The sequence below is a fragment of the Lepeophtheirus salmonis genome, chromosome 4 (genome assembly GCF_016086655.4).
Source record: "Lepeophtheirus salmonis chromosome 4, UVic_Lsal_1.4, whole genome shotgun sequence".
In the NCBI taxonomy this organism is placed as follows: Eukaryota; Metazoa; Arthropoda; class Copepoda; order Siphonostomatoida; family Caligidae; genus Lepeophtheirus; species Lepeophtheirus salmonis.
Genome location: NC_052134.2, coordinates 43,368,922 through 43,441,010, shown reverse-complemented (window position 1 = coordinate 43,441,010; position 72,089 = coordinate 43,368,922). Strand labels below are relative to the sequence as shown.

General features: G+C 30.8%; 4 protein-coding genes across 6 annotated transcripts; all 4 read right to left on the bottom strand.

Annotated features, from left to right (window-relative positions):
- Positions 1-17,405: 17,405 nt before the first annotated feature.
- On the bottom strand, positions 17,406-19,907 carry LOC121116031 (uncharacterized). Its single transcript, XM_040710229.2, has 4 exons — positions 19,351-19,907; positions 19,018-19,285; positions 18,722-18,945; positions 17,406-18,639 (listed from the first exon to the last, which is right to left on the bottom strand). The coding sequence occupies exons 1-4, from the start codon at positions 19,632-19,634 to the stop codon at positions 17,859-17,861; spliced, it is 1,557 nt and encodes a 518-aa protein (XP_040566163.1). The 5' UTR covers positions 19,635-19,907; the 3' UTR covers positions 17,406-17,858.
- Positions 19,908-24,816: 4,909 nt separating this feature from the next.
- PCID2 (PCI domain-containing protein 2) lies at positions 24,817-26,346 on the bottom strand. The gene is made up of 4 exons (XM_040710228.2): positions 26,207-26,346; positions 26,007-26,145; positions 25,804-25,941; positions 24,817-25,733 (listed from the first exon to the last, which is right to left on the bottom strand). Exons 1-4 carry the CDS (start codon positions 26,321-26,323, stop codon positions 24,934-24,936), a joined length of 1,194 nt encoding a protein of 397 aa, XP_040566162.2. The 5' UTR covers positions 26,324-26,346; the 3' UTR covers positions 24,817-24,933.
- A 52-nt stretch (positions 26,347-26,398) lies between these two features.
- ssh (Protein phosphatase Slingshot) lies at positions 26,399-30,216 on the bottom strand. Of its 2 annotated transcripts, XM_040710226.2 has the most exons (4): positions 29,862-30,216; positions 29,319-29,683; positions 28,276-28,603; positions 26,399-28,211 (listed from the first exon to the last, which is right to left on the bottom strand). In XM_040710226.2, exons 2-4 carry the CDS (start codon positions 29,673-29,675, stop codon positions 26,992-26,994), a joined length of 1,905 nt encoding a protein of 634 aa, XP_040566160.1. In that variant the 5' UTR covers positions 29,676-29,683; positions 29,862-30,216; the 3' UTR covers positions 26,399-26,991. The 2 variants fall into 2 exon arrangements, with proteins under 2 accessions (XP_040566160.1, XP_040566161.1); XM_040710227.2 differs by lacking the exon at positions 29,862-30,216 and having other exon boundaries at positions 29,319-29,817.
- Positions 30,217-33,731: 3,515 nt separating this feature from the next.
- LOC121116028 (uncharacterized) lies at positions 33,732-66,027 on the bottom strand. Of its 2 annotated transcripts, none has more exons than XM_040710224.2 (8): positions 65,721-66,027; positions 45,208-45,509; positions 36,373-36,515; positions 36,216-36,314; positions 35,872-36,147; positions 35,630-35,725; positions 35,254-35,565; positions 33,732-34,604 (listed from the first exon to the last, which is right to left on the bottom strand). In XM_040710224.2, exons 2-8 carry the CDS (start codon positions 45,459-45,461, stop codon positions 33,853-33,855), a joined length of 1,932 nt encoding a protein of 643 aa, XP_040566158.1. In that variant the 5' UTR covers positions 45,462-45,509; positions 65,721-66,027; the 3' UTR covers positions 33,732-33,852. The 2 variants fall into 2 exon arrangements, with proteins under 2 accessions (XP_040566158.1, XP_040566159.1); XM_040710225.2 differs by having other exon boundaries at positions 45,349-45,509; positions 65,721-65,857.
- Between the last annotated feature and the right edge of the window lie 6,062 nt (positions 66,028-72,089).

The window sequence follows — 72,089 nt, the reverse complement described above, 5'->3', positions numbered from 1 at the left end:
ACTGGCTACCCAGCGAGGGCCCTCCTAGAGTGACACCTGTATACGCATGTACATATGTATACCTATAAAATATGATGATTATTTAAAAAGATCACTCCTCTCTCCCTTTCAAAAGTAACCAAAAAATAAAATCCATTGATAGAGACATTTATTACTTAGTTATTTAGTTAGAGTAAGGCTCTTCAATATAGATGAACTACCGGGATCCCGGGATGTCTCGGGGCTGTAGATTGAAAGATAATTCCCGAGATATGTTGATTTTTCTCAAGAAATCTCACATTTAATACATTCAAAATATAGGTCTTATTTAATTATAGTATCGACCAAGAAAAAAAGCTAATCACTTACTATTTCAGTTTTTTTAAATTTTCTTTTAATTGGTTAGATGGAATTGGACTGATTAAGCATACATAAACATTATAGTACTTCCACTGCTACATCTGATCAAGATATTGTCTTCTAAGTCCATATACATAAAGTATATTTCCCTCTTTAGGAACGAGTGAGTAAATAACCTACACACATTGAGGTAAAGAGAATAATTTCTCCCGAGCGCAATGTCCACAGAGCTACTTCAACCCATTCCTGTTTTCATGTGATTTATCAGGGTTTAATACTTACAAAAAATTTCGGGGAAATCCCTAATTGAATAATTGTGGTGTTTGTTTCAAGTCTTTTATATAAGTGTTCCCTTTGGGATTTGATTTTATTTGAAACTATTTCATATGAAATATACCTCAACTTCTGAGGTATATGCTATACGCACGGGTTGCTGCATTAAATTGGAATTTTGCAAATGCTCCAGGGGTAAGAATGAAAAAAAAATATAATATAATATTCATTTAATTATGTATTATCCACCAAAAAATTAGCTTGTTCATCACTTCCTTTATAATTATGTTTTGCTGCTGGTCGTATAGGTAAAAGCAGGATCCGTAGCTCTAAAAAACTATTTCCATACTATTAACTATTAATGATAAAAAAAAAAATTAGAATTGTTACACAATAGGAAACCTGGTTTAAGAGGTCACCTGGAATAAACAGTTGCTTTTTGTGTTTCCTGACCGCTTAATACAGGTTTGACTGTATATGTGTATTTAATAATACCTCATAACTGACAATTTCTTCTTAAAATATAAAAATACTTACACTTCACAGGATTATTTATTTATTATGGAAATTCCAGGGAAATATCTCGGGATCTCTCTTAAAGGAAATTTCCCGGGGACTCTGCACCAAAGTCTAAAAATGGTGCATATGTATATTCATATATAGGGGGGTTAAACAGGTGGACACTGGAGCAAGGGGTTAGTCAATAGACTGACCCCTTGTATACATATATGTGTTGTATCCTTCACAATATTTACACGACACAATGCAGTAATGAGACGAGGAAACAAAAAGGTTCTTTTTTTTAAAAGTCAAAAGCGTTTCATTGTATTTGTTTTTTTGAATTCTTCATAATACAATAGTGTCAAAAGAAAGAAATAGCATTTTGATGAAGTGGAGAAGAGAGAAGAGAAGATTCCTCTTTTTTGTCTTTCAGAGTGCCCATTGTGAGCTAAAAACAACAACAAAAAACACATAAAATAAGCAATATTTATACACCTCTGGCAGTAAATCTTTTTATATTCTTGTCTTCTTCTGTTCTTTTTGAGAAGGAGAAGCTATTGTTTGGTCCTCTGTTTGTTTTAGAAAGACTTTAAGGATGATTTAAAGCCTTCCCTCCTCCCCTTTGTTTTTTTTTTATTTTATGTCTTTCCCCCATTGTTTTAAGGCTTCTTATACATATAACATAAATATTGGTAGAGGAATGTTTCCTTCTTTGACCTCTAAAAAATACAAATAGTCAAAAAATGGCCATTTGGTTATAAATCTAATATTAATTAACAGACCGTGTTATGATCACTAGAGATGAGCATATCGAAGAGTGCGAGGAGAAGGATGGAGCGATAGATATAAAACCTTGTTTACATCAGTTGTCTGTTATATGATTTTGATATTACTGCTATAAAAAATAGATCCTTCCATAATTTAAATTAGCATTTGCACAGGGAAAATATTACTTTTTTGTATTAACTTACATATACATTTTTTATTATGCGTTTATTTTAATGACAACAAAAGTAAGCAGGAATTTGCCAATTAGAGAGAAGTGTTAATAATCTATTATTATAAAAGAATGAAAAAAAGAACCATTATAACAACAATTTTCCTTTTTTAATTAAAAAAAATACTATGTTTCTCAACGTTTTGCCCATTCACAAAGGAATGACTATTTGTATTGGTTACCCAACGGATCCTTATTCTGAACCAGAAGTGTCGCTAGCCTCTTTTTTGAGGAGGAGTTTCAACCCCTAAAAATTTCTGAAGCACCCCCCCAAAAAAAAAAAATGATAATAATAAAGTTATTATATATACATATATACAAGGTCGACACGATATTTTTTACACTTGATAGTATTACTCATAATGACTGTTAAGTAGCAGTAAATTATTGTAGCATTTTTCCAAAATATTGGGTCAGTAGATGAGAATACGTGGCGCTTACGACAATGGAATCCATCGACTTTAACCCGAGGGTGCCTACTTTTAGTAGAATTCGAAGCCAGAAACAACACCTTTCAAATAGTTTTTGATTTAATAAATTATTTTAGATTTTTATCATTGTTTTGTAGATTTTTTTAAATGTATCAAAAATATTGCATCGACCCTATGTATAATAAATCTATTTATATAAGTAACCAGTAGAAGGTGTCTCCATTATAGAAGGGAATAGAGAGGAATAGAAACAAAGAATGAAGGTAAAGGACAAGAAACAGAGAGGGTTGTAGAAAGAGACGGAAGAAGGAGAGAAGTGTGGAGAGATATACAGAAAGAGAGAATAGAAATGAGATTGTATTTCCGTCAAAAACAGCCCCTAACTGACCACGGAGGCCCAAAAAAATATCAACAGAACTTGATTAGTTATTTTATGTTTTTCCTTGCTAAATTTCATACAACTGCTTTTCACAAAAAATTAAATTTAGTGGCAATAGATTTTTGAAAAATTTTATATATGAAATTTTATTCTCAAAAATTAATTTTTTAAGGATAGCTTTGTATAAATAAATGATTCCAGTATTATTAAATTATTAAATAATACCTCGACAATTAATGGAAAATTTTCTTGACCTCAAACTAAAATGAAAACACAAAATATTCGAGGTACTAAAGTAAAGGATTTATTTATGTGCTGTCTGTATCTCAGTTTGCTGACACCCAAAACCCCTGCTTTAGATACTTTTTAATACAAGTTCAACTGTTCTCTTAACCAAAAGGGAGCATACTTACGTATTTTTTGACTTTCCCTTATTTTAGTTCCTCGAATATTTTGTGCTTTGATTATAGTTTGAGGTCAAGAAAATTTTCCATTAATTGTCGAGGTATTATTTAATAATACTGGAATCATATATTTATGTATACGAATGTATATTTGAATATGAAAGATAAAAATAATAATAAACGGAAAGAAGAATGTGATAAAAAAATTGATTTATTAAAAATGTTGAGTACTACTTGCAATTTATTTACCCTCAAATATTTTATTTTATTATAGCACCAACTATTTTAATTATGTAGATTGAACATTGATAGTATCATATCGTTTTGATTTATTAATTTTCTTCCTTTATTACCTATTGACGACGAACAATTTACACCTGAGCCGTATATTGTGTCAAAAAAACAATTTATTAATCAGTAGTATTCAATTTCAGTCAAAATTTTAGAGTTTGGTCAAGTTATTGAGTTCTGCGAAGCATAAAATGGGATTTTACAACCATGAAAGTCCTATTGCACAATATCCAATTTTTATAATTCCAAATCTAACTGTGATTTTTTACATCTATTATTAATTAGTAATAGGGCATTAAGAAGATTCGATCCATCAATCTCCTTTCCATTACTCTGAGATAACACTTATTAATGATAGAAGTAAAAGTCCTAGATTCTAAAAAAAAATCTCCATTTTCTCTGAATCCTCTGGATAGTACGCCCTAAGACTTCAATGAGAGACAAGAAAATGTAGTTTTCTACAAATTTAACGACAATATTTTCCTCAAAGGAGGGGGGATATACCCTCCCCAACCCACACACACCTGTGGTCACAGTCCTAGATAATTACCAAGAATCTATGCTACGGTTGTTCATCAAAAAAAAGAACATTAGTTAAGAGAAGGGGTGTTGTAGCTTTCATCACATGGGGAGGGGGGGCGTAGCCCCAAAAATTATCAACACTTTTATTTAATCTTATGTATATATTAGTAAATCAATTTTTGATGTTATTACACCTGGAGTCCAAAATAGTTGAACAGATCAAAATATTTCTAAAATCCACAGCTATTCTCAATTTTTTTTAAATTTCAAATACCAATAGTTGTTCCCAAAAATATTCTTTTTTTGGCAAAAAATTTAAAAAATTAAATTTCAGATAATTTTTTTTTGAAAAGAAACCTCATACATTAAATTTTTTAGTGAAAAATTTCAAAAATCAATAGTTGTTCACTGAAAATTAAATTTTTGGAAAAAAAATTGAAAAATTATATTAAATTTTCTAGTAAAAAACATATTTTCATTAATTTGGTGGGGGTCAAAGCCCTTCTAGCCACAACCTTGTAGACACCCTGGTGCTGTATAAAATACGCTGAGTGGGTTAACATAATTTTCATGTTTTTAATCCTAAATTTGACAACAAACTTTTACTTTTTTTTTTAAAAATAATTAGAGTTAATTTTTGTTTTAAAGACAAATTTTAAAAAAAAAAATACCTCTTCATATTTTGCAGATTTAAAAAAATGTTTATTGCTATAAAAATTAACCCTATGATTTCAGAGCCGCTGTTTTGGTCCCTAGACAGAATAGGAATTAGGCCTTAAACTATCAATTTCGCATAGGGCCCCGTAATAGTTCATGCCGCCCCTACTCGATAGAACAGCATACATACGCTCTTTTCTTATTAAATGAAGTGTTGATCCTTTATTAAAAAATACATAGAATTTCGATATTCCCGTAAATTCGAACCCGAATACTTTGACTAATATACAACACTACTCGTGGTCAATAGAAAAAGAAGTTAAAAAAACAAAAAATCCCATCCATCCAACAAAGAAGGTAAGACTTCACCAATGCCTTCTTTTTTTCTGTTAATTAAATTAACCTGTTTATAAAACGTCAATTCCAATTAATCAAGGTTGCTTTAACATCATCCTTTTATATATTTAAAAAAAGCAAAAAGCAAAATATAAAACGTTTTGATCCAACTCTAATCCTATTAAGTCCACAAAAAACAACAAATTCAACTTGGCTTCTCCCTCCCTTATTAAGAATCAAAAGAGGAGAGAGGGGGTTATTCAAATACATAATTAATTAGAGGAGTTACCTAACTATATATAGGTATATATATAAATTTATAACTATATATTACAGGAATAATGAAACACTCAGTATATACGTATTATGTAGAGACTACAAAATACCTACAAGTCGTTCTGAAGCTCATTCATCAGAAGAGTAGGTACATACAAACATATGGTACTTCGACATGAAAACAATCTTGAACTAAAATCAAGAATGGAGAAATACTTTAATTATTTTGCTACATATTATTTAGAGAAAAGGGGTCAGAAACTTGGAGTAGCATTTAATGACGATTTAGTCCCAAGAATTTTTAATCTCAAGACTTCATTTCGCAACCAAACGACAGCTGACAAAAAAAAATGTTTGTATCACATGTCTTTATATGTAAAATATAGGAGCAGGGCCGTCTGTAGGGGGGAGGCCTGTGGCCTCTCCCCTATTTAAGGAATTTTTGACTCTAATTAGAATATTTAATTAAAATTTTAAAAATAATTAAGTAATATATATTCATTGTGATCTCATTCCAAGGGAAAAAGTTATATTCAAACCTCCACATCCCAGATTTCATAATATACAACAATTAGAACAAACACAAGAATCCCAAATGAATTATATGTGCATACATTTGTGTGATGTGTCAACATAAAAAAAAATCAAGGCTTATTATTCAAATTTGTGGAATGAGTTAAAATATCCAAGAATTTTGGCTATAATTTAGAACTTTAATTTGATTTAAGAGACTTATATTGCCCCGATATGGTCTTTGACATAAAATTTATAATTTGTCAATCTTTTAATGTGAGAATCAATTTTAACTACTTTAAGTGTAATTTGCGGCTTACACAAAGGAATAATAATAATTAATTGTTGATAAAAATCGACAATAATTCTTCAAATTCTTCAGATGTAACCCATATTCAATTTTGAAAAAAATAATTATAGCTTCCTTTTGTGTTGATGGGTAACATATAGTGTTGTGTTAGTTCCCATTTCAAACTAAAAACTGCAGTCCCGTTCAGCTCAGTCTTGGCCCGATCCAGTTTAGTCCTACAACTGATCAAGTTTGTCCTTGATGACCATATTATCTCCACCAACAAAGTTGAACGGAGGTTATGGTTTTGCCCCTATTTGTTAGTCACCAGGATTACGGCTAAAGTTACGGATCGATTTTGACCAGACTTGGTACAAAGATCAGTTATGGTCACAGTAAAAGGACATTAATTTTTGAGAGGTCAAAGTGACATAGAACCTAAAGTAGAAAGACCACTCGTTAGATTGCAAAACCTTCACTTAAAATCAAATTGAGTGATGTATCATAATTTGTTCCAAAGATATTTTCTATTACATATTTCTTACGTCTTGTGTTACCTTGACCTCTCAATTAATTGGCCTCATTCTCTGACAATATCAAATTTTGTACCAAGTTGATCAAAGTCGATTCATAACGTTTATATAAAGCATCTTTATTCAACATAAATATGACACTAATTTGAGTCCTCTACCTAAATATGTTCTAAAATATGGTCGATTATATATTTCTAACGTTCTGTGCTACCTTGTTGACCTCTCAAAATTTAATGGCCTCTTACTGTACACAAGTACTGGGCCAAGCGTTATTATTGACTCATCTCTACTTTGAGAGGTTAAGAGTCATTTTTGTACAATTTTCCATTGAGTAATGTTGTAGAACACATGATTAACTGTCAACTCCTAAGAAAAACATTGTCCTAGTTGCCACCGTGAACACACAGTACGAGAAGAGGATTGGGATAGCAGTGCTTCTCCGTGTGGGATTATTCCAGTAGGACATTAGGGAGCAGACTGAGGCCTCAAAAAAGACGATTTACAATGTCTCCATCCATAGATAACGTGCAAAGATTTTACATTCCGGGCCAAACGTTCTTATTTAGTCATTTCTATTATACAAGACGATTACTAGTGTCTCCATGCATTGATGGCAATTTGATTTTCGGGGAGGTTCTGGGCTCTACTGTGTGACAATTTTAGTTTCCTCATTTATTAATCAATTCTGTTACGTAGAGTTCCAAGGACTGAACGGGATCAAATAAAAAAGGATAGACACACGGCATATGTATAGTGAGACTACATTTTACTATTTTCGTTTTGCTTCGATACATCACTAATATAATAATGGGTACACTCACACACAAGGAGCGTAATAAGAACATCAGAGGCTATTAGAATACCTGCCCATCATCGGCGTATTTATTTTTTGAGTCCCTCTTTTGAATTTGCAACATTTTCTTTTTATATATGACCGTACATAGATACCTATAATAGCAGAAGACTTCTTCAAGGTTACATTCCTTCCTTTCGCAGGAGCATTAATTTGTTAGCAAGCTATAAAGTATTTACATTAGAGCGGTTTGATTTCCAACTTTTTTCGAATTTCGAAAACGGCTAGTGGGTGAATTGATGTGTCCTCCAAAATGAAAGAACTATGATAATATTAACAATAACAGCTTGAGAAAATAGAAAACATTGTTTAAATTGACAACAACAACGGCAAAAATGCTTATGATTGAAAACAAATATATTCATATTGGACCAGTTTAATTTTAAACTTCTTTGGAAAGGAAAAGTTGCCATATGGGATGACAGTCACCTATGTAATATTGTTTGTCCTACGTAGTCATCCACCTAAACTCTTTTCTTAGTCAACTTAGATTTTAAGAAGAAATTTTTGACTATTATAATTTAAATAATTTTGATTGATATTTTTTTTAACCTATAAAAAGTGCTTCAAAATTATATTGGTAAAAATACTCTATGGAACAAAAAAAAAAAAAAATAGAAGTTAGGAAAATTTGATGATCCGCGTAGAGATCCCATGTTTTTTTAACATTTGCAGAATTTTGCTCCATAGGATAGTTTTAAGGAAAAAACTTTATGAATGTTTTTATAGGTTAGAATAATGTATATCATCATTCAGGGGCACCCGCAAGAGTTTTTTTTTTTTTTTTTGGGGGGCTGGGTCCTAAAAGGAAAACTTTGCGGAGAAAAAATTCAAAGCTATTTTCTAAAAATCCACAGCTGTTTACAAAAACTATTTTTTTTGGGAAAAAAATTTCAAAAATCCACAGCTGTTCACAAAAAAAATTGGAGAAAAAAATCTAAATTTTCAAAGCTGTTTCCAAAAAAAAAAAAAAAAAATTGGAAATTTTTTGGAAATAAAACTTTAAATATAAAATTTTCTATTAAAAAGCTTAATTTCCTCTCCGGCACACCCGTAGGGATGCCCCTGTCATTTATTTATGTAAACAAGGATTAATATTGTATTTTAATCCTTATTGGCAAAAAGAGGAACAATTATCTCCTTTTAAACTAACTTTGAACAGGATGGTGCTTCTTAAAGATGACATCTTAGAGAAATGAAACTTTGCATAGGTAATTTGTATACCAACTGACAGCTTTTCCACAATACACGTAATCGAAATTCGAAAAAAGTAAAAATCAAAGCAGTCTAATGCATATAACTAAGCAACGGCAGAGCTATCTAAATACTTTATACATCTGGCAATAATAACAACGATTAGAATATAATTTATGTGTTATTATTTATTTATTTGTATAAATATTCTGCCGTAGATGAATAGATTATAATGGAATAATTTGACTTCATAAAGATTCTAATCAGCCTGGTTGTAACTTGTTGTATGATTTGGAATGTTCACATATGTGTGTTCGTATGTGGCAAAGAGGTCCTAAAGGGCCATATAGATAGTACCTCATATGCGAGGACAAATATGAGTTTTTAAGAATAGTGTTTGATCGTTATCATGATCGTATTATCTAGGGGTTTTTTTTTTTTTTTTTTTAATCCCGTTTCCAAAACGTCCGCAGGAGGTGAGCGGGAGGGGTAGTATCCCCTAAAATTAAGGATTTTTTGCTGTTTACTAGAATTTTTTTCGTCATGACGAAAAAAATTTATGCGAAAATAGTGGTAAAAAAGTTTTCATTCAGGAAAATTTTATTGAAGCGCAAAAATGTAATAATTTTAATTTTTTGTGAATGGCTATGGATTTTTGAATTTTTTTTTCAAGAAATGTAATATTTGACGTTTAATTTTTGAAATTTTTTTTCCCAAAAAAATATATTTTTGTGAATAGCTATGGATTTTTGATTTTATTTTTCGCAAACAATGCTTTATATAACAACAAATTCAAATCAAAAAAAAAAATAATAACCTTAGGCGGATGTTTGCACTTTAAAAAAGTGCCCATTCTAGTTTACATTGCTTTGCTCAACTAACTTTTGCCTTTAAAAGAATCCCTTGCTTTAGCTCAGCGTATACTACTGACGACTATAAGTCATGGTTTGTCATTTTATTATAAGTTTTACGTTGGACTAGCTTAAAATCCATTATTCCTTCTTAAAAAATAAAAATAGATACCTAAATTTCCATATGTAATTATTTACTCACGAGATCCACCTCAAAGACAATTTCCCGGAAAATGGGCAGCCTGTGGACAAATATGAGTTTTCAAGGACAGTGTTTGATCATCATCGTATTATCTATCAAGAATGACAACGTCAAGGGAAAGTTTGAAAAAAACAAAAAGAATCGGCTTATAAAACAGCGATCAAAGATATTGAATTTTTTATTTATATATATACATATTTATTTTATATCTTATTGTCATCGTTGAAATAGGAAGTGGGGGGAGACAGTTAGGCACTTACTTAGAATGGAGGGGGTACGTTTGTACATACTACATAGTAGTGATAATCTCTTATTGTATCCTTTTGTTAGATGCCGAAAATATCATATGGGTATACCTTGTATTATTTATAGAAACAGAAGAGATTCATTTGTCTCTCATATTTTCATGTTTGGAAGGCATAATATTCCATGTATGTAGTACATTGTACAAATGTATTCCTGGTGTTAAAAAAAACAAAACAACAAATATAAAACAAAAAACCAACCACAAACGACTAAATTGTTTCTCCTTATTAACAAAAAAAACAAAAACACACAAAGTATATAAATAAATAAACCAAAAATGTCTTAGTTATCACTTAGCTTCCCTCACAAATCTACATATATAATGTATATACAGTAACTACTCGGATGACGAGCTACTTAGACGCCTTTTTCGGTTTAGATCTGTATGATCTATAAAGTGGAGAGTCAAAGCTTGGAGAAACAAGGCTAAATGACGAAAAAACTTATTTTTAGGGAATCAAGACAAGACAACTCAAAATCCTTTTGTGATCTGTAATTTTTAGCTAATTTTTTTTATTTGATATGCCTTCTTCCTCAAGCAATATCAAGCCAGCAAACAGATTTACAGCTCTGGACAATATGCGTACCACACTATCATTATAGGAGCTCGGAGTGAAGCCAAATTTGGATGAGAGCAGCAGTGGACGTTCTGCTTCAAAAAGCCCCAAACAGCAAAGTCAAGAGGATTTAGATTTGAGCTGTAGAGGGTCACATGGAGGTAGGCAAGAAGTCAGTCTTATTATTTCTTCATAAGTTTTGGGCTTTCTTCGTTCTTGATATTGTAGGCAGTCTAGAATGAAGGTGCGAACGGTCTCTGAGCTTTCTTGACATGAACTCGGCGCGGAGGAGATTGTACGATGTTTTAACTATTTCAACACTGATGTATGTCATCCTAAAAAAATATCAATTTTCATTTTAGAAGCTATTTATTCCTCATAAGAAAATTTTTAGACACTGTCGTGATTACCCTCAATAGTGTAATTAATGTATCCTTTAAACATTTAGAGTCATTTGGTATGTGTAGAGTAGTTTTTTTTACCTCAAATGTACCAACAACTCTACGTCTATGTAGGACGCAGATCTGGACTAACCAGGCCTGGACTAAATTCAGGCTATTTCCCCCCAATTTTTGTATTTTAATTAAAATGCAACCATAAAAAGAAAATTATAAATTTGACAAACTTTAAATTTTAAAACGCGTCCACGAGAAATTATTCTTTGGAACTCAATGTGCGTAGGTTTGCGCCCCGGGTGTTCCTAGAGAAGTCCATATACTTAAAGATATAATTTCTATGTCGGATGGAGTAAATGTAATGCTTTAATGTTTACTTTTGCTTAATCAGTGCAACTCCATCTTACCAATTAAAGGACCATTTCAAACTAAATGTAATACAGTGATCCGAGAAATTACAAAAGATATGTATACATCCCCCCTCCGCCTTCATATGAAAGACACGTTCTTGAGTACCCATCCATAGTCTTGAGTCCTAAATAAGGATCTACACAAAACTAGTAATAGATGTTGTAGGAACTGGGAATACCAAAGTATATGGCTCGTACTCCAAAGATATACTGTACATATGGTATATCAAACATACATGGTAAGTTTTCTACATTGTACATGGTTGATATTATAATATGGAAATCAACATGGCTTGCACTCAATAAGAAGAGGAGGAGAAGGAAAAGGGGGCCGTATGAATAATTAAGGCCATCAAAATATATATCACCTCACCACCACCGATTAGTTAGAAAATGGTCATAAACCAACAATAATAATAAAAAAACAAGCCATAGCAATTAAAGAGTTATAATAATAATATCTATGTATATGACTGAGTGACTGTACACTCCACAACAGGAGAGACTAATTCACGCAAAAATCCACTATTCACATTAAATATTAATGCCTTTAGAGTTTTATAAACATAACATTTGGTAATTAGGATCAGAGCAACAACAATAACCACATAACAAGGATTATAAATCCTCTCTTTCTGTGTGTTTGTTTGTGGCCCGTCTCCTCTTAGTGATATAACTGTGTAATTATTACCTTGAATTCTTTCTACATTATATATACACTTATGTATGTACTTTGTACATACATAATAAAGGGTCAATTAGTTACTGCCCTGAACCCTTCTTGTCTATTCTACAGACAAGAGGTTAGAAAATGTATTTATTTACTTTGAAATGTTGGAGGGGTGCAGAGTCTCAAAAATATTCCACTTGATTAAAAAAAGAAACAAGTTTATAGATGAAGCTCCTTGTTTAGAGTTTGTACATCATCCTGAGTTTCCGTCTAAAAATCCTAGGACGGTCTTTGATTGAGTTGGTTCTCAAACATTGCAGTCTCATCAAATTACGGTTTTATCCCCCTTATTTTTTATTGCAAAGTTGTATAAAGCAACCAAACGACAGCTGAAACAAAAATAAATAGATTTTGTTTTGTTCCCTCGTCTCTAAGTGTGAAAATTTCGGAGATAAAATAACAAAGGCAGCGTGTGTTTAATCTCCATAACATGAAACAACAATATAGCTGATTCTGGCCTGCCTCCAAGTGGATTGTGGACCTATTCCACTCTTGATCTCAACCCTCTGGACTTTGCAATTCGAGACTTTTTGAAAAAAAATGTGTGTCACACCTCTTATCCAAGATTTTCCGAAATGATATCAGCTTTTTTACATACCGTATAGGACATATTTTATGCATCCCTATTCATGACATAAAGACATGGGAGTTATAAAGTGATTTTAACATAATTTATTAGTACCTCTGAAGGGAAGCATTGTAATTCTAGTACATAAATTTAATAGGATTGTTGAAAGTCCGTCCGAGTTGATTGATTTTTAATTTCTTTTCTTTTAAAAAAGATCAATCACAGTGATGAAAATCCAATGTAGAATGGAAATTTAAAAAAAGGAAGTCGAAAATACAAATGGTAACCCTGGATATTTGAAGAATGTTTTGGATGTTCATGACGTTTCATTAGATCAGCTACAATCCGCTGACAAGAGAGGAAGGAGAAAAGGATATAAACAATAACATTTACTAGATTTACTCCGATGTCGTTCCCCAATTCTACTCCGAGTCCAACAAGGACTTACAATTATAACTACACAATAAATTCTCAGGGGCACACTAAGTATTTTTTGAGCACACACGAATGTTCAATCAGGTTTTTCGTATAATTGAATCTATTTAGGAAGGGAAGTTCAATACTCAGTAATGAAAGAATAATTACCACTTCTAAAGAAAAGAAAATTCATTCTCCGGATTACAAATTTAAAAAAAAAACGGACCAGCTAATAAATACAGTAATTTTTCATCACTGTTCATAAATCGATTGATTTGGTTCTTGTGGGACCTAGCAAGATTGAATTTGACTACGAGACCAGTACGAATGGAATTCAGTCACTGCGCACCATTTTTGAAGTGGAAGGGGGGGGTAGGTAAACTGTTTCAAAAAAGGGCAATCTGATAACACTGTTAGAGTCTCAGAAAATACAACATACTGTCAAATACGTGTCAATGTTTGTATACGTTTTATGTACGTTCTACGCGTTTTGATGATATTTTGACAATTTGGCTAAGAAATACTACTTGAAGTGAGAATGATTAGTGGGCCACACCTTAACATTTGAGGAGTCCTAATGGTGACATCATTAGGGGAGCTCACAATATTTTCCTTGAGCTGTTTGAGGATTTCGAGATGATGTTTGTCGAATAATTTTTGACAAAAAAATGGTTCCGACGCAATTGCTGTTATAACGGTCCCAGATCCGTCACTATAGGATTTCCATACCACATGCCAAGACTAGTATGTATTATAGCATCATCACCACAATTATGTAAATTCATCAAATAAAATGAAAATTGTCAAATTGCAAATTTTCTTCTTTTTCTTATAAATGTACGTATACAATGTACATGCAACGCTGCAAGGGAAGTGATAAATTTCAAATTATGATGATGAGGAGTTGAACAATACTAACACGAAATGTTTAAGAATAATGGTTGTAGGATTGTACTATTCCACAACATATTTTCTGTCTTTCTCAAAAGAACATATTATTTTGTAGGAGATGGATAGATATGTATGTTCGTACCTAGTGTAGATAAAATTATTATATAGATAGAAACGATAATGTCACTTCCTCTCTTGTTTGTTTTCTGCACCTATGTACACACACACACTACCTACCAGACTGGTTCTTCTTCTGAGATGGTTAATTAATTATTCTCTTACGATCATTAAGAGTCGTGGTTTTATCAGGGAGTACGTACAGAGAGCGTAGAATGGGTGGGGAGAAAAGAAACTAATGATCCTTACGAAAGCAATCTTAATGATATCCCTACCTCATATATCGGATAACATGAAAATAATACATCCAGGGATCCTTTCCTCCACCTCCAGTCCATTTCTTATACGCCTACACTAATTAATAATTACGTTAGAAGTCATTAACTAAGGAGACTCGCATTCGAGACCTACTTACGTCTTATTAAACTACAATTTAATAAATCTAATCAAATGATTGCAAGGGAAACATTTCAGATGTCTCAAGTCAGGGGTGTCCTCTGTAGCCACCCCCTCCCCTCCAAAAGGAACAGCTCTGGATTTTGATACTTTTACAAATAATATAATTTTTTTTTGAGAATAGCTATGGATCCTTGAATTTTTTTTTTACAATTTATTATTTTTGGAAATAGCTGTGGATTTTCCAGAAAATATAATATTAGAAATTTTTTCAATTTTTTTTTCCAAAAATTTAATTTTTGAAATTTTTTTACAAAAATTACAACTTTTGGATTTTTTTTTCACCCAAAATCCAAATCCCCCAAAAAAAAAAATTATATATATATATATAATTCTGGGGACGCCTCTGCAAGAATTAGGCATTTCCTCCTAATCTCACGACATTGATTGTATTTATCACGCATTTGTACTCCATTAGCAATCAAAAGAATTCACAATGGCTGATTTAGGACTACAATGTTTCAAATTACCCATTTGCGGCGTCATAAAGGCCTTTGAACAACCCACATAGGTTGTTTAATGTTTTATCTTAAGTCAATAAATAGGGTTATTTTGCATGCAATATTCTTAATTTGCCATAACTTATCTCAAAACTAAATTAGTAGAGACTCCTAGGCTCCTGATTATGTGTGTGTTTAAAGGGAAGTATTGATTTTTTTTTCGGTAGTGAGGAATGATTACAAAATTTTAGAAGTTTTGTCCAAAAGTAACAACGTGACATAGGGACTATTTAACGCCCTGCAAGACTTGTCCGTATATACAAGGCACTGGTATAACTTTAAACGATAGTTATGGCTGAAAACGTCATGCAATTTGAAAAATCAAAGTTCCATCCAAAGTTTTTATTACAAGAAAAAAATGCCAAGGAGTTATTTTTATTTTTGTGTCAGAAAATCGACGACTTCTTAGTATTTCAAATTTAAAATACTGCCAGATTTTGAATAGATAGAGGGCACCCTACCGGCTATTCTTGTACATCAAATAATCCTTATACAACAGCTGACACCATCTTGAGTCAATAAAAACCTCCTCAATAGAAAATTTGTCGCTTAATCTATTCCCTATAGACGAAACATAGTATCGTAATTGTCAAGATTCAAAAACAAGAGAAATACATTTTTATTGTCGTAGCTGATGAAATTAACACTTCTTCCACCACCCCCTCCTCCAAAGAATCCTTCTATTCAAGGGGTCATGAGAACAAACCAGAGTCGCAATTTACTTTAATAAGTTTATTAAAACTGCTGATGTGTCTGAAAGACAGTGTTTGTTCGTCAAAAATCAAATGATGGTATCAATTTTTATTTTCAAAAAATTAATTTTTTTAAACATGTCTTTTAGAGAAAAAAAAGTCATCCAAAATTAACCTTTACATAATATTCCTCCAAAGAATTTACAATTTTACAAGTTTTGTCAAAAAGTAACAACGTCAGATTTATTTAGTATCGTCTTTATTTCCTCAAAAAGGAAAATATATGTTTTAGTAAGACAAAACTTTAGATCAGTATAGATTGCTGAAGGGCACTATTATCGCGAAAGATCCTGTAAGCTGTTGTATGCCTCTGCTGTATGATATTCTTTTATATTATATGAAAATCGAGAATAATAAATTTATTATTTACTAGAGATAGTAAATAATCATTGCCCGGAGTTATTGAGCGTTGACGAACAGACCAACTTTTCTTTAATAATATGGTAGATAACTCCTATACAAATAATTAGTGTCACTCTACGTTTTTCATGAGCACACACTTACACGTAGCTACTCACTCGATACTTAGACGTTTTCTCCTCAAGAATAAAATAATAATAATATTAACAGCTTGAAAATTTAAAAAAATATGATTTGATGAGCCAAGTAGTATTTTAAATCGAAGTTAAAGATCATCTAAAATCACAATCATTTTGAATTTTATAGAAAGTACTTCCCGCTTTTTTTTCCTATGAGTAAAACTAAATGATTCGAAGAATTAATTCATTTTATACAGTGTTCTCTGTGTACGATACTCTTTTTTCCCCCTCTTTATACTGTATAGGTTTATGGTATACATCAAGGAGCACTCTATACAGTGCACCAACTACATATAGATTAACTTTACTTTATTAATATAGATATATACCCCAAGAATAGTTGACACCCTCTCGAGCAACTATAGATGAAAACTTTGTCAATCTATATATTTTCTATAGACGGAAAATACGCCTCGTAATCGTCAGAATGCAAAAAAAAAAATAGAATAAACATTTCGCCTAGTCATAAGTGATTAAATTAACACCTCCCAAAGAATAATCCTAATCACGGAGCCATGAGAACAAACCAGAATATAGAATTCCACTCTACTTTAATAAGTGTAATTACCCTGCAAATTTAAGCTCACTGATTCGAGCTCAAATGCTCGAATCAAATGACATGAAGAGCTCTATCTTTAAGAGAGACATCATAGTGTATACCTACCCACAACATTTGCCACCGGTATCATAGCATGACTCTTCAAAGTGTCTTTACCTTTTCATCAATCAGGGCTTTATATATACTTAGTAAAAGATATAGGTATCTTTTTGTGCTTCCTAATACAGATATTTCTCAAAATATAGGTACATTTATCGTCTACCTTGATATATAATATGTAAGTATTAAGAGACAATGGGAAGAAGGAAAAGACGAAGAAGAAGAAGAAGACGAAAAAACCCAAAAAATAAAAACGAGTCTTGCTCTATTAGCTATTATTGCACTGTATTTCTTTAAAAATAATTAATATTGATATCTTGATTCCGTTCTTTATATATGTAATAATATATGTATATAGAGATATATAAGTAAATATAACTAAATAAATATAAAAATCGTTAAAACATAATTTTTTTAATAAAATAATAATGATAAAATGAGGAAAGAGAGGGATAGAGAGACGTACGTAGAGGTTGAAGAAGAGGGGGAGAAAGAGAAGGGTTACATAAAATTGACAAAAACACACACACACACATCTGGGGCTGATTGACCTTCTCTATATTTTCTCTCCGGCACACTCCTCTCTCAACATATTTGTCCTCCTCTCATTCCATGACATGTAAAAACACAATACACTAACACAGAGAAAATAATATATTATGTTTGTATGTATATGCAAGCAGGTCTCTGACAAAGTTATGTTTCTTTATTATGTAGATTCTTAGACTGAGAGTTGTTCTTTGCTACTAGGCTGCTGCTCTGGACTAGAAGACGGTTTTGGCGGAGAGATCCGACCAAGGGATGATCCTGTGGGTGATGCTGATGGGGAATATCGAGGTAGAAGAGAGTGAAACGCGGACGGTGGCGGTGGTGAGGATGAGTGTGTGGAGTAAGGAGAGAATCGATGTTGTGGGGATCGAGGAATGGGTCTATCTGGACCTGACGATGATGAGTAAGCTAATTGTTGTTGCTGCGCTGCTAGGGCAAGTTGAGCATTGAATAGGAGTGGATTGAAAGGGTAGAGACTTGGATTCAGGAGATAAGGATAGAGATGTGGGGGTGGAGTTGGAAGATGGGTTAGTGGAGTTGTTGTCGTTGGTGGACTAATGGTTCCTCCTCTTTCACTTCCTCCCCCGATCTCACACTTCTCTTCCTCTTCTTCATCCTTGGGGAGTCCGATGAGTGAGCTTACATCAAAGGAGCGAACTTTGGTTGACTTGGTGGTGGTTGTTGTGGCCGGTCCTAGAAGTGGAGAAGGAAGGGATGGGAGTGGGGGTGAGATAGAGCCCGGATCCACGCTCACGACATCCAATAGCTCTTCTGACTGATGAGGTGTTGGTGATGTTTTTGGTGAATGATCGGAGGAGCTTTGGTTCATCATCTCTTCCTTCGAAGCTCTCCTCCGGTGGTGATGTTGATGATGGTGAGCTGCTGCCAAGTGATTAAAGAGGGAATTATTGTTGTAAGAGGCGGGAATGGACTGATGTGTCATGGCGTCTCTTCTGCAAATGAAAAAATAATTAATTGATTATTTGTAAAGAGCCAAGTTTATTTTATTAAGTTCCAAAGGGGAAATGTACTTACTTTTTTTGACTTTTGGCGGACCCCGTTTCTCGAAATCCTTTGGCAAAGGGATTATGGTCTATTTTAAGCTGAGTGATTTTTTCATTTTGATAAGCAGTGACTCCAATAAAAGCCGTTTCATTAAAGACATAAGTTCTAAAGGTAGAATAGGGCAAATGTCGAATATCATCTGCTCTCACTAAATGGAAACGAGGCTGATATTTGTGCATGGAATTGAGGATAGTCTGTAAGAAGAAGAAAAGTCATATTTAGAGATTTGCAAAAAAAAATGCACAATTTACAATCAAGGTCCTTACCAATCCATGTTTATCAGATATGTTATTGGTCAATTTTAATTTATGGAAGGACACGACTTTCTGCATCCAATGTTCCCCCGTGGCAGGACTGTCTGGATGAATATACATGCGTTTAGGCATTTCTGGATCCGCTTTTCCAGCGACAACCCATCGACTATTGTGGAATTTATATCGGAAATCATCTGCGGACACAATGTCGAGTAGAAGAACATATTTTGATTTGGAGTCTAGCCCTGAGAGCTTAAACTTGAGGTGAGGAAACATTTGTCTGTAAATGAGAAATGAATTAAATATGATCCCTTAATTAAAGAAAGGCTCATTTGCGACTCTTACCGTCCGGTTTTCGTTATGACCATTTCCGTTCCGTAGCGATGAAACTGTTCCCAGAGTTCCTTTTGCTCTAGTGTGACTTTAGGATCATCACTTGACTTGTTATTCCCCTCATGTGAGGAGGAGGAGAGATTACCGCTCCCAAGACCAGAAACAGCACCTGCTATTCCTCCTGGTAGAGGGGCTGGCGGCGGTGGAAAGAGTCCAGGGTGTGGGAAGGGAAGAGCTGAGGAATCTCGGAATAAACTCGTGTTATAAGCCATTATTGTATCACAAACTGGAGGCATGCCTTTATTCAACTACAAACTACTCACAATCCACTAATGAGAGTAAAGAGCAAAGTTCTTTCTCGCGATATCATCAGCTCATAACTTGAGGAATAATAAGTCTTTTTTTTTTTAAACTCTTTTAATTGTATCCTTACTCTGTCACTGTCCGTTTGATACTACTAATAGTAATAATAAAATAATGTGTGTGTTGAAACAACTAAACTAATTAATAAGGAGCGATCTATATAATAAAAAGCCTCGCCTTGTCCCTTTGCAGAGTACAACTGTAATGAAGTGAGAATGATGATGGTGGAATTGCACTTTTCCCCTCTTCTCCTCTGCTGTATGTAGGGGAAGGAGTATGTATTGTAAGTTGTTGACGCACAGACTCACTGGATAGAAAGAAAGAGAGAGAGAAGGGCACGCCGGGGGAGGAGGAAAGCGCCCTCTTCTTCATAGGTGAGATCGGCTGTTTTATTTTTTGAGGTGCGAGTTGTTTTTTATAAGAGCGCTAAAATGAGGCGCCAACTTCGGCGCCCTTGTTATTATTATTTCAAGTGATGAAATGTGTTGTGTGTGTGTATATGTCTATTTTCCTCTTCTTCTTTTTCTTTTAGCGGTAAAAACTTAGTCTACTTCTTCTTTTCTCCCCCCTTCTCTCCTCTCTTACTCTTGAGTGTGTAACACGACATGTATACAATATGAAATAATAATAAAAAATTTGTCGCCCAGAATGCGGCGAATTTATTATTGAATTTCCATATAATATTGTGATTCTTTTTTATCGTATTGATTTGTCATTTTCGGGGCTTTTTGGCGATATATGTATAGAAGTATTTATTTACTTAGAATGACATAATTATTATACGAAGAAATATGTTATAGAAAAAGGAGGACTCCGTAGAGTCATTTCCTTACGTCATATTATTTATTGATTTACTGCATTATTAATTATAGATCTCCTCGTTTCTAGAATGATGGAAATAGTTATTGTGTCGTGTCGATGAAGGGGGCGCCAGTTGATGATTGAGAGCTGTTACTTATTATAATTATTTAGTCTGTCGCGACTTTAATATCCATTATTTGTTCTTCTTTTTCTCACAGTTGAACAGTAATGAATGATGATTCCCTTCTATTTTTTAATAAACATGATAATGACCTCTAGAAACGTCTCGCCAATGGGTCGTCTTGACACCCAAAAACAATGAATGAGCTTATAAAGGGATTAATTGAGTCAGGGTTAATTTTATCCTCTTAATAAAATATAAATAAATATAGCAAGGAATGTCATCATCATCCTTCCCCAGACGACAACAACCTTCTATAAAGAGAGGAAGTTATAAAAAAGAGTAACACACGGTGTAAGACAACACACGGTATTTCTATTTATTAACAACAAACATCGGCTGAGCGAAAAACGAGAGAGAGAATAAATAGGATTATTGTATTTATTATTATTCAATCATGAAAACTCTCTTATTATTCAGGATTGGGTGTGAAGAATCAAAAGGGCTTTGTGGATTGGTCGACAAAAGTGTGAGTTTTCACACCTTATTCTCCCATTATTTTTATTGGCTAAAAGGAAGAATTAAGTAAGTATGTATGTGTAACTGTAAGTAAGAAGAGAGAGAGAGAGAGTGTGAAAAGGAAGGAAGGAAGAGTTGAGGTTTCGTTGAGATTTTTTATCACTCTTTTGCCGAATTATAGAATAAAATATTATACAATATATGCATAATACGCTTATGAACTACCTAATAATAAGATAAAACGTTTTTATAGTAAAAAATAGTAAAGAGTCGAGGTTGTGTTGAATTATTTTATCCATCCTTTGGCGAATTATAGAATATGATTATTATATATTATAGTTATGTATTGTAAATGATATATTATGAACTATCAAATAACTGGAATAAGTATCAAAGAAATCGTTGTTGATGTACTGAAAAAGAAGGACGACTCGAGGTTTCGTTGAGTATTTTTATAACTCTTCTGCCGAATTATTAATGCAATTTTACTCATAGACTTATGAACTAGTATTGAGACTAGACTATTTCTTTTCTCTTATTTTAACTCTAAAGGCAGGATACAGGCACATTTCCGTTTCTTTCATCTTCTTATAGTTGACTTGAGCTTGTCAACCACACATTACTTAATGTGTGACATAGTGACATATATGTACATTGTACTTATGTACAGAACATGCACTATGGAAAAAGGGAGTCAAGGTCAATGTTTATTTTGCTTCTTTTCCGTTTATTCGTCAAAGTGACTCTGATGTTTACTCATTTTTATGTATGAACTATTAATAGCATGTCGTCGTAACTTTATGATCCCCATGTTATTATCCCCTTTTCTCACCCCATCCCCTCAAGTCACCTAATATTAATAATGACCTGATTCCAAGGAATAAAGAACACAATCACTAAAATTACAAATACATTATATTTACATATATGTTGTACATCAATATAAAAACAATCTTGAACCAAAGTCAAGAATATCAGAAAATCCCAATAGATTATTTTTTACTAAATTATACAGCCCAATATTTCATATGATTTATGAAAATTTCATCATTTTTATTTTGTCGACCAATTTAAGCTACATTAAGCGCAATTTACTACGCACTCAAATGTTTAATAAGAACCTTTTTGTTGATATAAATTGACAATAATTCTTCGAAGAATATAAAAATAATCCACACTCAATTTTGAAAAAAAAAATCCATTCTAGCTATCCATATCTAACTTCAAATATGTCACGTACTTTTACAATTTATAACGTCTTATTTAATTATAACATAAGGAATTTTAATTATTACCAGCTTTGCATACAAAATTTAATATTATCATTTTATTTTGACATATAACAATTAATTAATTATCATATTTTTGATTGACGTTGAATGTTGAAGTTCGAATAATTTTGGTGGTGATTCCTAGGGCTGCAACTTGGAATTTTTTCCTTTTGAGACCCTACGCGAGCTCCGGAATGTATGTATTTCCAAGTGGGATTGCATAATGTTGATGTCATAGGAATCGTTTTAACGTGACGTCATCATTGTAGATGTCGGTCCGTTTGGGGACCTAAACAACCCAGGTTTACAACCATGAAAATCCTTTTTTCACTGATACATAAATGAAACTAGTCAAGTTTTGGATGACGAAATGGAACCAACAAATAAAAGGACTTAAACCTTATTGTCTATATAAATTGTGTATCCCTATTGCCTATTATATATCTCACCATAATATGTCTTAAAAATATGCTATTACATCGTCAAATAATCTATTTCTATATTGGAGATAAACATTAGGTATTATAATGGAAAGAATTATACTTTTCTCTAATTAATCTACTTTTTTCGTCCCTAATTGTAAAAAAACAAAAACAAAAAAACATACAAATCTGGCCATTTTTAAATATATTACTTATCTAATTCAAAGATCAGTGTTTATCATTGGCATCAAGTAGTAGTCAATGCACATGCTAAGTTTTTTTTATTCTTAACACCATTTGTTTGATTTTAATCAAGACTTTCTAGAAATTTGTTCATTTTATGTAGTAAAAATATCAACTTTGAGTCCCCAAGGTGGCGTCTCTTTTAATTATGATGCAATTCATAACGTAAATGAAAACGCTCAAATGTTCTCTCTTTTAAGATGGTGGATTTTTACATTGATGGAGTCGCATGCTAATGCTCAGAAAAGTCAAAAATTACATCATTTACATAGCTCTGTCTATATATATATATATATATAGCGTGTACAAGTTGAGACTTTTTAAAAATTATAACTTCATTGTCAAATTGTCCAAGTTGCAATTCGAAGATGAGACAAAGAATTTAGCGTACTTGTTTTGGGGATAATCCAATAATGGAATACTCCATGGATGGTAGATATTAATAGTGTAGTTTTTAACAAATTTGATGACAACTACTAAGTATTCTGTGGTACATAATATTGTTCAAATATCCACAGTTAAATTACTTAAAAATACGTAATGACCAAATAATTTTAATATATCAAAACGAAATGAAAGCATCAGTAAGAAGTTGTTCATTAAAATGACTCATGTTGTGTAATTAAATAAAGCATTTTAAGACCAAAGAAATTGCGGCTTGTACAGTTTGCTTATACAAGTTAGAACTGATACAGATATTGCAATTTGTTCACAATATATATATATATACATGGAATATCGAATGAAATTTCAATCATTACATAATACTTATTACAAATAGTCTAAATATACTTGATACTAGCTAAAACAATTCATCCAGTTTTTCAAATATATAGTATTTAAATCAATAGAATTTTCTAATTAACCCTTTAAATAACCTTAATGGAAAAACGAAAGAAAAAAAGCAGTTAACTTCATTCATGCTGTCAAAATAACAAGCCTGCATATTGAGTTTTAAATCAATTATCCATAATATAGACTTTCATAATTTCAATTCAAAACACATACTTGGAATAAAATTATTTTGGAGTATTCATATGTGGGATCATACATTTAATACGTCCAGAACAAGGTACAATTTTTAACTCCCCACACTGTTTGTGTTTGTCCAAAACTTGACCCCCTCCCCCAAAATTGGACGTCCTAAATTTTTAGCCTCATATTAAAAAGGCTTTATTGTTGATCAATCGAGTGGTCTTCGAAATAGCCCATACCCCTCCCTCGCATCAAATGGATGCCATAAATGTAGTACCCCTATTTCTATTTCCAAAGATGCAAAAAAAAAAAAAAAATGGTACCTCATCTTCAGAACACTTACTGATAAAAAGCTTGAAATTTCATTTCTAACATATTATTAAGTAAGATCTTTTCATTTAGATACAAACCTATCATGAAATTTAATAAAAATTTGGTGGTCTACTGTCCTGACCACCACAACAGAAAGAGCTTAGATGTTTCTTTTTTTGTTATATAATATTAACTTACAAGAAATTGTCCCTTAATTTATAAACACATAATATTTACTAAATACAAATTTATTAGAAAAATACTTCTTTAAAAAGTAAATTTCAAAGATGTTACGTATTTTATATATTTGCAAAATGTATTCTAATATGAAGTTAAAATTATCCATATGTTGACCAATGCTTGTAGTAGTACAAGTTATAAGTTTACATAGACAACAGTGTATTATCAACACGTGGCACAGACAGTCAATAAGGCCTCATAAACGTCTTGATTTGTTTGTGTTTAATAAAGTCATTTATTATTCAAGGAGTTGGTACATTAATCATGTCATATTAATAATTTATATATTATTCTTATAAAAAGGTAACACAAACAACATAACATTTCGTTATTGTACAGCAACACTCAGAGGTGGAAAGGCATTTTGTTTGCTCACTACTAATTTCTGATGTACATGAGAGATATAGCCTCGTATTTTCCCCTCATAGATCAAATTAGCAAGTATACACTGCGTCTCCTCCTGATCGATCCCCTCCACCCTCATCATTTGAAGAGCTTTGAGAAAGGAGGCGATAGGGATTTGATGAGTATTCATGATGAGAACTACCTTTTTAAAGAGATTACGATACGTAATTATTTTCAATTTTTCAAGGATTAAAAAAATGCCACATTTGATAAAGATCTTCTCGTTAGCCTCCAATGCAGCATTAAGACGGAGTAGGTTTCCTTCCTTCACAGCGAGAACCACTTCTCTAAACTCCAATAAATTATATTTCTTTAGTAGATCCATGGAGGGCATGTGTCCTAAAAGCATTTTAACCGGAATGAGATAAATGAGAATAGCTCTCTTGTTGAAGGAACTATCTATATGACATCGCTCAAAGGCGTAGCTTAAATATTTCTCAGCTTCTCCGAATTTATTATCAAACATGTACTGACGACCCACATAATACTTGAATGTCACTTGCTGCGACTTGGGATAGAGATCACGAAGATTGGTTTGATAAATGGCACGGATCAGCGGTTTACAAAGATGGAGTTTATTCACTTTAAAGTATATTTTAAATAGTTGATTCACGATGTTTAACATTCCCCAACGCTTTGTGACTTCATCCGATGTCTTACTGTCCAGTGCACAAATACGAAAACAGTTCATGAGAAGCTCAGCGGATTTCTCCAACATTTCTCCTGGAAATGAGATTAGTTGATAGTTATAATAATACAGCAAGAGTTTCATAATCAATTTTTCAAAATCTACCGGGTTTCCCTCCTTTTTTCTGAAGTTGAATATCCGCTTTGGCTGCAAAGAGACGAAGATCCAAACAAAGAGTATACATGACGGGTAGTGGCCAATTATCGTCCTTTGTATCGCTAAGTAACTTGTTGAAGCTAGTAACTAATTATCAAATGAAGAAGACAAATTGGTATAAACAATTTAATAAACGGTACGAATTCAATTACGTGCAAGAGATTGACATCGATAGGCCTCCAAACAATCCTTTTTAACAAAAAAGGACCAGCAACACCTCAAATGGTATGCAATGAGTTCGTTGATAGCCGTATCTAAAGAATCGTCTACTGTACCCTCGGGATCTTCCAACTAAAGAAGACATTGCATTTAAAAAAAGTGAACTTATTATATATATGTAAAAATGGTAAACCTGGAGTTTAGTATTAAACACATGACTATCACGAAAAGAAATAAGTCTTGCGATCTCAACCCCATCATAATCATTCCAAGCCTCTTCAACTTTTTTTAAATACGTCAAAATGTTCATCTAAAAGATAAAAAAAAAGAAAGGAAAGTGTGGATAAAAAATAAATCGGTAATCGTGATCAATAATGCATCAACATTGTTGTTTATATGAATTTTTATTAACACTGCAAAATATTGTTTTTGTTTTTTTTCCTTTTGTAAAAAAAGTTATCATTATAAATTTCCAGTTGACAATAAGATATTATCAGACAAGGAAATGAAATATGCAAGTCTGTCTCCTACAAGAGAGCGAATAAAAAAAATGTATCAATCATCATCATTATTTAAATAGATAATTAATGAGGGATAATAAAAAATCAAAGTAATAACAAGCTAACAAGCCTAGAATGAGAGGGGGAAAAAAGAGTTTCTTGTTGTACAAAGAAAGTTCTTGGAAATTTAAGTATCGCTTATTTTTGGTGGTTTTTTTTAAGAGCGGAAATAAATAAATAAATAGTAATTATAATAGATATAGAATCGCTTAAATAATGCTGGGGCGTGTTTGAAAAATGATGTTAAAGTATGAATGTAAATATATAAGTATATAGATAGATATATGTAGAATGTATGTAAAAAGAATATCACTGGAGCAATTGAACAATTTACAAATAAAGTAATGACTAAATATGCATAATTTGTATAAAATGACAATAATTATATCATTGGTTATTATTATTATTTTGAGCCTTTTTAAGTTTCTTCTCTATTTTCATTTAGTGAGCGAAGTAATTTATTTGGAGAGGAGACTACCTCCTTGTAATCAAACATATTGGCAATGGTTTTTACAGAGAGTAACTCCTCATGATTATATTCACGAGAGGATTCAACGATATCTGGGGCATTATCCAAGGACGAAGATGTCAGTCCTGACTTATCAATTCCTTGTCTCAGTCGGATTGGCAGGTCTGCCAAGTTTTGAACAATATAACCTGAAGAACAACCATGGAGAACTACTGGATCATCATTGGGAACCTCAAGTTCAAGCTCTACATTGCAACCACAGTGGAGATTATGTGGATATGAACTGACTGTTGCACTTGGAGGAGGGGATGAAGGAGGAGAGGAGACAACGATTTTTGTGACAATGTCATTGTAGCAATGACACTCTTCGTCAATATGTAGTAGAGATTCATCCGTTCCATTCTCCTCTTCCCCCTGATCTACCTCTGGTGGTTCCTCCTGGTTAAGAAGAAGTGAGGAAATACGCTCATTAGGACTCCATGACTTTGGACGAGACAACAGATCCGTTCGATTAAAAACGTTCGCTAAGGCTTTCACCTTTTTCGTGGATCGTTGTCGATTAAGTCTATTATTTCGAGAGTTCCGATTGTTTTCAATTGCATTACTATTATTTTTATTACAATAGTTTGAACCATTTGTAGAGTCACTTCGCTTTTTGGAGACTATTTCTTCTTTGTTTTTCAAACTAGACTCGGACTTCGACCTGAAGAGTCTATTATGTCGATTTCGAATAGCGCCAAGTATACCTTCGTAAACTTCTAACTGCTTTATGAAGCTCTTGTTGGGATTAATGATGTCTCGCCTCTCCTTGACTTTAATTATTGTATCTTCCAAACTCTTCTCATGTTCTTTCATTATATATGACATTGTCACAGTGGCACTTCGACTGATGCCCATTTTACAATGAATTAATACTTTACCGTTGCGTGAAAATGCCTTATGTATAAAACGGTATGTTTCATCAAAGAATTTGAGCAGATCAGTGGACTCTTCGTCATATACACGGATATTACGATACTCAAATACAGCAGGAAAGAAATTGTCAATTTCCCTCGTTACGTTGAGAATATGAGTTATGCCATTCGCCTTTAATTCGTCTAAATTCGAGGCATTCCACTCAGATCCTAAGTACACATAGTCCAGAATTTTTGATGCCGGATCCATTTGACCTGAAATCCAAGAATTCCAAGCATTGCTTCAAAAATGAAATAAAGAAGAAGTAAATTTACGAACCTAATATGACTAATATTTCTTTGTCAATAAAGGGTTTATAATCACATAAATCCATTTTTAATTCTTCCTCTAACGCATTTCGTATACATTTAGAAGTAATATTATCTAAGTCTACAGTCTTCATAATCTCTCTAAGTTGGGATTTAATAAGAGTCTCTAGTTCCTCTCCCTCAGAATCGATTATTTGATCTGGAGAAGGAGGTCTTCTCACTAATAGATCCGACATCGCATGCCATTCATTAATGCAACTCTGAGGAGAATTAATGATGTAATTTGTATTCGTTTCTTCTGATTGATGCATGGTGGAATTGGATATCATATGTAGGGTCTGGAAGTTAAAAGGAGGCGTTTAAATTATGATTGTTAAATATATGGCCCATCAACATAAAAGGAAGCCAGAATGATTTTTCTCAAAATTGAGTGCAAGTTACATGTGTACTCTGGGACGAAATTGTTGTCTATTTCTTATCAACCCTTTAGCACTTAGAGTAACCAAATTTGATGGTCGCAATAAAAGATTGAGGATTTGATTTATAAAGGGTCAAATCGGAACGGATATAAGCAGGGCTCGACGTTCGTTAATATTAGCATATTAGCACCTAGCCAACTGGGCTAATCAATTTTTTTTACTATCCCTTTGAAAAATTTACAAGGCAATTATATTGGTTTTCAATGAATATATGACGTATAGAACACAAGGTAATACATATGATTTGGATACAAAATTGCCTGTGTATAAGCGGCATTACTGAGGCAAAGGGGATAAATACAGGCCCCACTGGTTTTTAGCATGCCATCGGCTAGCATGACTGTCGAGCCCCCTGGATACAAGTATCTTATATCAAATAAGGGTTTTAAATTATATTTAAAATTCTTAGGTATCTCTACTCATCCCAGTATTTTGAATAATAAGGCTATAATGGACTCAAATATGTCTAAGAGACATGGGTTAAAAAAATGAATAGGGATTTTCTCCTTTTCTGGATATTTGTTGAAGATTGTTTTTGTGGTGATGCGCCACATTTGGTTGATGAGTGCACTACCTGAATGACAGTCCAAAGACCTTGAACAGAGACGGGTTTGAATATGAAATGCTGGCCAAAGTGACGAAAAATGCTGAATCCTCCGTCTCCGTCCAAACAGACCCCTGTATTCCGTGTGAATGGAAATGCGAGTCCAATGGAGAGAACGCTCTTCTCCTCTCCGTCTTCCTCCTCCTCCTCTTCGTCCTCCTCATTGTCTTGTTTGACGGAATCGATCCCCAGAATGCAGTAGTTATGGCAGGAAGAGGAGTTGGAACAAGAGACGATGCAAAAGTACCTTTCCCGTTGGATGTATGTGCTTTCGAGCCGAATGCTCAGCAGGAGCCTGTCTCCATGTCGCAGGCATCGCTCCATCATGGTCTCACCTACCTCGCAAAAGATAAACAAAGGCTTGGAATAATAATAATGAATAGTGGACCCTTCATGGAGGCAGAGGCTATCAAAACTACAAGGAATCAACAGGAAACATAATCATACTAGCAATGATAACTATATCAATTATAGTAGCTAGATGTTTCTTCGTTCCTCCTCGTACGTACGTACCTCCTCATCCTCTTGCGGAAGAAGAAAGAAACGGATCCATTGCTCTTCACTTATTACTATTACTAGTTCTAATTTTATATGTTTAGTTCTTCAATTCCACACTTCTTAGATTCTTCCTTTTTTCCCTACGGCAACTCAAGAAGAACAACGACAACGACAACCACGACAACAACAACACCAATTCGTTTATCTTCCTCTTTCTTCTCCCTCTCTCTTTCTCTCTCTCTTCATCCGTCTCTCTCTCTCTCTCTCTCTCACTACACGACTACTATGTAGTTTTTCTTTTTCTTCCTTATTTCTAACAGTATTTGGTAACAACAAACACTACTCCAGTTCTCTCTCTCTGCATTACTCTTTCTCTTCCTCTCTTTCCCCTACTACATAAAGAAAGAAAGAAGAATAAATATTTCATAACAAAGCAGACCAAGGTGAGGCAAGAACCCATATTATTAAAACAAAGTGAGTCAGCAACGAATTTCAGATTTCCTCACAGAACATTTACTAGCATAATGTATGACGTCATTGGGACCCAAATACAGGAATATATCATTGGAGAATAAATTGAAAAACTTAAGTATAGAGTTAATAAATATGACAGCAACCGAAAAAACAAATTTAAATGACTACATAGTATTTTGTTTATGTATTATATTTACCCAAACAAATGCACCCCATGACGTCATTATAAAGAGAAAGAGAGAGATCTCTTATAAATCTCCTATGTTTGCTATACAATTTTTTTGATGTCTCACCTTGCACTTATAACAATGGGAACAACAAAACATTACACAACATCAGCTGTTCTGTTTTTAGAACATTGCTGCTAGATTGAGTTATTCTTTCTTTGTTACTCCGCCCTCAATAGCTGCATCTCATGTCAAAATTGCTATATATACATACACTACAGTAGTCCCTCGTGATACGAACAATTTCCAACTATGTACGATGGGGACCGGTGAGATCGTGACAAATTTTGCTTTGGTTCAATTATTAGTAGCTGGTTTGACTCAGATATTCTAAAATTTAAGCCCTAACATAACAGCAAAAAACTTCTATTGTTTGCATCTATATAGGGATTATTATACCATCGGTCAATGTTTTTTTTAGTAAATTGTATTTTTGCATACAAGATTAAATTTTTTCGTCACATCCACATTACGTCCAACTTATTTATCATTTCATATGATACATTGAAGTACCTCTTGTTTCTAAGAGTGATATAAGTCAGAACGGTGGATCCTTGAAATATCTAAAGTGCCACAGAGTAATTTCAATCAATTTAATATGCAAACGAGTGCAATGTTTATTATTAAAAAAGTTATATGTCTAATTTTGTAATACCTGACGCACTCATCACATTTATGTAATTACTTCTTTCAAATCGAATCTGGTATTTCAGACTTTAAATTTGAATTTTTTAGCTTCAAAAACAGATTAATATTTCATGTGAGATCATTTAATCCTGTGAAAATGCAATTAAAAGATAAAAAACTATCTCATTTTAAAGACTTTGGTTTCTTCTCAATTATTCATTTGTTGTGAAACCAAAGGAATTCATTTGAAGCGTATATAACACTATGCAACAAAATGTAGATCTTGGAACATCCACTGACTGAACTCCTCAATTCTTATTCTTATTAAAGCCTTAGAACACTAAAATAAACATAAAAACCTTCAACCGCTATATGTTTGGACTTTAGAACCTTTATTAAAGATCACGTTTTGAGAGTATAGGTACGATTCCGAGTCATATTTTGATGTGAAATAAGTCATAACTATATAAATGAAAATTAAAAGTAATAACAATTGATAAAAAACATTCCACTATTCGAAAAATAAATCAATTATAAAATTATTTTGAATCCAGTTCCTAGAAAATATGTCTAATCATACAAAAATTATGTAAAATGAAGGATCATATAAAGAAGCTAATATTTTATTTTGTATATATTTCTTTCAATTCCTTTAAATTATTGCTACAACTAAAGAAAAAATCTTATATTAATACTTAAAAAGATTTACTGTAAAAAAAAGGTCAATTTTGATAGCATTTTTGTTACTTTAACTTTAAATTTTCTTATGGAATATTTAATGAATAATCATTAAAAAAGGTTGTGGGGAAATTTCTGAAATTAAATGTAAATTTGTGGATTAAATTACTTCAAATGTAATAAATAGAATATAAAGTATATTTAAATTAGAGTTAATCTTCATGCCTCTAAAATATTATTTACTTATTACAATTAGACAAATGATCGACTTAATTATATTTAATTTCGGAACATTTTTCAGACAACCTTATATTACTATTTTTATTGAATATTTTATAAGAAAATTAATAGTTAAACGGCAAATCTTTTTAATTTGTGATATGATGTATATTCTTTCGTTTTAGCTATAACATAGAGCAATTGAAAAATTATGCAATAATAATTAGTTTCCAAATAGATATGTCATTTTTTTGATAAATACACATTTTGTATAAACTGAATTCAAGATAACTTAATACATAATTTATTTTTCGAATCTTGTAATGTTTTTATCAACATGTATTACCATTTTGAAAATACAATTGATTAATGTGCATTTTAATTTTCATTGTTGGGAGGAGGATGGCATTCCTCCACCCTCTTTCAACTTAAGCACTGGTTAATAGTGATTCGAATACGATATTATATCCAAAATTTATCAAAATCGAAAAAACTAAAAAGGTTGTTTTGAAATATATCACATCAGGAATGGACCATCTTTTCCAGTGAAAGGGTTGCATTGAGGAAATTGTAATTTTTAGGGGGCCTCATTTTAAAAAGCACATTTTTATAATTGATGTTAAATAAAAAACTTAATTTGTAAAAAAACTAATTATAAAAAGAAAAAAGTGTTATCTTCATATCATCCATAACTTCTATGTTCTTTATTGACAGTTGTGAATTGTCTACTTGTCTTATTTCTTATTAGTGTTCTGAATGTTGGTTTGTTGGACTCGAATTAGCTATTGTTAAGCCATCATATAATACTAGAAATCTGTTAGAGAAGGCTGAATTGCGCCTGCTACAAATGGAGTAGAAGAACTGAGGAGTTAAAATAATCAACAAGTTTAAAAGTTATAAGAAAAAACTATTTATTACATCAAAATAGTCAAACATATACCTATATAATAAAATAAGGGCTGTGAAATTCATAGATTACAATTTTTCTGAAATTATTTAATTCCAATATGAAGCCTATAACAAGCCTATAACCCTCTGTAGACGCTCCCATCTTATAACTGGAGATGTAAAATTGTCTACATCTTCATGACTGTACATAAAAAAGAAAGGTATTTGTTGGCAACATTGATAAATAACAATAACTGACACTATAAACTATTAAAAAAATATACCTTGCTCACTAATACGCTTGAATGTTCAAAATAGGCATAAACACTAATGTTTTGCAGACTATGTAAATACTTTTTTTAAATGTATGCTCACGAGGATTTTGACAATTTTTACATCCTTACTTGTAACTTTCCCAACAAATCATCAATCTTACTCGTCGTCACTCACAAGCACACGCTCTTCATACTTACATGTTCTCTCCTCAAGAATGAAATAATAATGGTTACAGTTTTGGAAAATAATTTTACGTCATCAACTATAAACAGTATCGCACTCATTTTAAGTCATATTTTTTACAACTATCAATAACGCACTAAAAAATACAAAAGGTTTACAACTCTATTTGTAACCTTCATAGAGTCTTTTTGGGGGGTAACAAAAGAGTAAGTACAGAGTCACATGCGGTCAGTAGTTTGTCCCCCCCCCCCTGTCTCAGACTGATAGTTCAACCTCCAATAATTATATATGAAAGAATAGTTATTCAAAAAAATTTAACTTCTATAGAATGTGATTATTTATTTTTATAATTAATGAGATAATAGCATAATGATAAATAAGTCTGAATGAATATTATGATAAATGCACGTTGAATAGTAATTGTAGACTCCGTACTAACCGCCATAAGTAGGTACTTCTGGAGTAGTCAGTTGACCCGCTAATTCACCAATATCCCGGCCAAGCTCTGCTTTAAGACTTGCAATGGTAATAGCCTTAACAAGGAGGGACTGAACTATTTTGGTATTTTCATCAACCAATAGTAAAGGAATAGCAATCTCATTACCGATCCTTTCAGCAAATAATTTCTCTATACGCCGCAAAATCTTTGGGGAATGAATATTGAAAGTCCTCCTTCCAAAGCCTTCAATAATGGACTGTGTTTTCCTTTTGATGAAACTACAGAAAGAAAAAACTTTAACTCCAAAGAACTTCACATTGCAATTATTCACATAGATGCTATTGACATGCCATCGGAGGATTTGAGCTTGTAAACGAATGTTTAACTTGAACACCAAGTGAGGAATATTCTCCTCTTCTTCTTTTGCCCGTATCTTCTCCATAACGGATTTGTAGGTCTGATGTGTTTGATGAGAGGCATATTTTTGACCCTTGGTAAAAGCTAAGAATTCATCATATTCCAAATTTAAAGGCTTGCCTTGAAATCTACGACGTTCAATTCGAACGTGAGATGCATGAAATTGTACTCCTATTTGGGCTTTACCCCTAGATACGGATCGGAGAGGCAAGTTCTTCCTCATTTTGCCAAAACATTTACCAAATAATCTTTTACCAACGCGAGCATGAACACGTGCATTTAAATCCAAATTTAAGTCCACTACTCCTCCAGTGATCAAAGATAGACGAACTGAAATAGTAAATAGAATATATTCAAAATAGGATGCCTATCAATATCTATAATGCAATCTTGGATATTGAGCAGTAAATGAGGACTTTTCATACTTTCCGTTCATTTTTGAGTAACACAGCGTACAAAAGTTAAACAATTAATGGGAAACATCTTTGAACTGCTATCATTTAGCCGTTCATATCTTAGCTCTTTTTGTATTTTTTCTTCAAAGACCAGGACCAAAACTAAAGCCAATCTGTGAAACGTTGACCACATGATCCACTTTAGTAAGATACCCAAATATTTGCCCGCTAGAGGTGCTGGGGTTGCCATGAATATTTTTTTATTAACAACTCAACCTTCATGAATTCAGCCTTATAATTGAATTAACAAGATTAATTCAGTAAAGGGAAGAAGAAACTGTATATTTCACTAAGAATAATTATAAAGTGATTTCATCGATGGTACAGATTTCAAAAGTGGCATATTGTGAGGGAAAAAGTATTTTTGATAGGTAAATCAATTAGCCTTAAAATTGATCGCATGTTCGTCATTTCGTTATGAAAAATTGAACGGCAAGAAATTAGTAATTGAGCGTCTGAACGGAAATATTTAAAACAGAACAAATGAACGGAAAGAGCTATAATGTACATTTCAAGATACTCACATGGTTCTGTAAATGGCACTCCCGTGATTTCACCTCCACCTTTAAATTGAGTATTTCTTCGGATAATCATTCTATTTCTTGCATTTCCGAGAGTAAGTCCGAATTCGCAGTTGTTAGTCAATTCTGTTTGAGGAGTAAGAGCATCAAATACAATTTCTCCATGTTTCACCTCAATAATAGCATCAGAGCCTTTTATAAAGTGGGATAACTTATGGGAAATTATATTAGAAATAATTTCTCTACTATGTTTGGATTTCAGTGTACGAAACGCATCCTTGCCCAGGAAAAAGGCACGGATAGGAAAACCAAGACCTTGAAATGTAAAATGGAATATTGCATTTAATAAGATTTGACAAAAATGAGCTGTAATAATTACCTGATCGATCAAATTCCGCTGTCAACATATTAGAAATTTCCCTGATCGCATTCTCAGGAACTGTGAAATTTGTACTATCCCTGAATGAGAGTGGTCCTATATAAATATACATCAGTTAAATACTTGTTTTAAGAGCATTAAATGATGGGTTGAACCAAGAAATACTCTATACATGGAACGTGCAATCTTATTTCCTTCTTGTCTTTAATTTCCAAACTAGAATATCTCTGGATTAAACTTACCAATGTTTAAAAACTTAAAGTCTTCCAATTTGGAATATATAACTTTTTTGTAGGTTGCTGATGTGAGAACTAGACCCAGATTACTTATGACGTTTTCCAAGTTTAAACTTGATGACGTAGACTGTGCTTGATTCACAAGTGGTAAAAATACGTTTTGAATGAGAGGAAGAACTGTTGTGTTTGCTTTACGAATTAAATCTATGGTTTCCCTCAGGATTTCGAGATCCAAATTAAAAATACTTATTATTTTATTATAATAGCCTTGAATTTTTTCTTCTGAAGGAATTAAGGGGTTTGATAAATGTTATAGTCCATTGAATATTTGATATATTAATTATAATTACCTAAAGGGTTTACTTTTGGTTTTTCCTGTGTTTGTTGTGCTTGTGCAAGAGCTTGTAAGAGCAAAAGATTTATGGCTCCAGAGTCTACTCGATCATTTGCTGTGGATACAATAATGAGGCTCAAGGAAAAGAGTCAATAGAGGTGTTATGAACTTACCCACGACAGGTTCTGGATTTGTTGATATTTTCGTTGTTGTAGAATAAGAAATGGTATTTGGACTGGGTATATTAGTTATTTCTCTCTTGTCTTGTATAAAGGAACTAGATTCCTCTTGTTGGTAACATTTGCAACACTCCATGCTATAGTAAATTGATAGATAAAAATATATATGGAATTAAAGATGTGTACTTGAGTCTGACTTTTGATTTAAATCAAACGAGACAAAAGTAATAATCAAAAACCAATGTTATACCCGGTTATGTAATCGGTTCAGGTATGACAGAGCTGGCCTTCGATCACTGTAACGTATGCACCGCAGTAAGCAAGCACTTCTATTAGAGGGGCGTTCGCAGGATTATATGCAGGGGGAGGGCGGGGGGTTAATTTTTGGATTTTTTTTGAAAAAAGAAATCAATAATGTATATATATATATATATTTTTAATTTGAAAAATTAAATTTCTGAAAACAATTTAAAAATTAAATTTTAAATTTAAAAAAAAAAATTCAAAAATTAACAGCTATTCCGAAAAAAATATTTTTTTCAAAAATAGTTTAAAAAATCCATAGCTATTTTCGAAAAATTGGGGCCCCCACAGCTGTTGCCAAAATTTTACATTTTTGAAGAAAAATTTCAAAAATCCACAACTGCTCACAAAAAATTAAATTTTATGGAAATAGAATATAGAAAAATTACAAAAATTTATAGCTATTGACAGAAAAATAAGTTGTTTGGAAAGAAAGTATAAAAATTAAATTTTTTGCGAAAAAAATTTGAAAAATTAAATTTTTTGGGAAAAATTTGTATGAAAAAAACTAGAAGATTAAATTTTCTAGTTGAAAATAAAAGTTCCTTCTTGGAGGGGGGAGGCTACAGCCCCTCCAGTCATTCCCTGCGGACGTCCCTGGATTAGTCCCCGCGCTTGATTGAAAAAGTAAAAAAAAAAAAAAGGAAGAAAAATTCAAATATAGAAAATTTGAAATAAAAAAAGGGCATAATAGAAAAAAAAAATTGTAAAAGGCATCTCATTTTGGTATCTAAAAAAAAAAAAGATTCGAAATAAAAATTCAAATTTTCAAAAAGGAAAAAACAAAAGAGGCCTAAACATTAGGGCATTTTGTTTTGCATCTTTTTTCGAATTTTGATTACAGCTACTTTGGAAAGTTTCATTACCTTATAATGTCATCTTTCGGTAGCACATGTTCAAAGTATAAAATGAGAGAAAAGTTATGTATTTCGTCAATGAAGATTAAAATACAGCAAAATAATCATTATTTTGAAGTTATTAGTTATGATAGCAATATTCTAACCTATAAAAATATACATGAAGTTTTTTTTCTAAAGCTACTCTATGGAACAAAAAGAGAGAATAATATAAGCACATTTTGATATTTTCTTTCTGAAAATGGAAAAAAATGATTCGCACTATACACAAATCATCAAATCTTCCTAATTTTATTCTCTGTTTTAGTTCAATAAGATAATTACAGAAAAAAAACTTTATAAACACTTTTTTAGGTTAAAATAATTTCTATCAAAATAATTTGATTTACAATCTGAAAATGTTTTCTTAGTACTTATATTTACTAAATAAAGAGCTTATCTTTTTTATAATTTGATTAAGATGTGTGACCTATAGATGACCTCGTAGGAGAATACAATTTGGTATAGGTCATTTTTATACCATATCAGAACTTTTCCACACTAGCCGTAATGGAAATTCGAAAAAAAATGAAAAACGAACCACCCTTCTGCGCATTAATCTTTGTCCTAGGCTCAGTTGACGCTAAAACCGTCCCTGGCTTTAGTTATTATCCTTATCCCTACTCAAATTGGGGCCCGTGAAACCCGTTTACATATAACTCCACAAAAGTCAAGGCCGGCCCTGAGGTGTAGGATGTTGTCCAACGGTTTTTCATTGCCTTGATTAGTCAATAAAACGTAGATGTCAATCAATATTTTTTGTAGTTTGTTAATTAGCGAGTATTAAATGTTAATAATATATAGGGATATCGAAAAATTTATACAAATATTCGGTTAAGTTATTTAGCATATATATCCTAATTTAAAAGTTATTTAATCTTTTATTATTTTACTTCTTAGCCATTATTTTAAATAAGAAACTACCCATCAAAGTACATTTTTTAAACAACCCTGAATTATAAAGTGACAAACTCTTAGTTTTTAATAGTTTGGTAAACTTAAGCCCAAACACAGACCTGCCTACATCCTTAAAAATGACTGATATATTAGAAATACTTAATACAAAACTAAAACCAAGCTATGTTGCAGGTCAGCGTTTATTGAAATTAATCGAAATTCAATAATAAAACATAATTAAAAGTTGCAAATCAAAATGATCGTCTCACAATTTTCGAACTGAGACAGATGAATAATATTATCCGGTCTTGGTTCAAGTAAAATAATAAAAGATTAAATAACTTTTAAATTAGGATATATATGCTAAATAACTTAACCGAATATTTGTATAAATTTTTCGATATCCCTATATATTATTAACATTTAATACTCGCTAATTAACAAATTATATTGGATTCTAGCAGTTCAAAAACCGATATATATGCACAGTGTCTCATAAGAGGTGGGAAGGGGTCTATTGCCTCCACACTTTTTAAAATTTAAAATTATCATTAGGGTTAGGATTTGTTATCACTCGCACAAAAAAACTCATTTTGCCCTTCTTGTCTACAAATTGCTCATTTTTTTCTAAGTTGATACGATATAAATAGAGAAAATTTGGATTCTAGTTAGATTGCAGAACAGCTTTTGATGATTATTTGATGATATTTTTCGAGGGAAAATCCACCTGCAAAAACCTCTTATCGTTAGGCTCTCTTTTTGGTAGTAAAACTATGTATGTATATGATACAATCAGGGTTATGATTACGTGATCGGATATGTGAAAGACCCAAATTCTGACAACAGTCAATTAGAGGGAGGAAAATTCGTCCTAAAATTGACTGTTGATAGTCCTATTGAATCTTAAAATAAATGATAAATACTTTTGGGCAAAATCACAAAATCCTGAACTTTCATTTATGCAAAAGGTTGGGTGTATAATCAGTGGTGTTGATGATGAGATGCCTCCGTTTTACAAGACTCCTGAAGATATAGCCACCTTCAAATTTGTTCCAACTAATAATTTGGACGTTGAATGGTTTTTATGTATGTTTATAACTACCAATTTCGGATCAAAGCCAAAAATTAACAGAAGAAAATATTAATTTGTCAATATAATATAATTAATATATCAAAATGTATCATTAAACTATGATAAATATAAAATAACGCTAATTACTTTAAATTATCTTCATGAAACTGTATTTTTCTTTAAATACAAATGGCTCAATTTTGATAATTTGGATGTACTCTTTTTTTTTGCTCATTTTGGACGAAAAAATCGCTCAAAAATCGTAAGTCTAATTATCATATACGAGCAGATCAAATGTATGTGTTTTAAAAAAAATGGCAGTTATTGGCCCATCGCCTTCCTCCCCCACCTTCGAAAACGGTGCACTGAGCTATATACAATCCTGCAAATACCGTTCATTTTCCAGTCCTAATCAGTAGTGACTTGTTTCATGTTACTCGCGAGTACTTGAGTCTCCTTAACAAAGTTATTTGACTCGATTCGCAAGTCAAACTCGAGACTTGTGATTTCTCTGCATAACATTCAATAATCATAGGTAGTTATGATTACTTTTTGTAGATATATTTAATCATGGTTTTTTATGGATCAATTCCTAAATAAACTCTCAAGTTAAAGCAAAAAATTATAAATATCATTACTTCAATTACATATGTATTATGAAAGGTGAAGACCTTTTATCGAATTGGTATGGAGGATTACATGCGAATTCGATTGCATGTATTATCCTTGCTTTTTGCAAGCATGATCTACTTTGCCATTTTGTTCCCTACATTAGCCAACATGAATGATACAATTTATATTGATTGTATATATTTGTAGAAATTAAAGGACAAAACACGAGCTACATATTTATGTTAATATTAGTTATGTACCGTTAGCTGGATTTTGCAGCCCTCATATTTTCAAGTTTAAATTACGAGGAATTACGAGCTATACATGTTAATTGCCTGAGTACTCTCTCACACTTTTTGCAATCTAACAAACTCATCAGTCATAAAACATATTTTTTAAAAGAGTTATTTAAAATTTGTCATTAAAGAGGTTGTTCTTCCTTCTCTAATGTTTTCTTAAGCAGCTGAGATTAAGCAAATTTATTCCTCGTTTGAACGCAAAACTTTTTGAATCTGAATAAAAGATATACGTTTTGAAGATTATCATCACTGATGTAAATCCTATGATTTTTTTAGATGACACCTTTTTTTGGTATTGGTAATCTGACGAATGAATTTTCTTTTCCTTATCAGTTGTCATTATTAAAAAAATTGTAAGTCCTGGTTGGACTCCGAGTAGAATTATCATATTATCATACGAGTTACAAGTAAATATTCGTATTTTGGGTGTACAAGCCTAGTTTTTAGTGTTATTTTTTATTTATTTAATAAAAATCGAATATTAATTGACGAGTCTCACTCGTGGTATATCACTAATAATAAATATATATCATTTTCTGATTATAATTTTTGTCCTTCACTTTGTTAAATCTTTCTACAATTATAAGCCATTGATAAAACCATGGCTTTGATGGTCACGTATACATATGCATAATCTGATTTTGAATGCAATCAAAATATTATGTTCCATGTAGAAGGATCATCTTTGTAAGTAAATTACCATGACAATTATTACATTAATACATAATTTGGCATAAATACGACCTCGAATCAAAAATGGTATAAAATATTTATATGTCACAACACTGAGATCCATTTTTTTCACACTAGTAATCCTCAATGCTATATACAGATAACACAAGTTAATAAAATCTTTATAATTCATTATTGAACTATAATTGATACTCGGTAGAGCCCAAGACCTCTGTCTGAAATGAAATTGATTTATTAATAAACTAGGGGCCTGTGTAAAGAAAAAACTAAGTATAGCGATTTGAAAAGGAAGACACATTGTTACTTTTGCTCATTCTGCTTTTTTGTTAATTATTTAAGAGGTCGTCCTGGTGTTCATTTCTCCCTCTGAACCAAGCATTCTCGCCTATTTTTGGTGTAAATTGATTTATAATGTATAAATAAATAAATATATGCGAATATAAATATAATGACACCAGTTTTTACCTACATTCATGCTATTTTAAATGTAGAATATTCTACTCTTTCTATCAGTAATTCATTTTCTCTCCCCCCCCAATCATATAACAGGCAGCTGCTATAAACAAGGGTCTTAATAATACTATATTTCTCTCCCCCGCCTTCTCCTCGCGCTCTTACATATATGACAACTCTAGTTGTATATCTCAATTTTAGTTATGGTTGATTATGAATTTGTACATTATATGTTATCTGGATTTATACCTCTCAAAATTTAATTGTCTCTTACAGTGACCATAATTAATCTTTCTGCCAAGTTCGATCTAAAGCGATCTGTAACTTTTGCCGTAATCCTGGTGACTAACAAACAAACTAACGAACTGGGGCAAAAACATTAGTAGTTATGATGTAGTACTTGACGGTTGATTAAGGCGCTGTTATTAGTTGTTGTTTTTTTTGTATCATTTCTGGTTTTGAGTATTTTCGCACATTCGATAGTTTGGAGACAACTTTTGAATATGAAAAAAAATCCCTAATCCACAAAAAAATGATTATATTTTCGCAAAACTTTATCATAATTTCAAAAATGTGTTTATAATTTTATATGTAATCATGAGAAAATGCAATGTAAAGGTTAAAAACCACCGTTTCTTAAGGATTTTGTTTCATTTAAAAAATAATATTTGATTCTAGGATGTCTAGTTCAGTACTAACATCGATTTCATTTTTTTTTAAGATAAATTTCTTGAGGTTAAATGCTGAAATGTTTAACATTCTAGGATAATGAATCATTTAGTATAAAAAGAAAATAAATAAATCCGAATATAAAAAGGAAAACAATGGAGTTTAATATTATCAATATTAAACAACCTCCTATTGATTTCTTCCTCAATAAAAATGAAAACAAATATTTTGGCAATTGAATTATACTTTTAGAACCAAATACTCTTTTGCAAATAATATTTGTATTATATACATTTTAAAGGCACTATTTTAGCGTTAAAAATATGTTTATAAAAATGAATAACTTTCTCCATATGTTAATTAAAAATAATTTATTGCCTATTTAATAAAATATATATTTCTCAAATAAGAGACGTAATTTTTGAAGAAAAAAAAACCACATGGTTGTAGTACTTTTTTGATGAGGCAATACGTTTGAAAGAAACAACTGAAGTTCACACTTAAGATATATGCATTTTCCTTTAGTTATTGCTTCATTGATTATATACCTATTTGTATGAAGTTTTTTTTTGTAAAAAAATAATCAAAACAATCAAAAAGAGGATTCGAAAACTCATATATGAAATATGAAAAATAAAAAGCAGGTCACCTTGGTCAACAGTTGTGTCAGTGGATACGGAGGACTTGCAAAACCCCTGAGAATGTCTCACAGAATTCAAGTTAAGAAAAAATGTACAAAGGCTTTTGAATCCTATGTATTTTTATTTGAATTTCACCCTGTTCAATGATCTATTGATTATATATGTGTAATTGCAATCATGAAGTTTTTTTAGTAAAACAAAATTAGTCAAATTACTCAAATAGATGATTCCATAACTTATTTTTGTCAAATATGATACATATTGCGTAATAGGATTGATTATCTCTGGTTTGCAATTTGTGCTCAAGCTGCATGTTGTCTTAAACTTTCTATTACATGTAAATATATTTTAAAACTAATCATATAAACTCGAGTGTATCAAGTCAATTCCATTCATTTTGGTACACAAATATACTTTATTTAGCTCTAATGAAACTCAAGATGGTCATATTTTTTGCAAATTATGTAAACAATAATTATGAAAATAAACCATTCCACATTCGAGTCTTTATATATTTAGGGCATGTAAATAACTAATCCTAATCATTATTTAAGGATATATATAAATAAAGCATGAACAAATAAAAAAATATATATTATCCACAAGATGGTGTATGCGTCTGTAGTTGTTGTTTAACTAGTTGTTTTTCTTTTTAAAATGGCACATGCTGGGAATAATTTTTACAGCGCCCTCTACAAGCCTTTATATGTCTACTATTGTTTAAATCTATTTAAGGGTTACACTTAAAAAAAAAAAAAATGACACTCATATCAACTCACTCAAACGAATGTTACATGACAACTGCGTGTTCAAAATAGCATAAACTTCACTAAGTAATGCTAAATAGATGCGATTAGCTTTTATTTACAAATGCTGCCATCTTCACGTTCAGATCGTAAACTTTTCGAACAACCCTCGTATACCTACATCCATATTTTGTATTAAATAATATTATTGTTCAGGAAATTCTATTATTTTGCTGCAAGATTGCGCCACTCTCTGTCGAGATGTTTACAAACTAATATAAGTAAATAACGCCTATGCTGCATTAAAATAACGGAAATATTGTTTGTTTTTTTAAATTTCAGCGGGACGTTTCTTAAAAGGTGGGGAGACGGCAAAGGAAGGTATCTTTCAGGAGAAAATTACACTTTTTATTTTTCTAAAATAGTTATTTTCGCAAAATGATACATTTTGCGAAAAGTAAGCAATCTTTCAAAAGTTTTTGAAATAATTTTTCCTCAAATTGATGTTTGTTTTCATTATTATTCAATGGTAAAAAATAGAGTACACCAAAAGACATCAAACTTTTTTAATCTTTCAAAAACAAATATACAATGCGGACATCTGCACCAACATAAAAAAAGATAAATTTGAAAATCGAATTCGGAGTTAAAAAATAATATTTTCTTTTTTATCACAGCTATCAATCTATATTGATTCAGCATTGCTCAAAGTGAGTAAAGTGTCAGTCCTAGGAATTAACGGTCTGAAGGATCCCTGGAGCCAATTTTTTTTGGACTGGACTGAACCAAACTTTTAGTGATAAATGACATTTTAAGTTTGCATTAATAGATTACTAAATTATATCTCATTGGTTCAAGTTTTAACTTACTTTAATTTTTGATATTAAAGACCTTACAGAGGGTATAAAGGGCCCTCCCCAAAGTTAAACAATAGTCATGCGTATAAATGTTTTGACGAGCAATGACTAAAATCCGAAAATAATCTATTTTCAATTAGAAACTCGAGTCCAACTAATTCTAGTAACAAGCAAGTAACAAATTAACCCAGGTAATTCTGGAATACGCTCTTGGTATCCAGGTCAATTAATATTTGTGATTTTGTTTTTTTATAACAAAATATCAATGTAAATATGTTTTTTCCCCTCTTTTTTTTATATATAAATTATCCTAATTTTCTATTAATTTAAGATTGAAAGGGTAGGCAACATAAAATCTTAAGTAGATATACAGATCTCAAAGAGGCCAACCTATCTTATTCGGAATAAACCATGATTTTTTTTACATAAATAAACCTGAAGCAGTTTCTGTTAATATTTGATTTGGAGACTTTTATGTTCTCAAAATGGGTCACAAAGTTTAATCAAGGTAAAAAAAAAGGGCAAATGAGTTTTTGTACTTCGGTTAGTAATTCATAAAATTTGTTAAATTTTTTGTTTTAGACCCATGCTATATCCTCGGGGACGTCGGAAGGTTTCAAATATTGCATCCCCCCCCCCTTCTGACAGCCCTGATCCTTTAATATTCCTTGGAAGCGACAATAAATTTTACTTTGATGATGAGGGGATTGATGATCCAGGAGGGTAATACTGAGGCGAGTTAGAGGTGTATTTTAATGCGGCTGTTTTGAGAGCCCCTTCGCTCATAACTGGAGTATGCCTTATTTGAGAGGCATTGACGATGAATACTGACCTAGTCTCATCAGATGATGATGGTATAAAGGGTATTCCTTCATGTGTACCTTGACCAAAAACACATTTGATTCCAATCAGGAATATAGATGACTGTAAGAAGTGAATTAGCATCTTTGAACCATTTTTAATTAAACTTATGTGAAGACATATTTTTCACTCCTGGAATAGAAAAATATATGGATTATAAGGAGGCGTTATTAATGGATATTCGTGCTCAAAATCAACAAGAAAAAAAGTAGTTATTTAGGTAGGGAAATTTAGGGGCTTAGAAGTCAATTAAATCATTAAATATTTTATGATTTAATTTTAAATGAGCGTTTTGGCCTCTGGCTAATAAATTAAAAGAAGTAAAAATGTCGGCATCGATTCAAAATTATGAGTCGATTTAAAAAATAACAGCAACATAGAGTCTGCTAAATATCTCCTAAATTTTAGTTGAACGATGAATGTTCCCTAATAAAAACGCATAGGCTATTTACTTCAAAACAGAGACAAAACAGACATTAGATATAAAATAAAATTTGTTGAGAATTTCGAGTTATGTAAGTCAGGCTATGTTTAATTTTGATTAGACCAGAATCCTGGGCTCTGGAGGCAAGTTTGTTATTGCTAGTTAGTTGATTATTTTTTTTTTATAAAACAAGATCGATTTCCCGTGTTTCAAAGTTTTTTTCAATGTATAGATTGTCGATTCGAAAATGCACTAAAAAATTAAAAATCGAAAAAAACGAATTATTGTATTAACAGGAAAGGGAGAACGCATATTGAATACAAATTAAAAACGGGAACGAATGACTACAACAAAGGAAGAAGAGGATTAGCGAGTTAGTTATGTATCCTCGTAATAGTTGAAGGAGGAACATATTTATAATTATAATGGTCAAAGGGATGGAAGAATTTCACATGTTGTCTAACGACACGTTTTTACTAAATTTTCTAAGAAATGATCTTTGAAGTTTTTATATATACCCTGCCCGTTAACACAAAAACAAACTAGAATGATTTTTCTCAAAACTGAAAGTATTCTTCGATGATGAACTATCGTCAATTTCTCTCAACAAATTATTCTTGTTAGCTCTTTGGAGGCACGACAAATAACACTTAAAGTAATTGGTACATAAAAAAATGAGAGATTAATAGATTTTATAGTTGATTGGGCCCATATCAGGACCAATAAAAATATATTAAAATGAACAAAAAAATTGAATAGTTTACCTCATACGACAAATTTAAATACAAGGCCTATAACTGAATCAAATATGTCAATGAAATATTTGGCTAAAAAAAAAAAATTGTGATTTTCTCCCTTTCTTGATTTGTGTTAAGATTGTTTTTATGATGACGTTCTACATAAATAGCTTTCAAATTTATAATTGGCAAGTTCGACTATTATGTCTCCTCTCTTTTCTAATTAATCAACTCGAATCCACCTTTAATCTCTTGATTCAATCATAAGGGGATCTGCGGGATTACATTTTGGGAGGGGCTAGGGTTTTGGATTTTTTCCCCCAAAAAATCTAAAAATTAAAATTTTTTAGGAAAAAAATTCATAGCTATTCATAGAATTTTTTTTTTTTTGGAAATTAAAAAAAAAAAAATATATTAAATTTTCTAATAAAAAGAAAAAAATGATTTATTTGTGGGGGCTACACCCCTTCCTGCCCACCCCTGCGGACGTCCCTGAATCCCCTCAAGTCGACACAACACTAACTGAAAGACATAAAGATTCAAAGATTGATGTTAGAATCATTCAAATACTTTTAGAAGACTACATTTATCTTATGTCATGATGTTGAAATCTATATTTTGTGAAAGAAAAAGATGATTTGAATTTGAACTCAAGGCTAATGAAATTTATTTTTGTACCTTTTTTTTTGCAAATATGTTAAAAGTACAAGGAGTTGGAAATAGTAGTAGAAACCAGGTTTTAGTTCAAGGTCGTCAAGTTTCTACTTCGTGAAACAGACCAAAGCTTTGTAGGTAAAAACAACAATAACATTATCTGACCTTTTAAACTAATAGAAAGAAAATGGGCGGTCATACCTACTAAACCCACAACAATATGTAACTCTAAGATGATTTCATATATGCCTCAGTCAAAAGATAATTTGCGTTTGTCTACTTCTTGAAGATATGGGCCTGTCAACAAACAAGCAAGATAGAATGATTTTTCTAAAAATTGATTATAAGCTATATTTGTATTCTTTGACATATTATTATTAATTTCAATCAGCAAATTATTCACAATTAACTTTCTGAGTGCTCTGCAAATTGCACTTAAAGAAGGCCTAATAGTTTAGGGAAAAGTAATTTTGACTTTTTCTATTTATTTGAATACTTTTTAAGAAGTGTTACAATCATCCGATTTAAATCAGGTATGTCCCAATCATATTAGAGAACTTGTTGCCAACAAGAATCCAACTTCATCATCCTTTTCTCGCAGAAGACCACCTTGATCCTTTTTACAAAAAACTCGGACTACTAATTTTTACATGCCTCTATTGAGGGCAAATTGGTACACCAAAGCGTTTTGGCCATATACTGGAACAGGTGGTAGTCACTTGGTGCCATATCCAGACTGTAGGGTAGATGGAAACGAACTTCCCATCCGAGCTCCCGGAGCTTCTGGCGCGTCATCAAAGATGTGTGAGTCATGGCGTTGTCTTGATCATGTCTTGTTGTATCCTATTAACCAATGCTAGCCAGACAGTTCGATTACCAGCATCAAACGGCCGGGTTGCTCACAGTAGAGGGCAGAACTGAGTGGCAAAAAATCGTTGACACCACTGTTTTCCAGCACGAACTAAAAGAGTATCAACCCCGTATACATTGCACATTTTTCGCTTTCGACGCGTTTTTCCTTTTTAGATAATAAAAATGTAAAATAGGGCTAATTTCTTCATTTGAGACGTCCATACTCGACGGACAATGATTCACAACTGAACTGGCCAAGTGCGGTACTGTCCAAAAAGGGTTTGTAGTATATACTCACAACTTTACAATACCTGATCTTATGCCCTGATGTTAGCAATAATGAATAAGATATACTTAGTTAAAAAAGGGAGGGAAATACGAAATTACTTTTTCAACAACATGATATAAGTCTCCTTGGTTTGGTTTTTGAATTTTTTTGTAAAAAGAAAATCTAAAAACTTAATTTTTATGAAAAAAAAATTGAATAATTAAATTTTTCGGAAATAAATATCAATTATCCACAACTATTCACAAAAAATTTAATTTTTTGGAAAAAAATTTTAAAAGTCCATAATTACTCTCAAAAAATTTAATTTAAAAAAAAAAAAAAATTCCAAAAATTCAAAGCTGTTTACAAAAAAGGATTTTTTTTTTTGGAAAAAAAGATCAAAAATTAAATTTCAAGTATAAAATATTTTTGGGAGAATATTTCGAAATTCATAATTATTCACAAAAAGTTAAATTTTTGGAAAAAATCTATAACTATTCTCAAAAAATTCTATAGCGGTTCAGAAAAAACATATAAAACTATTCACAAAAAACTTAATTTTTTGGAAAAAAAATTTAAAAGTCCATAATTACTTTCAAATAATTTAATTTAAAAAAAAAATTCCAAAAATTCAAAGCTGTTTACAAAAAATGATAAAACTAAATTTTGAATATAAACTTAAAAAAAACATTCCAATATTAAATTTTTCTACGAAAAAGTTCCAAAATTCATAGCTATTCACAGATAATAAAACAGCTTGAAAAATTTAATTAAATTTCAAATAATATGTATATATTTTTTAATTTCAATTGTTAAATTTCCTAGTAAGAATAAAAAAAAATCCTTAATTGGGAGGGGGGGGATTTACATCCCGTCTAGCCCTCTCCTTACGGACTCCCCTGATTTCTATCAACAAACTATTCTTATTAACCCTTTAAGAGAGCCAAAAATTGCATTTAAAGTAGCCAAAAATTGTTTGTCACAATAAAAAAATGAGAAATTGATTTTATTTGATTATTACTCAACTATGAAATATGAGGCAATACTGGTAGGAAACAAGGGTACATTTTTTTTTATGAAACGAACAAATTAAAAAATTAATTTCTTTCTTGGCCCCCAAGAAAATAAAAAAATACCTGCTAAAATTTAGTTCTAATAAATTATTATAAAATGATCTTGAAAATAATTTATGCGTGATTTCTTCTTCTTTTCAATCAAATATAACTAATGTGCGTCATTAATGGTTACATATTCATTTTTATGTCGTTACTGGAAATTTATTTAAAGACAACGAAAATAATGACGTCATAACCCTCTACATATAAATATAACTAGAGAAAAATTGCAATTGATTTCCTATATAGTCATAAATAAAAAAATTAGAAACGAAGGCTTGGATGATAAATTGGTTATTTTATCATATAACTAATTGAATTACATAATGTGTTATTTTTTATAGTTTCAAGGTACTCTTACAAAAAATAATTTCATTTCTTTGGCTAACATTGAAGAAATTATAAGAAATTACCTACAGAAGAAACATAATTATATTTTTGGAATTTTTCGTTCATACCTAAAATATATATAATAATTTTGTTTACTCATCTAAAAGTAAATGCACCAAGTATTTTTGAAGCATGAATGAATAGGCTATAGTTACACACATAATTCCACAGCCTTGACTGAATAAATCTATTTACTACCGCATATATCAAAATATCTATAACTCACCCTTGAAGGAATAATTATGTCTAATTATAAACTCCGACGTGTACAAATCTATCTATCCAACATCAAGCCAAGAGCCGAAGATTTTTATCAAAGTTGAGTAATTATAAGTTTATCAAAAAGAAATCCATTATTTTTACAATAGATGTAGGACGTCCGCAAGGGCTACCCTGGAGGTGGGATAGGGGATTTTTGAATTTTTTTTCCAAAAAAATTATTATTTGAAATTTTTTCCCAATTTTTTTTTTTTTTTTTTTTTTTTTTTTCAAAACTTCCCCCCTTCTAAGACTTTACATTCTAAATGAAGAGCATCACGAAACAGATCAAAGCCTTAATTATAATAATCATTTACCGAACATTAATATGTTGCAAAATCACATTTTTTTATTCAAATTTTGAAAAACTAAATTTTTTTGGAAAAAAAAAAAAAAAAAAATATAAAAAGTTTTGAAAGAAAATTTCAATTTTTGAAATTTGTATTAAAAAGCAAACCTTACTTTCTTTGGGGAGGGGTGGGGGGTTGGGTATTTGTTTTTTCATAACTTCAAAAAGTAATAAATACTGAAAAACCACTCATAAACAATAATAAATCGGAATCGCTAATTAAACATTATTTTCTCGATTCCAGAAAAGATAACCGATTCTTTGATTTCATATTAATCGTCGCATCACTAAAATAACAAGTCTTCTTTTTTATCCCAGCTTGTTTCTATGTTGACACGTCACATATATATAAGGTATACATACATCATAAAGAAATTGACCTTGGATTTAAGTATGTATTTATTTTTTATTCTGTAGGACAAGTTTCTTTGACTCGTTGCTAAAATTATTTATTATAGCTCCATTCATAAAAGTAATCAAGAGCGTGACTTGTTTTGTTTGAATTTAGGTAATGCTTGGATTGCTTCATTCTTTTGTTAGGTATTTGCATTTCATAGGTATAGTCAGAGGAGTATAAAATATGTCCTGAAAAGTAGGTTTATTTTTATTTTCTAAAGTTGCTCAATTATTATTTAATTAATGGGGACAGAACATCCAAGCATAAAGTAATAACTAATGAATGTACTGATGAAAAACGGAGAGTAACAATGCGAGTTTGCTCGGAAGTTATCTAGAACCGAGGAACCCGATCCAACCCATTAAAGTCCAGTCCGATCCCATCTAGTCTAGTCCTCAGAGAAGGTAAAATCAATGCTTCGATAAAAAAATATAATATTTTTAGCAAGATATGTGCAATAATTTTAATACATATTTAATATATCTTATTTGGCTTAATAAACCATCGATATTTTTATGAAAAATTCCAAGGACCGTCAGTGTTTTAAGGACTAGTCTCAAGGACTCAAGGAAAATTTTAAATATTACATTTTTTGCAAAAATTAAATTTTGATTTTTGGTAACATCAAGTTTTCACCTTGATTATTTTCTATTTAATATGACGTCATGTGCTCATTTTAAAACTCATTTGAAATATTTGTTTCAGCGTAAGGATCATTTTCTAATTTTCAATTGTTGTGTCTGACGAGGTCATTCGACGCAAACAATATAAAGAGGATCCAAAATGACACTGAGTATAAAGAGAGATAATGGTTGAGGAATATGATACATATATTATATTCTATTAACCCATATATTATACTACTCAATACAAACTAGCCTGTCTGTTACAAGGTAGACAAGTTATATATACTTATACAGGAGCGTCAGTAGTGGAAGGCTGGAGAAGTTGTAGCGTTTCCCAAATTAAGGAATTTTGCGTTGAAAAAAACAACTTAAAAATTTGGAATTTTTTTTTCCTAAATATTTTGATTTTTGGAATTTTGTTTAAAAACAATTTAATTTTTCAAAAATTATTTAAAACAATTTAATTTTTCAAAAATTATTTAAAACAATTTAATTTTTCAAAAATTATTTAAAAAAATTTAAAATTCAAAATGTGAATTTTTGTAATGTATTTACAAAAAAATTAAATTTTTGTAAATAACTGTGGATTTTTTGAATTTTTTTTTTTTTGAAATTCAAAAATTGAATTTGTTTGAATATTTAATATCTCAAATTTATTTTTTGAATTTTTTATTCCAAAATAATTTATTTTTTTGAATTTTTACGAACAATTTTAATTTTTGGATTTTTTTTATCATTTAAAAATCCATAAACCAAGCCCCTTCAGAATAGAATTCTGCAGACGCCCCTGTAATAAATACAAGGGTAGTACTTTATCATATAATATATATACATCTTAAACAATCTTTATAAGAAGGAAGGAGGGATTAAGAGTAATCACATACATTACATCAATCAAATTTAATATCCCCATGCGGTTAAATCCCATCTTCAAAGCCTTTCTTTATGTTGTACGTTGTAGGAATCATCTCAAGATGGAGATTTGTGGTTATAAAAACAAACAAATTAGAAAATCTTTCATCCTTCCGTTATCATAGATTTCATGCACCAGGGGTTCCCACTTACACAAGGTTTTTTTTCAAAAAATGTATCATTTGAAATTTAATTTTTGAAATATTTTTCGAAAAAGTTTATCAGATGAAATTAATTTTTTGAAATTTTCTTTGAAAAAAAAATTAATTTTTTATAAATAGCAGTGGTTTTTTGAAATTTTTTTCCAAAAATTTTTATTTTTCAAATGTTTTGACAAAAAACTTTAATTTTTGTATTTATTTTCAAAAAAATTAATATGTAAATTTGTTTTCCATACAAAAATCAAAAAACCGAGCAAATATATTGAAAAAGTTTTTTGGATGTGTAAAACAGGGATCAGTTCTCAATATAGTGGGCTCTAACATATTCCATACCTCAGACCCCCTCCAAGATGTCATAAATGTAAGACCCTTAATAATTACACCTGCATAGGAAAAGAAAATTCAGTCTTCCCTAAGCAACTCCAAAAAAAAAAAAAAAAAAAAAAAAATGAGTGTGCAAAAAAATACTCCAGATTTTCACAACTATATACATATATCCTTACTTAATACAAGGTGGTATTTGTATTTATTTCCTTCCCCTTACAGATGCTCTCCTCCGAAACATTCTTCAAATTGTCAAGATTACCACTTTAATTTCCGGTTCCTTTTATTTTTACATAGCGGCAGGTCAAACTTTATTCATCACTATGCATAGTTGCTTATTACTAGCCAGTGTCCTCTTCAATGTATATGTATGGTTGTACAAAGGAAGGTTATATTAATGTGAAAAAGGAATAGTGACGTAGTGGTCAAGGTCAAAGAAAATCAAGTACTATATATTTAAAATTGTAATTCATGCGTAATTTTAGTTCCATGACTATGCAGAAAAAGTCAATTATTTCCAGATAATGACTTTTTTTCATGGGTGTCTTAAAAGAAACTTGAGAATCAATGTGTCATTGTGACCATTCAAGTGCATTTTTCGTCTTTATTGTACTCGTATCTCTCTGAGAAATCTTTTTCTCTTCTAAAAAGATAAAGAAAAAAGGGCTCAACATCAAATTATAGCAGTTAGCTTCTCAGGTGTTGTAATGTTTTTTTCTGATTCATGGAACATTTCATGTGATCCTGGTATTGTTAATTTCTGCTATCTTTGGGCCCCCCAAAATAGATGTATTGATTTTTGATCAATTCAAGTTTAATCCAGGCCAAAAATTTCAATTAATTTTTTATTTAATTTATGAACACAGTATTGATGGGAACTTCTGCTTTTTTTAGAGAACCAGGTCTTTCGGCTCCCATACGGTTCTTCATATATATCTTCTTTTTTTTGCTTAGCTACATAATTTGCCAAGATGACCTTTTTTTTAAGGAAATCAATCCTTCCAAAAAATGTATCCTCCTATTTTCGCTTCAAACTTCATCCTGACGATTTTTTTAAAATAATAACAAGACAGGAAATCCATAATTTAGAGTGAGCTGGCTCCTGATTAGGGGGACCGGCTTCTGTCGTTCACTTCATAGATACTACTCATAGAGCCTTTACGTTCGCAAACAACAAATCACTAGAATATACCCTAATATTTCATTGACATATTTCAGTCAATTAAGAGGCTTTGTGAGATGAATTAAGATAACAAAGAATTTCATTTATAGTTTAAGACCTTAACTTGATATTGGCCTTAAACAGGCTTTTCAAATAAAATCTATAAATTTATCATTATTTTATTGTCAAAATCAATTTAGGCTATTCCAAGTGCAATTAACCACACACCCAAAGTGTTAATAAGAATATATTTTTGTATAGAAAATAATAATTATTCGTCAAAAAATACAAATGTAATGCACACTCAATTTTGAGAGTAATCATGCTAGCTTTTGTTTTGACGGAACGCTTATTTCATTTACTTTTTTATATTTAAATGCATTTGATCAGGTTTTTTCAAGATTTTTTTGGAAATGTATCCATTTTATAAAAAAGGCCCATAAGATTGCGTCGTTTCTTTTAAGTAAGTTTCTATCTGTGATGTGAGTGAAAATCTGTAAAGTAGGTAATTGTTTGATTTCAAACAGTCAAATGTTAACTGCGACCTTTCATTATATTATCATAAGGATTTTGGAGAGGATAAAAATGTGTAATACAATTTTACCATATAGTATTTTGAGATCCATCAATGACTCAAAGATCACTTTGACATTAATTCTCTCTCAATGGCATATAAATAATAATGTCAAATAACACAAAAGCATATTGAATTGATTATAACTAGAGAATTGTTTTTATTTAGGTTTTTAAATAAAAAAATAAATATTTCAATGTTGTACAATCATATATTCAATCTCTTTCAACGAAATAAAAAAAGACGTCGTACATCATAGGCCTTGACCATGTTGACTGTATTTTATATTATAATCAATGACATAATATTTCTTAAATTATATACTTAGAAGAAAACAGATATGTGATCCATCATCAGAAAAGCAAACTACAATGATTTTTTTCTTCCATAAATTAAGTGTGGATTATACATATTTGTATTCTTCGACGAATAATCGCGAATTTCTATGAACAAATAATAATAACCATTAAACATTTGAATTGAACTTTCAGTAGCCAAAATGGATCGTCATAATCAAAGAATAAGTAATTGATAGATTTTTTTTTTTTGAAAGGCCATATGAGGCACAATATAAGTCTCTTACATCAAATAAAAGTTCTAAACTAAAGCTAAAATTCTTGGGTTTCTCAGCTTATCTTATTATTGGTTAATTATGTTATTTGAAATGTATATTTTAGGTGAAATTAAATTAAATTTCTACTATACTATTAAAAATAATTATGTTTTATCCTTAATCCCTACTGCATCAACTTATTCCATCGATAGGGTGTTTTTATAGGCCGAATGAGCAAAATTTCCTTCTCTAATATTGAAGTATTTGTTTCTTAGTTGTAAATTTCTCTTTTTATTTTCCTCTAACCAGTGGTCTTAACACTGCTTGGTTGTCTACGAATTAGTTATTATTATCAAATATTATTGAATAATAATTATACAAATTGAAAGAATTGGCAAACTACCAACTAAATTTAATTTTTGTGAAAAAATGTCAAAAATTAAATTTTCTGAAAGCAAAAATTCCTTTCTTTGGTTTGGGTCTACAGCCCCTCCAGTCCACCCCCTGCAAACGCCCTTGTTTTGGGTAAAATATTCATAAAATTCGAGACAAGTATACGTCTAATTTTGGTTTTGGAAATAGATCCGATAGTAATGGTATTATAAATTTCCTCAATATTTATGTCTAAAAGTCCGAACCGACCCGGACCCACTCTATCTTGACACAATACAGATAGTCTGACAGCCCCGTTAAATAAATAAGGTGAAAACATATGGAGAACGTGACCAGAGTTTAATTACACACATACATGTGATAAAATATATATATATGCGTAATAATTAATGTATAAGGATAGTTGTCCTCAAATCATACATAACAATAAAAATTGTGAAATCTCAATAAATAGTTGTTTTTATTTTTCTAAATGTCATCTGTAGAATGTACTATTACAGGCAGCAAATCATAATAAGTCACCATATAAATACCCCTTTGTCCATGCGTATTGACAAAGTGTGACAGATTAGTATATCTATTTAGTATTACTAATGTCTTACAGAAACCTTCATTATTCTTTCTCTATTTAAAAACAGGATTTTCAAATAACTGTTTTTTTTTCTTCTAATGTTCATTTAATAGGGACTGTTTCGCGCCCTCTATCCAATCAAGACCTGACAGGATCTCAAATTTGAAACATTTGGAGGAGGTCAAATTATAGGTCTAACGAAATAAATTTATTTTTTATTTGGGGGAGGGGTGGGGGAAGCTTGGTTTTCGTAACTTTCTTTTTCAAATACGAAAATTAAATGGAAAAAATTTCAAATATTAAATTAAAAAAAAAAAAAATATTCAATAAATTTTTATGAAATTTTTTTCTTAAATCATTGGATATTCACAAAAAAAGCAAAAATTCACAGTTGTGGACAAAAAATTAGATTTTTCAAAAAAAACCTTTAGTTTATATTTAGCTTTATTTTCCAAAATATAAATATTTTCAAATTTAAATATTAAATATCAAATTTTTTGGGAAAAAAAAATTAAAAATCCACAGCTATACAAGGAAAACTGTATTGGGGAAAATTACCAGTGGAAGATTGTCCTCGAGAAAATTGCCATGGAGGATTTTGTTGATACTTCATGATGAATAATAACACATTGTAAATTCGCTTAATGACAAATATCTAAACAAATTTGTTTGTTCCATCCCCCAAGGGAGTACCTTCAAGTGTGAGTAATATTGTTACAATACAATTTTCTTGCAATTTTTATACTCAATCCAATCTTCTAAGAAATGAATCGAAAATATTGGTAAGGAGGGGGGTAGGGGAATAAATAGCTTAGTGTCTTCTTAAAATATGTTTAAATACCCAAGGAAAAAATTCAGTGCTCAGATCCCATTGAAAAGCTCTTTGAAGATATTATTTATATGTATGTTACAAATAATTCTGTTTATAAATTTATTGTCACGAACTAGACAAGAAGTTCTACGAATTAGTAGGGGTAACATGATAGTCATGGAGGCTGTAAAAGGGCAGGTACTGAGGTAATACCAGAGCCATGTTATGGATTGTACAAAATATAGAATGCCATCCTCACTTCACGAAAGGGCCAAACACATTTAATCTTTAAAAAAATAGCATAATGATTATAATACATATGCTACGAGGGAGGATTAAAAAAATGTCAACAATATGTGCGTGCTGAAGTTATATTACAGAAGTATACATTGAACTAACAAAGCCTATAAGATTTAATTTTTTTTAGCAAATATGAGACATGCACCTTATTGATTTGGGCCATGACACTTGGTTTTTAACACTACCATCCACAGGGGTTGAAACTTTTTTTATATATTAGAAGGGTTCCTTGAATGTATGTGATGCTTTGGCGGTGGTTTTAACTATCGCACACTACTCCAGGACCCTGATAAATCCGAGGGCTTTGAACTAGTATGTGGTGTTGTTAGAGGGATTCCTTGGATGTATTGGAAGGGGTTTTTAACAATCCCATACTACTCTCCGGACACTGGCTAAACTGAGGGTGGACATTATTCAACCATATTTTAAAAGGGCTTAAGCTAATTATCCCCCCTCCTCATAAATTGCAATAATATTACTCACACTTGAAGGTAATTTATAATGTGTTATTATTCATCATGAATTTGAATAAAATACGCACAATTTTCTACCTGGCTATTTTTCTCAATTATAATTTTCAACTGCGCAAGATAATGAAGGTAGCCTTCTCTAGGACACGCTGCTACCTTATTTGTACCACATAACCTTTCCTAAAAAAATAACAGATAAAATAGGCTAAAAATAACTTGTTATTTTGAACGAATTCTTCTCCACTACGGAATTTTTATTCAATAATTGATGTGAATTGTTCATAGTTGAACCATCTAGGTAGTTCTAATTTAACCTAATCAGCAACGTGTTTAGAACAGTTAATTGAAGAAAAGAAGTAAAAACATTCACAGCTGACAACAAGATACAAAGTATATTTTTGTGTGAGTGCCTTATGGAGAGACCGAGAATTAAACCCAGGCTCATTGAGTTCAAGAGAATAACTTCTCCCGTATGTGTTGTCTACTGACATACATTGCTATTTTTATTTGTAATATATATCTCACAGGGATGTCCGTAAGGGAGGGTGGGATTTTTTTTTGATTTTTACTAGAAAATTTAATTTCTCAATTATATTTCTATTTAATTTTTAAAATATTTTTAGAATAGCTATGGACTTTTGAATTTTTTTCCGTAAAAAAATAAATATTGGAAATTTTTTTCCAAGAAGTTTAATTTCTTTGAAATAGCTGTGGGTTTTTGAAGTTTTACTACAAAAAATTTAATATCTGATTTTTGTTTTGAATAGCTGTTTATTGTTGCAATTTCTCTCCAAAAAAATGTAGTATTTGAAATTTTATGTATATAGCTGTGGATTTTTCTTCAAAAATTTAATATTTTAAATTTTTTTCTTATATTTAAAAAAAAAAAAAAATCCTAAAACCTAGGACGCCCAAAATTAAAATCCTTTATAAAATATGCCCTGTTGATATGGGAAAAAAAGGAAAGTGAATATTGGTATGGTAACCTATACAATTTGACGAATGTTTAGGAAAAGACAAGTTTGTAACTCCCCAATAAATTCTCAGAGTCACTCTCTGTCATTCATGAGCAGACATACTTTATACTTAGATGTACTCTTCTCAAAAGTTCAATAATAATAATAACAGCTTTGGAAAGTGAAAAAAAAAAAATTCTTCAGATTGCTAACCACAAAAAAAAAAAAAAAATCATGCGCGAGTGGTTTAATGTTTTTACAACTCTATTTTATAGAACGCCGACGTCACCGTTTGAAGAACACAGAGAAAGTGACCCTATTTGGGAAAAATATAGTTGATATGCGTATTTGCTTAATGGAATGAAGAAATTTCAAGAAATAAAATCCGAAGAAAACTTTATTTAATGTCTTTAAAAATGGAAAACTACTAAGAATACTTTTTGATGTGAACAAAAAATTGTGAAATGAAATACAATTAAAATAATAGGTATTGAAAATTCCTTGTAAATAATTAGATTTCTACAATGAATAATATTCCAGATGGATTCGTGAATAGAAAAAGAGGATAATTGAAGAAAAACATATATGATATTTGCAAAAGGAATTATGCAATTCCATTAATTCACAATGTTTTGAATGGTTAATAAGTTATTTTTATACATATTAGGGTCCGTGAAATAATAATCAAATAAAAAGAAATTTATTTTTTGATAGACAGGAATTCTTAATATTAGTCAATTCAACATATTATACCATCCAAATACAAAGAAATATTTATCCATTTCCCAGAATCCAAACGAAACAAGGATTTCTGTTCTTACAAAAATTAGTTGTTTTTTCAGTATGACCGATTTGCACCATGATGATGAAATCATGTGAAAACGCTCTTCAGAAACGGAAAAACAAAAATAAGGCAAGGGTTTGCGAATGACTAAGCCAAAACAAGTGACTGAATGAAGACCACATGATTAATTTTAGTCCAAATGTAGCTGGCTATGAGACAGTTTTTTGTCCGCTAGAGGCTTAGAAATGCCATGAATATCTAATTATGAAACATCCATAAATTCAACCTTTTTTAATTGAATTAAAAGGGTGAATTCGGAAAAGGGAAGAAAAAGTTGCATACCTACATATGTTGTGAGGAAAAATGATAAAGTAACATTCTCTGTGGTATTATGAAAAACCACATCTTTGGAGAGAAAAAAATTAAAGACTTTACATAAACCATGAATCTACTCAAATTAACAGGGGAGATGGGCGTTTCGCCATTTGGTTTATAGCTCCGGGCTAGATAATTAGATTCGAGGGTATACGGATCTTTTTAATATTGTTAAAGGAACTATTATACTCTTACATTGAGTGTGAATTTCATTATAAAAAAGATCTTGAATTGGCAAATTGTACATTTAAAAAAACCCGGCATAATCGAATGCACCTTTATAATAGTAACTACTACGCCTTTTCACAGCTGAATTTATAAAACAACAGTAGATTTAAGATTGACCTAATATTACTCAACAATTAACAAAACCCACTTTTACTCTTTAATTTCTTCTCTCTCCTACAAATATACTAAAAAATAGTTGTATTGGTACTTAGTTTGCCACTTAAAATCGAGGTTTTCCAGATCCCATGCTCTTTAATCTCACTCATCAGTACTTAAAAAGTCTCAAGTTTTAAAACATCCTTTAGAAGACATGATTATTAATAATATTATAGTATAGTATCTCAGTTTCTCAATCGAATTAATTTAGTAATTTTAATGTTAATACTAATTTTCCATCGTTCTTAATTTAGGCCTTATTGAAATAAATATTATTCTTATAAAAATGGATGATGACGTCATTCCATAATATTAATGATAACATCATTTAGTAAAATATTGCTCTATGAGAATGCCAACCAATTAGAGTATTTTATGCTGTGCTTCTACCTATATTCGTATTTTCTGGAATGGATATCCCTATGTAATACAAAATTTTGAGCAATGAATTGAAGGCAAGATCAAATTTGAGCGCATTATTCAAAAGTGATTCTTTTTCTTTACACGTCAGGTTTAAGAAAAATATGGGATTATAGTAGTAATTTGGGACGATCATCGTGCAGAGTCATTTTTCACCATCAAGACAACCACCAATTAAAAGTAGGATTAATACATCGAATGTAAAAGTGTTTTTTTTATGATTATATAAGTGTTTTGATTAATTTTGTATCTTGTTCTGAACGCGTATAATTTTCTTTATTTAGGTAGTTAGAGAAAAACTAAACTTCTCTTGAGAACCTTTTCAGTTATTCATCATTCATAGTAATAAGGAATATCATAGCTTATATTATTAAGAATAACACCAGTTTTATTTAATAAAAGAATACCTATTCAAAAAATATGTATATCCAAGAATTTATGTTAAATTTTATATTTTTTGGAGATCCAATTTATTATGGGGGTATTTTTAGCAATTATGCAATATTATCTTCAAAATATATAAATTTCTTTATCATAGATATACATAATGACGTTACAAATCGTAATCAATAGTAATAATCGATATCATCATATAATACTGCGATTCAAATACAATAATTAGTTGTGGTTATTTTGTTGTAGGCTAAAATCAGTTGATTTTCCATTTTTTTCGAATTTCAATTACGGTTAGTGCGGAACAGTTGTCATATGGAATATGGAAATACCTATATAAAACTGCATTGACCAACGAGGTCATCATTAGGTTGCATATTTTGATCAAATTATGAAAAAAAGGCAAAACTCTTTACATAGTAAATATAGTTAATGAAATGACATTTTTAGTTATTTCTGTATAAAATAACCACTAAAAAGTGTTAAAAAAGTTTTTTCTAAAGTTGTCCTATGGAAAAAAAAAAGAAAAACTTAACAAAATTTCTTTTTTTACATTTTCAGAAAGGAAAAAATAAAAATGATCTCATTTTGTTATTTTCTCTTTTTTTCTCCATATGGTAGGTTTAGAAAAAAAAAAAACATTTCTAATGTTTTTCATAGGTTAGAATAATGACAATTAATTAAAGCAAAATAATGATAATTGGTGTATTTTAATCTTTATTAGAGAAATGTAAAACTTTTGTCTTCTTTCAAAGTTTGAGCTAGATGTTCTACCTAAAGATGACATCGTAGAACAAGGAAATTTGGCAAAGGTTATTTTACTTTAAATTGAGTATCCAAATTATTCGTCTATATTTCTACCTTAATAATAGTCAAGTTAATTAGAAGATAAAGGGTGTGTTTTAAATGACAATAGGACAAAACACAGAACGGAAGGAACTTCGAATGGAAAAATATTATGAACACATCTCGAAACAAAATAAGTTTATGCAGCAAAAAATATGCAAAAACAAAAATACCGGAGTTGGAGGGCATAATGCAATATAAACAAAATAATGTGTATTTACGTTTTCCCTGTTTGCATCTTTAAAACCTTTATGACGTTTTGCATCTTTAAAACCTATATGACGTCAGAGACAAAAGAACAGTCCCGCCAGAGGATAAAAAAGTGCTGTTGTACAACCAAAAAGGCTCTAGCTATAAAATTTGATTATTTTGATCTCTTTGTGCGACTTCAAGGACCTGATCAACTTCAATTATATACCCAATGACACAAGAGTTAATACCAACATCTACATTGGCGGTCTTGGCCATATTCTTAAAATCCCTTAAGGTCCAGAGGCCGCTCAAAAGGATCAATAAGTGGGGGTTTAATATGGACAATTCAAGACCTCACACTGCAAATGTGATATGCAACTGCATCAAAGTCAAGAAGATAGATCTGCTCCTCTCATGGTCGACTGAGCCAGCTGTTTCGGAACAAACTATTTTCGGACTATTTATTTTGAATTAAACCTACCTTTTATTAGTTTATGTTTTAATAACTATTTGACGTTTTATTCATTCGACGTTATGTCTGAGCACCGTTTTATATTATGTAGTGCTTAAATGTACAGCTCAGAGTTATCTTTTCAATACTGGGAAGGCAGTAATTTGTCAATAGGTCATTTGTGATCCGTCAACACAAAAAGCAAACTAGAAAGATTTTTATGAAAATTGAATACATAATACATTTGTACTCATCGAAAAATTATGGTCAATTTCTATCTTCAAATTATAGCTATTAAAAGTGCCAAAAGGGATGGTTGAAATAAAAGAGTGAGAAATTGATGGATTTTGTTTGAAAGGCAATATCTTGGCCAATATAAGTCTCTTAAATCAAATAAAGGCTCTAAACTACAGCTAAAACTATTGAGTATCTTAAGTAATCCCACAAATTTGAATGCAAAACCTATAATTGACAAAATATGTCTATTAAATATTGGGCTATATGTATATAGATATTATGTAACAAAAAAAAGATGGGATTATCTCCTGTTTTTTTAATTATTGTTCAATATTGTGCTTTATGTTGACGCAACACATAGGTTCAATGGCATGGGTATACCTCACTAGTATGGATTTTGTTCTCTGCTTTTTTCTACTAATCAGTGTTTTAAACGTTAAAAGGTGAATTTGAATTATCCTCTTTTAAGTTGTGAAAAATTCCCAACAATTATAAAATAATAATTTCATGGTTGGGAAAAGTTGAATAACTATTAACTGATTTTTGGCCTTCTTCTATGTTTATTTACGGAAGAAAGGTTGTATGATACAATACAGGTAAAAACGTGATGAATGTTCAATATCCTATGTATATAAGTATTTAATATAAATATGGGTCAAACAGGTTTTGAATGATGCAAAAAAGATTGACTACTCACTATTTCAATGGATTGATCTTACCATGAACTAAAAAGAAGATTTAGTAGGAAAAATAATAGTAGTCATCATGGAGCTAAGGACATGAGCTTGAGTCGCTTCTAAGTCTAATAATTACATTGTAAATTCAACCTCGACTCAGTTTAAAAAGACTCTGGAAAGTATGAGTGAGACTCAAATGATTGATATAATTTATTCGCTATCGATCATTTATCTTCATAGATATAGGATTAAACAAACGACTCCTTAGAATAGAGTCGAATTTAAACACCATGGTTAAAATACATAGCGAAAAGTAAGGATGTTTCGGTCTTACTATTTTAAAGCTCCCTCTGTTCCTTTCCTAAATCTTAAGCAAAGTTATAAACTGGACGTAAAAGAGTCACACGAAACAATCTTTATTATATCACAACTAGCTTTTTTATCAACTCTCAACCTCGATTGTGAAGAGGGAAAGGACGAAAAGGATTTGTACTCAGCTGTTTGGATAAGTTGGGCAGGCAGAGGCAAATCGAAGAAATCGAAAAAATAATCGAACTTGATATAAATGAGCAAATCTTTAACTATTTGAAACATTGTCTTCATTCTATTTAAAAGAATATACAGGATTAATAGCATATTAAATTTATGGCTGTTTCGGCATTTTTAATACATAACCAACTAATCGGCAGAATTAAACAGAAGGAAGATTAAAACTATTCACCACTGTAAAGCTCATAGACTTTAGTCTATTACTTCATTTCAAAATGTTTTAAATCAATTTTTTTTTTAAAACACACTTTTAAGTCCGTGAGTTCAAATAAGATATCGAATATATCCATATATCATACAGAAATTAACAGCTCAAGGCCGTGATTCAACCTTTTCCCAAGTAGATAGTAGATTACATCGGTTCTTGGACTGTTTAATGTACAAGAATAGCCATTAGGACAACCTTTATCAAATCAAAACTTGACAGGATCTCAAATTTTAAACACTAAGAAGAAGTCTAATTTCTATTGAAAAGTTCGAATTACTCCGTGTCGACATTTTCTTGCGATATGAACTTTGTTTTGTGCTTGGGGTTAATAATGTTTTCAATCATACCTATCGTTTAGAATCCTATTAAAGTTTTGCCACGATACGCTGTGCATCTGCAGATAAGTCTTACCGGATAAAAAGGACATTTTTCACAACACCATCTTTGATTTTTGTAAAATTTGGCCCATATTTAAATATTAGTTAAAAACTCAAAAATCCAAAAGTTGAGCCTTTTTTGCTCTACCTACGCACATGTTTTCATCTGTAGTATTTAAGTGGAATCAAATGTATCTCTAAAAACTTATTGTATATGTTTATTATGTATTACAAATTAACAAAAATAATAAGAGTGATATTGAAAATTGACATGTTTGATTTTTGTAGGTCAAAATATTGACCTCATGTGTAACAACTCATTTTGTTGACTGATACAATAAAGTACAACAAAAGAGTTATAACAGTTATCTATTAAATGGTTATGGAAGTAGATCCATATCTTCAAAAACATTCAAAATACAGCAATTTAAAAATAGGGTAGGTGTCGTCGAGGCCAAAACTTTAGAAGCCTCTAACTCCTGAACCGGAGGACAAAAAGGCTGAAATTTTGGATTTTTCAGTTTTTAACTAATATTATATGTAATATGTGCCAAATTTGAAAAGAGTCAAAGAGGATGCTGTTTTTGAGTGATTGATTTGCCTTGGAATGAATAAAAATAACAAAACCTATAAATTTAAGCCCTAATTATATAAAAATACTGGCAACCATTCTCATGTATGAATTGATACTTGATGTTTTATTTCATACATTCAATTAGTAAAATTATGTATGTACTTGATAATGATATAAAAGCCATTTTGAAATATGGGACACTCTTAAAGGACCAATAACAGGAGCGGCATTGATTTTAAGTCACATATTAAGGACTGATACAGCCCTTATAGAAATAATAGTGACTCAAATACGATGACCGGATTCGAATTCATGCAAAATGACTCTATAGCAGCTCTTAAGAAAATGTATCACATCAGTATAATAGTATGTAGATAAGAAAACGGGTTGGAATTATGCGAAAGAATAATTGTATCCCCAAAAAGGATTGATCTATTCATTGACTATAGAGCAAAAAAGAGAGTAAACATAATTTAAGGAAAAGGGGATTGTATTTTCTTACTAACTAAGAATAAGAGCCACATGGTTCCGCGTGATATTTTGCCTAATTGCATGTATTTATACGTAAATTTTTTAGAGGAGTTGAATTTATAATCAAGAAAAATAAGTCATGTCTTACCTGTCCTTATTCAAGTAGTATACATGGAATTTTCATGTATAATGACGTATTGTGAAAAGGATTTAATAACTAAGGCACATTCTTGTATATGGATAGGGTATAAAGATTATTAAAAGAGGAGAAGTTCACGACATTGGTATGAGTGTATATTCAAAGGTGGTTTCTACATGAATGGGAATGAGTCTATATACTAAAAGGGTTTCCCCTTCTTCAAGTCATCTCTCCTAACCACTCTAGGTACACCATTTGAATCGCATAAAATATTCGGACAGTGAAGTATATACGTAGGCAAACACGTTCAGGCCTGCTAAGAAATACCGTAGAACATAAATAAATAGAAATTATTCAAGGACAATCGTCATAGAATATAAGTATGTACGAGGATCTCCTAGATTGAAGGAAGGAGTGAAAAATGCTTTTTACATAATGAGTTGCCACATTGTATAAGAGAATCTCTTATGTACTCAAACATGTATATTTGTAGTTGCGGAGAATAAATAAATCTAATCTGGTGTTTATCGATTCTACCTACAGTGTGGGGATCCAAAACTTCCAGTAACATGACTAAATTAAAAATAATGTGATTTAGAAGGAATCAGGGAAAGAGAACTCAAAACCAATTTGGGATATGTTTAAATACTTTATTTAGCTCTATTTTCTATTCAATAATATGACCTCCTTCACAAGCAATAAGATCCTCGACACCCAGTCATACATAATGGTAGCTCTTGACGATGAAGGTCGTTCCTATGGTGTAGTACGCTGTCATGAGTAGTGTTGTGTCGGTCCAGTACAATATAAGAATCAGTCCTTAGAAATGTCGATCATTGGTACTGGTTCTTAAGACAGTCGGTCCTTGGGACCGTTACTTAGGACTGTCAGTCCTTGGGACTGGTCCTTAACTGACGGTCCTTGTAATTTTTCATTAAAATATCGATGGTTTATACAGGCAAATAAGATATATCATATTTGTACATGTTTTTTTCTTCTCTTTGCTGATTGGCTTATAATTGTCAGCTGCCATCATGGAAATTTAAAGGTTTTGAATACAATTTATGTACTCCTTCATGAGCTTCATTTCATTATTTTTGCTTTAATTAGACAATACTTATTAATTACAATATCTTTTTCATAATGGTGACGTGTAGCGCAGTGTATTGTAATAATAGATCAGCTTTGACTAAAAAGTTTCCTGGCTTATCGCCCACAAAAATTCCGAAAGACATCAATCGTAGGAAGTTGTGGATCAATCCCATCAAACGTGCTAATTGACCTCCCACAAAAGACTGAAGGGTTAGCCAAGTAATTTAATCAACATTTTTTACTATGTGAGGGATGTGAAAATTAAATTAATGTCACTGGGCTCCATAATATAATTATTTATACTTAAATTATTCATTTTAGGCTCACTTTGAAGAATCAATGTTTCTGCGGAAGTCTTCAAAAGGACGGTGGCGTTTGGTACATAATGCAATTCCTACTTTATTTGAACAGTTAAGATAAAAAACAAACGAAAGCTTCCGTTTAATAGAAACAGAGAAGCGGAAGAATTTCGAATCTAATCGATTTCTTAGATGATTTAAAAGAAGGAAGAAATAATTGAGACAAAGCGGATAATGCATCTTTTCTTCAAGAACTAACTCCACAGCTAGAAGAAGATACTATGTTGTCTGAACAACAAACTGATGTTTTATATTATATTGCAAGCTATATTTTAAACCAAATTAAGACATATCGGTCTGTTTGTTCGGATTGTCTTAGTTTTGTTATTTTAGACACTAATAATAGTGGTCCGTATTCAAAACTCCTTGATCTAAAAGATTATAACAGCCAATCTTTTTGCCAATGTATCAAGGACATCTTCGAAACTATATTCATTGCAGCCGAGAAGCGATTTTGCAACTTTAGTAAAACTAAAAAAAATTAATGATTTAAAAAATATAACAAAAATCCTGCAAGATATATTAGAAAAAGAAATAACAAATATATCCCTTCCCGATTGTCATAATATTAAGACAAAAATTATTAGAAAATATTGTCAAGTTCGTGCTAAGATGTTTGCAAAACTTTCTCGAAAGAGACAAACAGAGGAATGAGGAACAATGTTCGGGCTAGCAAATGTGCAAGTATGCATGAAATTGTGCAATGCATTTCTTGATAATTGGCCACATTTCATTATATGTGTACTTTATATTAATTTAATAAAACATTCTTTAATAAAGATAATAAAAAAAAACATTAACAACTATTTCATAAAAGATAAATGTTTTAAATTATGAATTATGTGAGAATAACAGCTATATATATATATATCAGTCGGTGCAATAGTTGTAGATGATTTGACCTTAATTCTTTCCTTTATATTTTTGTTGTTGTCGTAGATTTTTTGTATGTTCGTTCTTTCCCTTGAGTCCTTTAGTACATACTAGTTAGATAAGGATAATTGACAGTTAAATAATATTTTTAGCTAAAGAATGTTACTTAGTACATCTCTGGCCTTGAGTTTAATTACGGGACGAGCCGAGCCTGAATTTGCAGTTGAATCATGAGGCTTAAGTGCTACTCAAGTTATAGATAGTTATGACTTAAGGGAAGTCCTGGAGCCAATTGTATCATTACTTTGTTCATTAGTTTATAAATATAACTTAACAGAAGTGAAAGAAATGGACTTTCTTATGTATATAGATGAATATATGGGTGAATTTTTACTTAACAATGACACCAATTATACTTTCTTGATTAAAATTAATAACCAAGATCATGCATAAGCCATTTTAACGGTGATTGATATGAATATATTTATAAAATATTAGGGATAGATGCTACATGGAATTAATATTTCATTAATACGAGTCATATTAATGAGATCTATATTGTTTGACTACCTTATTATTTCTTACTTCGAACATACATTCATCTTATTTTTTACTCACTAGATGACTCTTAAGTGTCAATGTTACTTTTTAAAGACTTTTTTACGACAATTAGTAAGATTTTTTTTACAAAACTACATATGTTTCACTCAATTCAGTCAAACTGTATTAACTCAATGAATTCTTTAAATTGTATATCATGGTCATATAATGAAATACCCACATACCCAAAATGGAACATCCTTTTAGCTTGGAGGAAGCAAGAGTGGATGTTAATATAAATACCGAGGAGTAAAAAAATGATTTTTATGAAGTCTCTTTTCGCAAAATATCATAGATTTCATAGACATAGATTATATCATAGACTGATTTATTTGCAGGGTAAATGGGTCATCGCTGAGAGCCATTATATCTGATGACTGTACAGAGTGGGAAACAAAAACTTGGCAAAGAGTGGTACGCCCTGAACACGGCCTTCCTAATCAAGAGCTACCAATCTGTACTCATGATTAGGCTGTCATTGCTTGTGAACTTTATATAAAAGTAATTAAAGGATATTAAGACATAAAAGGGTCATTACTCTCTCGGCTATTGTACATGGTACTCATAACCCTGAATGGAAATTCTTCTCCATACAATCGATTATAATATATGTGCTCAAAAAGTGTGTTCATTATTGTAAACTTGAGTAGGAAGGAAGTTATTAGTAATTACATTTGCTGTGAATCCTATTATTATGTAAAGAATATGATATACATTAAGACTTTTGAGGCCGTTTTTATTTTGAGGCCGCTACGGGTTATTTTAATTTGAAAAAAGGGATTTTTGGGTCAAAATTGGACATATAAAGACCCCTTGTACCGTCCCAAATATGATGATCCTTTTAGGTAAAAATTGTAGACTATATATATATATTTTGTTTGTTTGAAAAAAACATTCAAAAATCATTAAATTTTCTTTTAAATATTAGATTTTCTCGTAAAAAACAAAAAAAAAATATTAATGTGAGGGGCGAGAAGACCCCACTTACCAACTGTTTTTCCTTTTTTTATTTTGAAAGGTAGTTTTTTACTTTACAAACATGTCAACTATAAACATAAAGTATCAAAATGTAACCTTAGTTGAAGGGATAGTTGTCAAACACAAAAAGAACTGAAAATTAGTTTGTATAAAAACGGGAAATCATTGAGTAAATCATAGAACTGTTAAACAATGCAACACAGATCCACAATATTTTTCAGTGATCAGACAAATATCACTGAAACCCCCTTACTACACCCAAAAAAGTACAATCTTTTGCTCATAGTCTCCTATCCCATTCGGGACAGTAAAAAGGCATTATACTTTTTAAACATTTAAATCACATGTATCGTGCATAAAATGACGTACCTCAAAACTGCAAAAAGTTATTTTTATATTCCACAGTTGTCCACAAGGGGTTTACTGGAGGGGTTGTAGCCCCCCCACCCCAAAAAAAAATCTAGTGAATTTTTCTTTCACTAGAAAATGTAATATTTGAAATTTAATTTAACTTTTCTATTTTTTTGCAAAAATTAAATTTACTGTGAACAGCTATGGATTTTTGAAATTTAACCCAATAAATTTAATATTTGACATTTTTTTTGTCAGTAGCTGTAGATTTTGTGTAATTTTTTTCTGAAAAATTTAATATTTGAGTTTTTTTTTAACAGCTATAGATTTTTTTTAAAAATTCCAAAAAATATAAAATTTGAAATATAACTTTTGAAATTTGTTCCAAAAAAATTAATTATTTGAAAATAGTCTAATGGATTTTTGGATTTTTTTTTCGGCAAAAATTCGAAAAACCAATCCTTCAACCCTCCCCCCCTATAAAATATAATCTTGCGTAAAGTAGCTTTGTGCAGGGGAAAAAAATTAACTAGAAAACGGTACTGTACAATATATATTTATATATGTAATGACGACTGTGCCTTTAAATAAAAGTGAAACTTCCTTGTGTTATATGCATTACAACGTGGTAACGCAATAAAGAAAAAAATGGTTTAAATGGTTTATCCTTTGTTTTCTCTCTTATTATTTATGTAATAGCTCAAAATTAGCATACCTAAAATGTATGCGCAATACTCATTCATTAAATATAGACCATTCTTAAAAATTACAACCAATGGTTCGATAATGGCTTTTTTAGATTCATAATTTTAGATGATTATAAATTTAGATTTTTTTAATTAGATCTAATATGAAATATATCTTTGGATTTTTACAATTTTACGCTTCACTTTATAAAATGAACTAATACATATCTCATACATATTTTCTAATTAAAATTTTTAGGTGAAATAGCCTTACAAAAATATTTAAAGCATTAATTCGACTAAATGATCATGAAGGTCATCTACCTATCAAAGTCTTTCCTTTTGTAATCTCACCTGAGGTAGATGTATTTACCTATACGTAGGTATTCATTCATAATAGTGTTGAGACTTGGTTCAAGATAGATTTTTTCCGGTTCGGATTTAGGTGATTTCTTTTGAAACGATCGTAAGTTGATATTTTTACTATATTAAATGTATAAATTACCTATAAATCTTAATTTAAGTATATCGAATAGCTTTAGGAATAAAAAAGAGTTAATATCGGTATTGAATACAAAACAAATGCCGACCAGTGATATTTGAATATAATCTAAGTAATATGCGGGCGTCCATAAGATTATATATCTAAATATTTTTTTAAGGGGCTTGGTTTTTGGAATTTTTCGGGAAAAAATTGAAAATTACAATTTTTGTATAAAAATTTGAAAAATTATAATTTTTGAAAAAAAAATTCTAAAATTAAATTTTTTCTAAAAACATTTCAAAACATTACTGTTTGCAAAAATTTCAAAATTTTTTTATTCAATAGTACATTTTTTGGAATTTTTTTTTCTAAATAAGTCTACCAAAAATGAAAAAAAATCAAATATTCAGTTTTTGGAGAAAAATTTATAAAATTCACTGGTATTCATAGCAAATTAAATTTTTTGAGAAAAAATTTCAAAAAATCATAAATATTCTCAAAAATTTTTTTTTGCAAAATAAATTTTAAAATCCATTGCTATTGACAAAAAATTACTTTTTTTTGAAAAAAAGTTTCGAATATTAAATTTAAAAAGAAAATATTTCAGTATTATTTTTTTTTTTTTTTAATTTCAAAAGGATTTTATATTAAGAGAAAATTTATTTTTGTGAAAAAATTTGTAAAATTAAAGTAAATTTCAAATATTAAATTTTCTTTTAATAAGCAAAAACTCCTTTTTTTTTGGGAGCTAAAGCCTACCCCCTGGGAATGCCCCTAAATATGGACTGAATATCCATATTAAATATCTAAATTTATACATATTATATATTTTGATCGATTAGGATAAAGGAAAGTAAAAAATTTATTGAAAAATCTCTTATTCTTTCTATTGTAACATTTAACGTTCTATCTACAATATGAAAATAAGATGGTATAACGATGCAAGAACATATTT

Excerpts from the sequence above, each read along its gene's own strand:
- PCID2 (XM_040710228.2), bottom strand. The coding sequence starts at position 26,323 with ATGAACATTTTGACGTATTTAAAAAAAGTTGAAGAGGCTTGGAATGAT. Across the intron at positions 26,146-26,206 it reads TGTTTAATACTAAACTCCAG|TTGGAAGATCCCGAGGGTAC; the intron begins GTTTACCATTTT and ends TGTCTTCTTTAG. Across the intron at positions 25,734-25,803 it reads GAAAAAAGGAGGGAAACCCG|GAGAAATGTTGGAGAAATCC; the intron begins GTAGATTTTGAA and ends TCTCATTTCCAG.
- ssh (XM_040710226.2), bottom strand. The coding sequence starts at position 29,675 with ATGATGGAGCGATGCCTGCGACATGGAGACAGGCTCCTGCTGAGCATT. Across the intron at positions 28,604-29,318 it reads GTCTTTGGACTGTCATTCAG|ACCCTACATATGATATCCAA; the intron begins GTAGTGCACTCA and ends TTTAACTTCCAG. Across the intron at positions 28,212-28,275 it reads AGAAATATTAGTCATATTAG|GTCAAATGGATCCGGCATCA; the intron begins GTTCGTAAATTT and ends CTTGGATTTCAG.
- LOC121116031 (XM_040710229.2), bottom strand. The coding sequence starts at position 19,634 with ATGCCTCCAGTTTGTGATACAATAATGGCTTATAACACGAGTTTATTC. Across the intron at positions 18,946-19,017 it reads TATCTGATAAACATGGATTG|ACTATCCTCAATTCCATGCA; the intron begins GTAAGGACCTTG and ends TTCTTCTTACAG. Across the intron at positions 18,640-18,721 it reads TCCGCCAAAAGTCAAAAAAA|AAGAGACGCCATGACACATC; the intron begins GTAAGTACATTT and ends TTTCATTTGCAG.
- LOC121116028 (XM_040710224.2), bottom strand. The coding sequence starts at position 45,461 with ATGCTAATTCACTTCTTACAGTCATCTATATTCCTGATTGGAATCAAA. Across the intron at positions 36,516-45,207 it reads TCAATCCCCTCATCATCAAA|CATGGAGTGTTGCAAATGTT; the intron begins GTAAAATTTATT and ends AATTTACTATAG. Across the intron at positions 36,315-36,372 it reads AAATCCAGAACCTGTCGTGG|CAAATGATCGAGTAGACTCT; the intron begins GTAAGTTCATAA and ends TTGTATCCACAG.